The sequence below is a fragment of the Cryptomeria japonica genome, chromosome 8, assembly GCF_030272615.1.
Source record: "Cryptomeria japonica chromosome 8, Sugi_1.0, whole genome shotgun sequence".
Lineage (NCBI taxonomy): Eukaryota > Viridiplantae > Streptophyta > Pinopsida > Cupressales > Cupressaceae > Cryptomeria > Cryptomeria japonica.
This window is the reverse complement of record NC_081412.1, coordinates 586,300,159-586,372,247: the sequence shown is the minus strand read 5'-3', so window position 1 is coordinate 586,372,247 and position 72,089 is coordinate 586,300,159.

Sequence of the window (72,089 nt, the reverse complement as noted above, 5' to 3'; positions counted from 1 at the left end):
CTCTCTAAATGTGTCGTACATACTATTTTTTGTATTGTTTTGAGTCTTTAAAAATATAAATTCCCAAATTAGGATTATGAATGTCATTGGCTACCCATGACAGATGACTGATGGAATTTCCAAAGCTGTGTTTTGGTTGGGTTTGATTAAGTCCAATAATCGAGTCTTTCACCTTATATACATTAGTCCATTCCCACCTGCAACGTTTGGATGCATAACTTTTTTTTTGGATTGGTTCCAGTGAATATTAATAGTTTGATCCAGCACACCAATGTTTCATTAAAAGAAGACTGCACTATAAACGGAGAAAAGATTGTCTGCCAGAAAAAGAGACTTTTCAAGGAGAGTACATTGAATAAATTGGTATGATGGATGACGTAGGAAATAAGTATATTAGTATGCATGCGTTTATTCTGGTTTTAAAAAGACAGTATGAATTGATCGTGTGTTTTACACTATCGATTTTGCAGTTAACGGTTGTGATTGACTAACCTGTCACTAACACACTGTACGACAGATCTATTATAGAGCTAGAATAGCTGAGACCCACTAACATAAAGAACCTGTTTGCACTAACTTTCAATTTAAATTCATTCCTACTGCCAGTAAGTGCACATGGCATTGATTATTTTACAGCGTGGATAAACTTAGTGGATTCCCCTGTGGAGTGCCAAAAGCTAGGGTAGAATTATTTCTTATTACTCAAACAATCATCCAGGTTTGAAATGACATGGCAATGTTAGCCATAATGCTGAAAACTTTAATTTAGGCATTGCTGGTAGCCAAGTTCACATTGATTGGGTTCACCATCAGAGGGTGATTAAACATACACATAACATTCAGTCTTCGATGAAGTTAATGCTTCTACCTAAGTGCAGGACAAATTCATACACCAACACATTAAGAGACTACGAATCGTATAATGCCATTCATACCCCATCTTCCGACTTCGATGGATAGTCACGCTAAACCTACTCTCTTTTGAGATTTTATGTTAATGTTGGATTGGATATAGGTCCCTTAATGTGTTGATTCTCATCAAGAGGACAACGATTAACGTGAGGTCAAAATTGCAAGGGAATTAAATTTGGTGTCAAGGCGCAACTTTTGTCGTCTGCGTACCAATCTTACTATAGTCAATTCCCTCAATCACGTCGCCTTGATTAGATGCCAGTAACGTCTATCCTAGGGCTCCCATTCTGATTTAATTGATTGCACCATGCTTTGGATAAAGAGGTACACACGGTGTAGAGCTGAGGCAGATATGAATAGTTTCTCATAATTCTCTGGTCGATGATTACAATTTTTGGCTGTATATTCATCATTATATACCTATATGTTTAGTTTTTTGAGTGGCTATGTTTATTCCACTTCAGAATGACTTAGTCTTATCGTGGGGAAGACAAAGATAGGTACTGCCGATCTTAATGATCAAATCAAGCCAGCCAACCATTGCTTCACTGCTGCACATTTTTGACTTATTAAAATTAAGGAAGCTAAAGAGAAGTGCATGTCAGTTTTCTAGAACTCTCCCAGAAGACTAAGCGTAAATAAGGGAGCATAGTTATACACAATAATTTTTTTTTTAGCCGAGCTTTCCTGGGGTGACTGGCACGAGCTGCCTGTACTACCTCCTGTCGGCTATCTCTTTGAAAAATGGCCACCAATTTGAGCTACTTTATGATGCGTGAATTATCTCTACAGAGAGACCCATTTTGTCCAATTTAATCTCGTTGGATGGGTCTCATTTAATAATTCTACCTACATCTCTATTTGTAGAGAAAAGAGGACAGTAGTGTTGGGTAAGGTAATTGCTGCGGAATAAGATGATGTCCTCAATTGGAGTTTGAAGGTCCATGAAATAAGCTCGAGTCAATGATGTGTTAACCTTTATCTTCTTTGAAATAGTTTTCATCTTTTTAATTATTATTATTATCTTCTTTTTTTTTAACCCATATTGTCATCTCTTTCTCTTTTCTTCTTTTTATTCTATTTCAGGAGAGTGATTTAATAATCAAATCTGGATAGATAATATTAGGTATGTTCATTTAGGAACAGGCTAAATCGAGGTATAAATAATTTTATTTTTTTTCTATATTACGCAAATCTACATATTTGCTTTGCATCCCTTAAGAATATTTGTGAAGACTACCATTCTTGATAACACACAGAGACATCTGTTTGTCGATTGCTTCATTATAATATGGATCTATTTTAGTGAGTGCAGGCATAGGGCTGCACTGAGATAGCATTTTATTTGAAACTATGAAGGTGAAGCAACTAAATAAGGCACATAAAATGTTTTGTATAAGCCTTCATAATTAAGTTGTAGATAATCTTATAGTTGCACTCCCAACAATACCATTACAACTTCGCAAAAATAAGGAATCATATGTTCTGTTACACTCTTTCCAACTACTTCACAGATTTCAATTTATTGCGCTCAAATATAAACCCTGTCCAGAGATATTCACTAACTACCATGTGTCAGTATGATACAAGAACAATACTTACATTTCATATAATACAAAATTTGCTCTGTTCAACTGATCACAAGAGAGATTGCAATCATGCTTCATTTTCGATTTCTATTAAGAGTGATTAGCAGAATCTATTACCGGTACAACGTACCATCTCAAAATATTATTCATTCTTTATTTATGTCATCCAGAAGTAAAAGAAATTCAACAACTACGTATTGTCCTATTTTATTTTCACAATAATATCTCAAACAAATAAGCTCAAAGATTCCAAGCATATATCTCTCATAGATCCAAAAGGAAACATAGTTGCAAACTCTCTCCAGGTATAAGAGTGTGGCATAGCATGAGTATTACATCTGGCTATTCAAATACACAATGAGACTCTTTAATCAAATTTACTGAAATATATATATCTTAAACTTCCATCTCAAAACAATTGTGCAAGATGATGGGAAAACACAAAAACAAGGCTTTCTCTCCTTCAACCATAATGGCATCATGGAGCCTCATAATCTCTAGTCATACCCCCGAGCAAGAAGATTGATTTAGATCCAAGATAGTGGGGTCTCACACACTCCACAAATTTACTCTGATCAACTAAAACCCTTACATAACTCTAATAAATTTCTTCACATAAACACTACATAAAAGGCTTTGCAACTACATCTCAAACTTGTGACAATAACAAAATGGATTAGAGGAGTTGGGGAACTTACCTCTCTAAACCTATTCATTTTGTCCTCCATCTCTCCAAGGATGGAATCCTTCCTACCCTCCAATATATCTTCTTTCTCAAATTCCTACAAGAGTTCTCCAAAATGGAGAAATGGGTAACAACCCATTCTCCCTTCACAAACTCAATATAAGAGGGACTAACTGGAAGACTTGGATGGGAAGGTCACACATGTCACATCCCCATCCTCTCCTCCATGAGGTCTTTTCTTCATTTAAGAGGGGACAAATATTTGGACACCCCATTTCCCCAAGTCTTCCCTCATAAATGAGGTATGGGGGGTGGGATTGGTACCCTCAACTCATCTATCCTTCAAATTCGTCACTCATCTTAATGAGGACTTTTGAAGAGTAAAATAAAGTCATAGGGCCTTTATTGGATGACTAATAGGCCCCCACCTCAAAGGTGTAGACCCTAGGGATCTATTTTTATAATTTAAACATGGAAATTGACTCAAAAACTCACATGAATGACCCACAATGACAAACCTCACATGCACACCCATATAGAAAAAAAAATACCATTTTCTTCTAAGTTTAAAAATGGCTAAACTTAGAATTCTTATAAATGAAATATATTTGCAATAAGTGTTACTCTCTTCTCCCATACTCCTCATTGCCTTCCTGCACATAACTAACATATTCATAAGCATTGTTAGACCACAATAATAGGTAATATTATTTTTAATATTAATTTTCTATCATTTTTCATCAAGTTTACTTGGTAATACCAAACATATTTTCATAAAATCATCTCATTTACAATCACCCTATCTATCTAACCATGTGTTAAAGAAAATCATGTAACATTAAGTTTTTCCATTCTTCAGTGAAAAGGAGGAGCACAACTTGTTGGATTTCTCAAATAAAAAATGGTCATGAGATAATCTTATATATAATGAGGATATAAGTCTTGAAGTTATAAATTTTTTCTCCCCATTCTTTTCGAGTTTGAGTGATTTGGATTTGGATTTAGATTTCAAAAATAAAGATTTGTTGGATAATATCCCTTCTTTGGTTACTAATTGAGACAATCTAGAATTGATGAATCCTTTTTTTTCTAGAAGAAATTAGATTAGTAGTTTTCTCCATGCATCCTATTAAGTCTCTGGGTCCAGATAGGTTCACAGCTATTTTTTTTCAAAAATATTTGGAGTTTATAGGTACATACATTTGGAATGTTGTTGAGGAGTCTAGGAAAAATGGGAATATGCTGAAATAGTTTAATACTACCCTCATTGCATTAATACCAAAGATGGAAAACCCATCCACATTTGCATATTTTAGGCTAATATCTCTATGTAATACCATATACAAGATTGTAATAAAGTTGTATCAATGAGATTTGCTAGGATTATTCCCAAAATTGTATCTTAGCAATAAGGTGGTTTTGTGCCGAGGAAACATTGAAAGAAGCCTTAGTTGTACATGAAGTTATTCATTCTGTCCTCTTTCATAAAGTGGAATCAATGATTATTAAATTATATATGATGAAAGAGTATGATAGATTTAAGTGGTCGTTTCTCCATCAAGTCCTTGTCATGTTTGGCTTTTCAACAATTTGGTGCAAATGGATTATTTCATGGGTATGAGGGGCAAAGTTTTTTGTTATTGTGAATGCAAGACAAACTAGTTTATTCTCTTCTTCACAAGAAGTTCATCAAGAGGATCCTCTTTCTCTATTACTATTTATAATTTTGACAAAGGCATTGATTAGTAAAATTAAGGTAATGCATAGTGTAGATATCTAGAAGGGGATTTTGCTTCCTCAAACTCAAATCTCAATGACCCACTTATTGTTTGCTGATGACGCAATGTTGATTGGGGATGCTTCCACCAGGGAAGATAAGACAATTAAGAAAACCTTAGATTTGTATTGTGCAATATCAAGACATAAAGTAAATGAATTTGAGTCAAAAGTTTTAATCTTAAATTATTCCATTATAACCTTGGAAAAAAGGTTAATTGATATTCTAGGTTTCAAACAAGGAAATTTTCATTGTAAATATCTTGACATTCCTTTATTCTCAGGAGCTAACAAAGGATGCCTCTAGTCTTCCATTTTAGTTTCAATTAAGAGCAAAATTGCATCTTGGAAGAATACTTTGCTTTCATTAGTAGGTAGAATTTTGATGATCCAAATAGTGTTGGCTACTATTCCAAATTATATCATGTTTGTTCTTGCTATGCTAAAGAAGATTAAGTCATAAATAGAAACATTATTGAAAAAAATTCTTTGGAATGGAACAAAGAAACCAAAAATAAAATTCATTTACTAGCATGGGATAATGTCTGTATATCAAAAGCTTTTGGGGGTGTGGTTATTCACAAATTTGATGAGAGAAACTTAACTTTGGGTGGTAAGCTTGTTTGGAAATTGTATAAAGATGTTAATTTTATTTGGGCATCAATTATTAGAGCCAATTATTTAGATTCTAAGGATTTAGGAAGAATTTTCACCATGTTAAAGCCCCCTTCTACATCTCAAATGTGGATTGTTTTGGTGAAATGTAGAATGATTGTTTTACTGAATCTAACATGGCTAATTTTTGATGGTAAATCAACTAGATTCTGGGAGAATTCTTGGAATGGTCTTCCCCCTTTGGAACAACTACATAGTATTAATGCACTAAAAGTTCATTTGAAATATTCACGAGGCTACTTGGTTAAGGATTATTTTCAAAACTCTTGGTTGGATGGGTATTGGTCAGTAAAATGGAAAGATTTGTCGTATGTTATTGTTCCTAGTATTCAAAAGTAATATTTATTTCAAGAACTCAAAAAGAGAGTGATTCACTTTAATAATTCAAAGGATGAACTTGTTTAGTTACCATCCACCACTGGGTCATATTCAATCAAGCAGGGTTATAAGGTTCTAACAAGTTTAGTCCATGAAGTCAAATCTAGGGGTTTTTACTTTTGTTGGTCAGGGGTAGGACTTGTAAAAGTGGGTGCTTTTTCTCAATTAGTCTGAAAGGGCAGAATTTTAACCAATGATAGAATTTCTTCACTCGGTATATCACAACCCTTTTATTATTTTTTATGTGAAGAAAATGTTGACACAATGGACCATCTTCTTCTTAATTATATCTTTGCTTAGGAATTTTAGGAATGGGCTTTGAGAAAGCTTCATTGGGAGTCCCCTTTGCAATTGAAATTGAATGATTTATTTGAGTTTTGGTCGTGGTTGTTTGGAGATTCTTATTTCTCAATAATTTTTGAAGTTACTAATGCACTTATCATTTGGAACATCTAGTGGGAGAGAAATAGACACATTTTTAGGAAGGAGAAAACTATTTTTGAGGAGGTAACTTTCAGAATTGAGAGTAACATCTCAAAGGTTGTAAATGTTCATAAAATAAAGAATAAGAAATTTGATTCATAGTTCACTTCTTGGGATAATGATATCCTCAGGGGATGTCCCCAAACAAAGTTCTATAAGATGAATTTTGATGATGCTTCTAAGGGTAATCTAAGAGTTTCAGACATAGGGTGTATTATTAGAGATTACAAGGGTAGTGTCACTGCAACACGAAAAACAAGAATACAAGATAGCTCCAATAATATAGTAGAAGCTAATGCACTTTTGTTTAGTGTCAAAATTGCTTTGGGAGAACAAATTCAAAATCTAATGATTGAGGGGGACTCCATGAATTTTATTTTGGATCTTAAAGGATTTGAAGCTGCAAGTTGGAAGATGAACTACATCATTGAAGAAGCCATCTCAATTATGCATTGTTATATAGAGAGGCCAATTGACTAGTAGATTATTTAGCTAATTAAGGATGTATTTTGCAAGAAGGTGAAAATTTTATCTCTTCTATTGACGTGTTACAAAATGTAGATCTCAAGAAATTAGTGGAATAGGAATTGGAAAAATGCAACACTTGGTCTCCTAATTGGATGTGGAATTTTGTAGAGTTCCTAATGTTTGACAATCATTTGTAGTGTATTTTTTTTCATTTCATTTGGTTGAGTTTGAAATATTTTATTGCAAAGTACATGAGGTCTTTTTACAATTATTGTTTGATGGAATTAATATTAGTTGCAAGAATTAATTTCTAAGTATACTTATCCATGTGAACATGTCATTGATGCCTTTATAAAGGATAACTCTATCTTTTTTTCTGTCTTGTCTATTACAAAAATGGATGTGTCCCTTCCAATGTATGAAATTAGTGTAATGGCTCATGTGGGCATCTTGGGAATTTTTGGATAAAAGACATATTGGCTTGTGCGGTAATAGTGGTTCAAAACCACTTGTACTTTTCATGGACACTTGTTATTCATCGTGTAAGGGACATTAAAAAGGTTATTCAGTATCACACGTAGTTTCCTTAATTTAATTTATTTTCTCAATATTTCAAATATGGAGTTGAAATTTTATCTTAGAGAGGTAGATTGCATTAGAAGTATGCTTCAATTTATTTTTCATATTCTTTGGCTCTTCCATGACAAACAAGGTGTTTTTATAAGGTAGATTTATAGTGTTTTGACCTTAGGGAAATATTGTGCAATTTCAACTACATTCGGCTTTTTCCATTCCTTGTTTCAAAGTTGAAAGGGCCCAATTTGATCACTCATTGGGAAAGATTTGTTATAAGAAAAATTGTTCGCTCATCCTCCTCTGCTGGTATCTCAATTTGCAACTATGGTAATGGATTTATCCTGGTCTATGGGTGAACTCACAAAGCTGGTTCCCACTTTCACCAACGAAGGAATTTGTTGAAAGTGGGGAGTTTATTTTTTGAGGGGTTCGAGTGAAATAGGCCTATTCAATCGAACTACCCCTCCGAGTTTGAGCAAACCAGCTTGTAGTCGTGGGTTCACTTGAACCACAGGTGGATTTTTTGGTTCTAGCGAACCCACCAAAATACTCGTACGGGCCAAAATTAAGCCCATGGGTTTGAGTGAATGGGGGTTCGCTCGAACAATTTATGGTTCAAATGAACCCAATTCAATCGAAGCAGTGTTCATTCTAACCTGCTGTTAGAGGTTTCTCCCAAAAATTTTCAGAGTTCTAAAGAATTTATGACTTTGGAGCTCTGGTTCAAAGCAAAAATTAAAATAACCTTGATAACCCAAAAATATTAGATGGTAGTACTCGAAGCAAGCTTTCCAATGAGTATAATTTTGTTATATTTTGAATTTATTATGTTCTTATTTTTCTAATTTAATGGAAAATTAGTTTTTCGCCAAACATGAACTTCTTTGTTCAATGCATTAGGAAAAATAAGAAACTAATTCAAAAAAATTCTGAAAAATATCTAAGCCCTAGGTATTGATGTCTTCTTTCTAAGAAATTTTTTTATTTTGAATTTCGATATATATAGAACAACTTATGTGTTCAAACTTAAACCTATGTCTGAATTATGACTGGTTGAACTTCAAAACTTTATAAATTGAAAAATATTTAACATATCACTATCAAACCAAAAGAAAGCCCTGGTATTGATGTTACAAACTAAAATTCGAAAGAATTGAGTTTTTATCATTTATAGAAAAAAAGTTATGTGTTTTGGGAGGCATGCCACTCTTAAAAAATGTAGTTTGTTGTAAAAAACTAGTTTTCGAGGAAGATGGAAATTTAAAAAAAAAATCCTTCAAAAAAATTTGAAAAAAATGTATATAGAATCTATGAACAAAATGCTACAAATCACTAATTTACATCATCTTCAAATTTTTTATAATTTAAAAGTTATAGTTCTCAGAAGTTGAAGATTATTTTAAAAATGTTCATCTCAGTGTCAAAAGTGGCAAAAAAGTGGGAACCATTATTGTGAGTTCACCCCTATTGAATTTACAAAGTTCATTATGGGGTCTTTTGTTTATACTGGTCTATTCACATGGGAGGAATTGAACTGGCAATTGGATAAATATAATGTATTCATGGGGGACCCATGGATTGGGGTTTTTATGGATAAGTTTCAAATTATTGAAGATTCTTTGTCGAGACCAATTGTAATTACTTTCATTAATGGACTAAGGTATGATTCTCCAACTCCATTTTACTCTTGGTTATATAGTTATGCTTCTATCATGGGAGAACAAATGTTTTTAATAGCAAGGATAAAATTTGAAGCTCTTTGGGAACTTTTCTCACATGTTGATATTGACCCTCATAGATATGCTTCCTCGTTTCCACTCCCATTGGATATTGCTTCTTCTAAATAATCTACCAGTGAAGGTTAGAGATCAAGGATTTTTTTTTAGATTTTGACTGGTTATGATGGTATTGACTTCTTATAAATTTTGATCAACTTTGTTGATGCATCCTATTTTTGTAATTTGAACTTTCTTTTGATACTTCTAATGCATAGAAGGTGTATGGATTAGTAGTTGGGCCATACATATTTGGTTTAGGTATATCTCTACCTTGGTAGGTTGTATATTATAGTTTTGGCAGATCAATCTCAGGGCAGTCCTTGAATTAGTACCAGTATCATATTGTCATTCTCTAGTAGGTAGTTTAACTCTATAATTCTCTTGGAGGCTGTTCCTTCCCCTCAGTTGGCTTGTTGTAATTATCTATATCTTATTTTTATCAATATATTATAGGCTTAGACCGTTTGCTCCAATATACATACAAATATAGATAGATATATATATGTGTGTGTGTGTGCAAGTAGGTAGATATGTGTGTGTGCGTGTGTGTGTGTGTATACATACATACACATATACATACATATACATATACATATCCATATACATACATATATATACATATGTATATATTTACATATATATACATATAGATGTACATATATATACATATATATACATATAGATATACATATATATATGTATATATATACATACACACACACACATATATACATACATACATACATACATACATACATACATATATACATATATACATATATACATATACATATATATATACATACATATTTATATATTTATATATATACATATTTATATATATATACATATCTATATATATACATATTTATATATATACATACATATTTATTTATATACATATATATACATACATATTTATATATATACATATATATACATACATATATATATATATATATATATATATATATATATATATATATATATATATATATATATATATACATACATACATATATATATATATATATATATATATATATATATATATATATATATATATATATATATATAGACATATGTATGTATATATATATATATATAGACATATGTATGTATATATATATAGACATATGTATGTATATATATATAGACATATGTATGTATGTATATACATACATACATGTATGTATGTATATATACATATATATTGTGTGAATGTGTATATATATGTGTGTGTGTATGTATATGTATATGTATATGTGCACACACACACATACATGCACTTACACAAAGGATGTATAGATTGACATGACCTCACTCTTTTACTCTAACCAAATGAAATATTCAATGATATCACATAGATTATACATTTTAAGAATATTTATAATTGGTGATTAGCTGCCACATGATCAACATTACTTTTAAAATCTATCTAGGATAAAAATAATCAAAAGAGTATTGTCGGAAACTACAATTGCAACAAAAATCAATTCATTGGAGAATAAAAAATGTAGAAAATGAAAAATATATGATGTCTAATTTTAATGCTGCAACATAATATTCAATTTATCTAGCTAAAGACCATAGACTAACAAAGCCCTAACAAGGTAATGTGTACTAACATTAATTAGAAGTTGTTAGAAATATAACGACAACTACTACATTAATTACTTTAATTGAACTTGTGAATGATGAAAATGTGGATATAAATAAGATATAAGCAATACAATATAGGATCCAAAATCCACATTCGCACTCACTCAATAAAGCCTAATATTTATTCGTAAATCAAATGATGAATAATAGTACTATATCAAATACCTTAGTTTCCTCCATTGTTACTTGATATTTGTTTGATTGCTTGATGTAAATTTTCTCTCAAATTTTGTAGCTTAATATTGATGTTAACTTGATAACTTATGAAGGCTTGATGATTGATTGATCCATGCTTGATAATAAATTGTATACGATACTTGATTATAGGAGTACTAGCAAGGGAAAATGAATAAGTGAAAGCTATATTTATATGTGTTAGTTAATATTTGATCAGTGGTAGAGATTAATTAGAAATATCAATAAATGAAAAAATTGATAGAGGGTGTAATTGCATAGAGAAAATAAATAAATATTTATTTTCTTTATCTGTGGTGGAAAAATTAAATAAATTGTTTGAATTTACTTAATTTTTCAAAGGAAGTGTTATCTAGTTAAATAATTTTAAACAATTATTTAATTATAATGAACGAAAATATAAATTAATTTTGATAAGAAAACTATATTTTGCGCTAAAATATGAAAAAGAGATATGATGTGTGCGCAAGAAATGTGTGAATGCAACTAGAGGCAATTATATGCAAGTTATCCCATCCATCAAATGTATGGAGAAGCATATAAATGTGTTATGGAATGAAAAGGCATAAGTTTAAGATGGATAAGATATGCTAGAATAATAAAAATGAACGGATGTGATAGAATATGTAAAAGTGAATGAATACTTTTTTATTTGTAGTTAGATTTTATATCACCATCAAATGTCTTATGATCTTAAAGTAATAATTGAAAATAATGATCCAAATCAAAGGTAAATGATCAAGATTAAAATATGATAATGTAATTGTGATGCCCAATTTCTCACTCTCCACCATTAAATCAAGTTCTATCTTTCCACAAGTTTCTTTGTAATAAGTGAAATAAAAATATCAATCAAATACATTGATCAAAAGGAAAGATAAAATATTAAAATAATACATGTAGTAGATCAAAGGACAAAAGACCAAAGATCAATATTATGAAAATATGATAAATGCAACAAAGATAAAGATAAAATTATAAATATAAATAGATTCAAAAGATAAATAAATAAGAAAAAAGACTGAATGACAAAGAAGTCAACAACCATCATATCTCTTGCTAGGAAGATAAACTCAATGTAGATAGATGGTGCTTTTATATAACAAAGATACATTTTTCATTTTGTATATAAATAGATAAAGCGTTATAGAAAAGGGATGCATTCATTAAGGATAGGTGGATGACCTTTTCTTGAGAGTTTTATAAAAAAAATATATTTTTGCTCAAAATCTCAAAAATAAATGTGTCGTGTGTGCAAGAAATATGTGAATACATCTAGAAGAAATCATGTGTAACTTATCCCATTGATTAAATGTAAGGTGAAGCATATAAGTGGATAATGGAGTGGAAAGAAAAAAACTATAATATGTATAAGATATGATAGAATATTAAAAAAATGTATTAGATTGTTGGTTGGATAACAAAGAGGTTAGAAAAGGACATGATTATTGTTTAATGTTTGGACTATTTAGGCTTTAGGTTTGATTCCGTTAAGGTAAAATGTTTGAATTTCATTTAAGACAATTCTGAGGATCTCGCAATTTTATTATGGATTGAATGGAAATTTTTTGGTGTGGGATGATTATGCATTTAATTATTATGGAACAATGTGAAAGGATGGTAGAAAGTGTAAGAGACTTACTTAGAGGTTTAATACCAATTCATTTAAGACTAATAAATGGCAAGGTATTGTCCATGAACACAACTTAGATGTAACTTCTACATATAACACAAAGTGGGAAAGAGTGAAACATGGATAATGGAAATAGAATGATATGATAGGTGGAGAAAGAAATATAATAGATATCCATGGTGACATTGATTAATGATTAAAATAAATTGTATAGAATATTTATTATGGATAGATGGAGAAAATGATAAAACTTTTATTATGGATGGGTGAATGGAAGGATGGATGAGAGGAAACAATATCATAATGGATGGTGGAAGAAATACAACTACATATGCTGCCTAATATTATAGAGACCTCCATATTATCAAAATATTTAATTGCATAATTACAACAATTTTTACACAAGATTTCACATAATTAAGAAAAACACATTATTGAATAATCTATTATTCTCAATATACCAAAAAATAATTACATAATGTTGCACCTCAACACAATTTTTGATTACATAAGCCGAGAGATTGGCTACACATAATAAAAATTACTTATCTTAGAAAAGACAATAAAGTCGAATACAATGAATTATATAAAACAAAGGTAATTATTATAATGTGAGGAACTCCTAGCATCTATCTCCCATGCTTACATAATATGCGAGAATATTGCTGAAGCACTTTATTGCCCAACATCAAAACATTTATGCTTCCTCAGAGTTCTTCCTAATATGAAGAACTGCCAACCCTACACGAGAAAGTCTAGTGACTCGAAACTCACAGGGGATGGAATCTGGTGCAACTTAGTTTATCTACAATCTATGATGCTATTGTATTGACACTAAGATATGAAAGAGAGTGATAATGAAATGATTATCTTAGCAAGTATATATTAAGAGATCAGTAAAACTTTGGCCAAAGATCTTTTAGGGCTGACTACCGGCAGATGAGTTAAAGCTTAGACTTAAACCTCTCTGGAAACTCACCCTTCTCTTTTTGATGCATATTTGGCACCCATCCAATACACACATAATACATATTAAAGACACCCAATGAATATAAAATCTCGCAATATATACATGAGCATATCAAGGAATACAAGAGCACCTTTGTACATAACAATGTATCGATCTTTGGAAACTATGAAATTCTACTTAACAAGGTAATATGTCATCTCATATCTCTTGATAAACAAATACAATATTGTAATTATTTTAGATGCAGTTCACAAAGACCATTACTCACCTATGTTGATCAAACATGCCTATAAGCTTATTAAGAAATAAATCAATTACATGTATAGCTGGTTGATAATCCTCTCCTATTCCAACACATTCTAAATCTTGTACTAAGATGATTATCAAATTTATGTTAATGCCCATAGATATTGAGATATTTCAAATCACATTTAATAAATTTGTATAAATAACATGTATCCCAATGATGCTACATACATACACGGGATTAGGTAAGTAGACAAAAGATTACAAAAGGATACAAGGGCATTAACTAAACAAGTTCTTAATAGCATCTAGATGACCATTACTTAAAAAGATGAACTAATCATTAAATCACACTACTAAAATGTATTGTATTAAAGCATATCTTTGGTTAGATTATTAAAAAATGATTCATTAATGGCCTCCACACTTTCCGAAAAAGTATTCTCCTTTTGATCTTACAATAAACTCTACTAGCATTAGCAATTAGCGTAAACATAATCCCCTCTATTTCAACATGACATCTGAACATTTGGTTATAAATATCATACTTGTGTTTAGGACTCCATAATAAAAAGTAATAGAAAGCTAACTTTCATAAGCAATGTTCAAAACTACTCTATTGATAGTAGATACCTTAAACTCTTGGTTCTTCAAGGTATAATAATGATGATAATCTTTCATATGATAACTATAAATTTATGATGGGTCTTAATATCTTTACTCCATCACTTCCATTTGAGATTCTAAAACTTTTGTATTCAACTAATTCTATATTGTTGATGGTGCATAGATTAATGTAAAAATCAACCTAAATTCTAGACTATGCTCCAATCTTTGCTACTGCTTTTTCAATTCTAAGTCATTTTTACAATGAATGACATTCAAAAATTTCTAAAAGTGTGACACATATTAGCTTGAGGTCTATTGGAGAAATAATGTTCACAAGTTATCTATGGGATAAACATACAATCATATTATACTAGAAGACATAATCCCAATTTGATATTTTCCGTACTCAATTGTTTATTTGGTTTAATTCTAACATGATAGTATTTTCTCCGCTATATATTTATTACATCCCTTTTAAATAACTATGTGATTTTAAAAGAAACCTCATTAACTAAATTTGATCTTCTTCCATCAAAATACACTTAAAATAAAAACAATCGATAAAATCTAAAATTCCTTTTACAATTCTCACTAAAATCACATTAAAAAAAACATTTTATTTTGATATAACTGTATTAATTAGTAAATTTCCTTAGCTTAACTTTTGTGAGAAGAGGGATAATTATTATCTAATGCTCATTTTAAAAAAACAACTTTTAATAAAGTCTCTCATTTTAGTTTTATGGAGATTTAAGTGGGCCCTCCTTAAATTCTTAAAGTAAACTAGTTTATTTCCCTATGTTTAATTTTCTTTCTAACTTTCTTATACATGGAAACTACGGTACACTTATATTTATTTAGCTTTTTACTTTTAAGCAAGCATATTGTAAGCTCCTTAATTATCTCTAAGGAAGAGCGCATTCATAAAAATATATATTTTTATTTCCTGTGAAGACAAGAATGTAATCCGCCGACTTTTAAGTGAACGTTCTCTTACAAAAACCTTCAGGTGGAGAGTGGATAAAATGGAAAATGATATGAAAGAGGTTTTGAACATGTGAAATTTGAATTTCAACAACAGTTCTTCACCATTAAGACAACTCAAACTGTACTCAAACTTATGTTCTTCTTTCAACTAGATGCAGACAATATTATTCTTGTGAAGAATATTGGTGATGCTAATTTGAAACAATCTGAAAGCCATGGTATTGCGTTACAATAATGCACACAGACTCAGTTAACCAGAGGTAATAAAGGGACATCTCTCTTAGCCTAGAAGAAAGTAGATTTTTGTCAAATACTATCGCTGGATTTAGGTATGTAAGCTGAATGTGGAAGCACAGTCAAGGCACCTGAACTGTTTGACAATTGCGTTTATAATGTGACAGCCATCTTTAAACACAATAATTTTGGAATGCACAGAGAATGGATTTGTTAAAAGGGCTCTAGAAAATTTCAAGCAAATGCAAATCGGCAGGTGAAAAACTGAAATCCAAACCTTTCTTCCGTGCTGGAAGCCATGAAACAGGGTATGAGCAGCCATCAAAGTATAATGCAAGCAGATTATATGAACAAAACGCGTTTACCAACTGAAAGCAAAAGATGGAAGCACTAATAAGGCATGAGAACTGTTGATGGAGTGCCTTAAGAAGGACGGCAGCTCAAAGAATGCAAATTAATCACATTTTGGGCTCATTCAATAGGCTTAAGAAAAGAAATAGTAAATCTGAAATGGACACCTATATATATGTTTTTCAAGTTTTGAATATTTGCATTAACCACTTTCGACATAACATATCTAACAGTATCCAATATGGCTTAAATATAGACCAATCGTATCAGAGAGCCATATTAGATTTCAATCACTCATACCCAAGTGCTGCACATGTGCAGTTTGCAACGTACTAAGAAGGTTTTTTGAGCTCGTACGCTCTTCCATGTTCAAGTGTTGGAGTTTCAATTTTGTAGCTCATTTCAATATTGGTTGCGTTGCAAAAGTTTTTGAGCAGCTCTGCCTACTATAATTAAAGGTATATTAGAAACATAAAGAAAAATATTGACAGATTCTGAACATGGTTCTATATAATGGAACGTCACTTTATATCTTAACTGGGTGCTCAAATAAAAGCTTGGAGGTCTGATTTGTTTTGCAGAATCTCATTTTCCCCCCAAGACCCTACAGGCTGTTCCTGAATATAAGATACGCTCCCTTTTATCCGATTCAATATCCTAACAAAACGGGGAACTTAAAGTGTGAGCAAAAAGATGCTGGGCAATCCTCTCCGTATCTCCATGTTTTCCTCACTTTTCTCCCACATCAAATTCATGTGAGGTAAGCTTTCGGGAAAGTTCATGCTTCGTAAAAATGTAGAGGTACAGACTAGCCATAACAACTGCCATCATTGGAGGATGCACACTAAATTAATGATTGCAAATGTGAATTTTTGACTTCTATATTATATTTAATCAAAATATAATAATGTAAATTATTTGATATACCAATCTAAAAAAATATGTAATTGATATATATTAATTTGATAAAAATAAGAAGACAAATAAATATGGTTTGTAGATAATAATAAATTAATAAAGATATAACCAAGATAGTCTAAATAATTATAGATTGATAACCACAAAGCTGATAGGCAATGGTATCAAAATGATATCTAACTATATAACAATGAAGTTCTAATTTCAAAAGCAAATCTATGTCATACAAATAGATATCAAAATACTAATTGTTCCACTCTAATGAATATTAATTTTTTTAAACTATATAATTTAGCTGGATTTGGAAGGTATATAATGATAAACAATATAGCAATTCGATGTCATATTTAGAAGAATATTTTAATTCAAAATAAATAAATAAAAATGTCTAATAGAGAGTATATTTTTGGCTGTGACAAATATCAAGTTTTCACCATAGTACCTATCCAAGGTGCCACTAAAGTGGTTTTCAACATAGGATGGATTTTTTATCCTTACTATTTTTACATTTTTTAGTTTTTTCTATTTTTTGTATTTTGAATGATTTTATATTTTATTGTTCTTCAACAAGTGGGATACTCGTGGAATATTGTTGAGATCAAAGCTGCATGTGGTGAATGATATTTTATGGAATGATGTGAAGAATCATTTGTTGTCTCACCTAATGAGGGAACTAAGGTAGAATTACTAATGTGTGAACTACAGAAACCCATATGTGTGTCATTGAATGATGTTTGAAAAAATTTGGGGTAAAAACTCAAGGTAGTTACAATAAAGGTCCATCGATGTGGCATATCACTTAGAGAAATGACTGTATGAAATGAATGGATGTTAGATGATGTGACATATCACTTAGGGAAATGACTGTATGAAATGAATGGATGTTAGATGGAGATTTATGAGTATGGAAAGAAATGAAAGTGGGATGATGTGATGAAGAATTATGATAAACAAGTATGCAATTTTTTTTATGGCCTTTGGAATTTATGCTCTCAATTATTTGAGTGTGAAGGAAGATCAACTTTTGTAATTTTTTCTTTATTGGATTTGAATTTTTTATTTATCTTTTTGAATGGTCTAAATATCTTTTGGTTTTGATTTGGAATAGAGAACCTTTCTTTTATTTTTAGTTTTATTTTTTTCTTTTCAAAAAATGGTTTTTGATCTAAATTGTACAAGGGATTTTCAATTTCTTGTTGATCCAAGTCTAGGAAATGAGTGAAAATAAGAGTGCATAAGATGTTAAATATTCGAGTCGTAAAAAAGATTAGTGATATAATGGATGGATTCTTTGTTGGAACCACCCTCAATACTAGTAATATTAAGAATTTCTTTCACAAATATAACATATTTATATAGAGAGTTAGTAGACATAACATAGGTGTTTCATATCCAAGTACTTGACATTCTAGATCATTTATGGGTTGTAAGGGGTCTACCATTCCTTATTCATGTACACGAACAAATTTCCTTTAATAGCCATATGTTTACATATTTTATTAGCCAAGTTAGGATAAAATTTATTTTGTAACTTTGGCTTATTCTAATCATCTTAATCTCAACAAATCCATTATATTATATCCTCTTCTATAAATTCTTTATCCATAGTTCCCTAATGCTAGAAGGGGGAGGTGCACTTGTTGTTGTAGCTATAGATTTTGAAACCAAAGGTTTAGATTAACCAAATGTATTAGGGGATAGTGGTAATTGACCAAAATGGAAGACATACTTAACACATCATATACTCTTAAGCTTGATCTCAGGAAATTTATGGTAGGTGGATGAATTAGATGAAGGTTTTAGTGTGGTAGAATAATTATTTTCAGAAGAAGATGTTTCATGATTGGAAGTACATAGATGTGAAGAATTTCTTTCAAATAGCTTACAATATTTGAATGGTTGTTGATGAACAAGTATAATGAATTCAACACCATTATTTTTGAAATCTATGTAAAGATGATGAGTGGATGAAACAACTTTCATATTATGGTTCCATGGATGGCAAGAAGATGTTATATGGTAGATGAAGGTTTAAAATTGGACATGTAGTTTCCATGACAAGGGCTCTAACCTGAATGGGTAAATTAATGGTACTATTAGAATCACATTCTACTTTATCATAATCTTTAATAGTTATGTTCTTCATAGGATCTATAGTATCATCAAAGCATCCCAATTATTTTATAATATTTAAGCTAAAAAAATTATGTCCAACTCCACCATCTATGAGGACAATTTAACCATGGCTTTATGAAGGAACACTTCAATAGGAAGAGGTAAGTTATGAGAAAGATAATATGATCTTGTATGGTTAATATTAGAGCATGTCAAGATGAAGATAGTTTCCCTACCATAACTTAAAATTTATCAATGTTAATGCTTGTACAAACATGGAATTATTGTAATTCTTTTTATAATATGTTCTTATGCATGAATGAGGTAGAAAGTAGCTCCAAAATGGATATGCATACTAGGGTTTCCCCTAGGTAGTCAATGAGATCAAACTTATTAGTAATTTGAAATGTTGATGGGGATCCTTGGATAGTAACATGATCACTATGAGCAGTGAAAACACATGTAGATGATTTAATGGTAACAATAGCTATTTGAATAATACATTCTTCCATGTGACCTATAATGATCAATGGATTGGGAATTATTATTGTTGCAGTTATATGAGACCCTATAATAGGATACTAAAAATTCACCCTTGTTATATTTAGGTAAAGGGTTCTTGTACATAGCCAAGTCATTGTTAGGAAAGTTATGATCTTCAACAAAAAAAATTCCTTGATTAATAAGGTCCTGGATCAAATTTTTAAGTCTCATACGAGAAGATGTCTTATGTCCCTTGGTTCAATGTGTAGCGTCCTAAATTTTACTCAGCTACAATTTTTTCCTCACTTGGATCTCACTTTGGTGCTTCGACTTTCAAGGCCTAACTGAAGTACTGAGTCTAATCATATCACCTATGCAACATGTTTTTTCACCTTCTTCACAATATCCCCCAAAACTGAAGCCCTAATTTTTAGGACCATCGCACCCAACGCCATGGTCCTCTCATAAATGGCCCAATTTGGGGCCGCAAAATGGTCACATAATTTTAGTAGGGACCTAGGTCCTATGTCAACATGTATCTAAAATTAAAAAATAAATCGACAAGCAAGTATAAAAGAAGGTCTAACCCTCTCATTTTGTGTTGGGATAAGACACTACCAGTGAACATTGGTGATGTCTGGTGCATGATATTTCTTAAGAGTTGTCATTGATGGCAACTTGGCCTATAAATTTTATTTGGTATGGAGTTTTGGTTATTCAGATGTCCTGAGGATGTTTTGAGTATGTTTTGGTGCAAGTTTGTCGGTGATACTTTGTGTACAACTTTGGTGAATAGTTCTGATTTTCGGTGATGTGTTTTTAGTTTCAGTGATTTGAGTTAAGTTGATTAAGAGAAGATGATTATCATGCAATACTATCCTTTGGTATTGATTCTTAAGCATGTTAGAAGGTTCGATATCCAATAGAGCAGTAAAATAGGGTTATCTCCATTATTGAAGGTGTATAGTTTGGACCGAATTGTTTGAGGTGATTCTGGTGGCTATTGGTAAGTTAGAGGTAATTTTACCAACTTATGGGAAGCGTGTGACTATATGTTCTGGATCCAGAATATTATTTTGATAAGATTTGAGCTGACTTGAAGTTACACGTCTCCTATTTTGATCTCTTAAGAAGCCAACATGTGAGAGATCATTTTTGTTAGTGATGGTATATAAGATCAACTTGGTTAATGCATTTGTGTGTGGTTATGGTGTGTGAAATTATTTTGGGAGTGAATGAGCACAGTTTCACTTGCACACCTTGAGTTTAGTTGATCTGGTAATCAGTAGTAGGGAAGAACAGAGTAGTTTATCGAAACAACAATTGTAGATCACTTTGTGCCTAACCAAAAACTATTATTTGGCATACTTAGATGCTTTTATTCAGTTCATTACTCATTTTAATCATTTTCTATTATCCTGCAAAGCAATGAGCCTTCCTTTGGGTTGTAGTCCTTTTGTAATTCAACAGTGAGCTCTAGGCATTGTGCCCGAATGCATGTGCATTTCAACTCATGTAATATTGTTTTACTAATGGACATAATGTAATAATATTGTGGGTTTAAATCCCACCATGATTTCTCCCTTTCTGGGTTTCCAAATAAAAATATTGGTGTTATGGTTATATGCATATTTTCTTTGCGTTTCAGCATTTTTGTTTCTTACTAATGGATCTGGTGGTTAAATAATTAGATTAACAAATTTGTAAATACCAGAACACTAATGCGCCCCCCCTCTCAGTGTTCATTGATTCCAACAATTGGTATCAGAGCTTAGTTCCTCCAAGGAATCCTGACATCTTGAGGAAGATCAAGAAGATTGAATCAATGGACTCTGGTTTGCAGAGATAACTTAGTGTGGCACTTGAAGATCTTGATGCAACAATGAAGGAAAAGAGTGGTCTGAAAAGAAATTTGAATGCAGCTGAAGATTTCATTTACATCCTAAAAGATCAATTGAACACTTCTTGGGAAAATAGAAAGGATCTAATTGAAAAGATGAAGGAGATACAAGAGAAAAGCATTGAAAATCAAGATAAGACTAATGAATGTGACAAGCTGGCCAAAGAGAATGCAGTTTTGAAGAATGAGATGCAATCTATTGTGATGAAGCTAACTAAGGTGATTGAAGATTGAAAGAAGAAAGAAGGAATCTTGACTCGATCCTTGAAGGAAAGATCAGATGAATGTAGCAGACTAACCTAAGAGAATGGCCAGTTGAAGCTTCAGTTGATGCAAACAAAGAATGATGGGAAAGAACTTGAAAGAAAAATCATAATTTTGAGAGATGAGCTAACTACTGCTAATGAGTACAAAGAGAAGTTAAAAGCTAGTTCAACCCGATTGGATGAGATGTTGGATAGTTAGAGAAATGGGAAAGACACAAGAGGACTTGGATATGAGAAAGGATAATCCTCTGATTTTGGACAGAGCAATGCAAAATCAAATCATCAGCAGAGCAAGAAACCTCTAGTAAGACAACCTAATGCCTATAAATTCAATCGAGTAGATCTTTTACTTGTAATAAATTTGGTCATATGGTCGCTAATGCAAAAGTATGATAAATAATGGGATGATGAATAATGTGATGAATAATGGTCCTACCTTTATCAGTCAATGTTTCAAATGAAACAATTTTGGTCATAAGTCAAATATGTGCACAATGTTGATCAATTTTCAGATCAAAAGATGTTTTGCATGTGGGATGTTTGGACATATATCTAACCAACGCAGGATGAGACCAAATCAAATGAAGTCCAAGTCTATGCAAAGGAATATTGTTTGTCATGCATGTAAAAATGTAAGTCAAATCGCAAGACATTGCATAAGCAAGAATGCACCAGTAAACAAGAACAAATCCGATGAGAAAGGAAAAATGAAGGCAGATGAAATAAGAGATCAACCTAAGAAGATATGGGTAAAGAAAGAAGTTCAGAATGTGTAGAATGGATCCACACCTAAATCCAGTAATGGAACCTCATCCGGTAACGAGGGATTTTTGGCCTTAGGGGGTGTTTTTCGTGCAGATCCTTAAAATTCCCCCTTTTAGAGATTTGTAACTAGTTTTGGAAGGTTGCAGAAGATTTAGATCAATCATATAGGTGATATCCAAAAGATTTCATGCAAATTTGAGATTCCAGTATGCGATTTCATGAAAAGTAAGGTAACCAGAAGCTTTAAGGTTGAGCATTTATTACATCTAGAAACTAGGTTAAAAAGGCATTCCATAATATTAGTCCTCATAATGCGATCAAGAGAAAAGAGTAGAGATTCGGTGTAAAAGAGAGTCTACAACATATATTGAGCTTGAAGTGATCATTTAGCGATTTCCTACGCTTGGTTGAGAATCAATAGGTATTTATTGATTCACGAGCTATCTTTGAAACCCTAAATTTTCAATGGCATCTACATTCAGTATTTCTACTCCTCTGGTAGTCAATATTTTTGAGAGGGCAAGGCCCATTTTTAAAAGATATAAGGGAAAGTACCGTACGACATTCTTCACAATGAATATATAAGGGCATACATTCATTGTGACATTGAATAAATTTGAAATGAAGACATGCTTACACTGTACAACAAACATATGGTAGACAATCTTGCAAATCTGTAGCCAGAATACAAGATTCTTCTCGACAATATTTTTGCACAGTTCATTCATTTTCTGGTATTTGATGAAGTGGAATGGGTTTGGTACATCCTCAATAAGGTTCATAATGAGTTTATCTAGCTAGACAAACCACATAAGATTACAAAGAATGCCATTCATGTCATCACATGGTTGAGTGCAACTAGTGAGATTCCTAGTCTAAGAAAAGTATAGAATACCATTGTGGTAGCTATTACCAATTCCTAATATGACAACTGGTCAATGAAAATTAGTGATATAATTGAGCATGATGTGAGATTAACCTCAATGGTGCTGGGCTAAAAATTATATTAATCTAGCACATGAAACTCAGAATGTGGTACTACAATATTCACTACATATCAGATGCTTTAGGAGAATAAAAGGTGTGATCTTTGTTTTGTACTTCTGAGTGAATTATTGAGAAACTTGAAGAAAATTAAACAAGAGAAGAAACATACCTTCAAGTTTGGATCTTTAATTGTGTACTTAGCTCTATATTTCTTGAATGAGATCCTCGGTATTCGTAAAGTCAAGTGGGCTTATGACAAACTAGTGGCGATACAAATTAAGGAAGGGTTGTTGGGTATAGGTGATAGTACAATGAGAATATCTACCTTATGAGGCTATTTCAAGAACTTCCAATCCTATATGAAAACTCATAAAAGAATCCCCAAAGAGATAGTAGAGCAGTATGAGAAGACAATTTATTTTATGGTTGATAAAGATCAATGCTATATGGAGGCAGTAGACCTAAGGATATCTTAGATCATGCCCATGGTGTATGAGGTTGATGCGATCACACTTGAGGTATATACATAACACTTATTGAGTCAACTAGTAGATAAAAAGGAGAAAAGATTTAGAACTTTTGAGGAAAAGGACCTAAGCCTGCATAAGAAGTTCATTGAGTCCAAAAGGAAGAGCAAAGTGAGAAAGGATGAAGAGAAACTGGTTGAACAGATGGGAATTACCCAGGAAGTAGTGTAGTGTTGGTATTGTGTTGTCATTTATGTCAACTGGTATAGCATGTTACCGGTACAACAGGACATTCGGTATGGGAAAAATAGTTGATATGTTGTTAGTGTGATGTCATCTAGAAGGACTCCCACTAGATGAAAATAAGGTTGAAAAAAAGTTTGTTGCTTCAATGAGAAAAAAATGACTTATGAAAAAGGTATTGGGACATATGTCAATTTGGTTATGTATCCTCATTTCTAACAGGTGACAAATATCCTCCTCCACTCGTGTTTAGTAGTTGAATTGCAGTTGTCTATTCCTCCCACCAGTAAGTGGTAATACCTTTCTTATCTCACATCATACATGGAATACATCATGACCCTCTAGGATATGATATTTAGGATAAGAAAAGGCAGGTGATTGGATTCTTAGTCCAGATGACCAAAGTGGATGATGAGGAAGCCTCCAGAGGTCGAGATCTAATATGAACACTGGATCAACCTATGAAAATATGATGTGCTACTGGGACTGAGAAGGAAGATTTAAGATGACAAGTTTACAACCTTGGCAAATCGATTTAGAGGAGAACACGTCAAATGAAGAAAAGGCTTTGTCGTTGCACACTTGGAGTTCCTAGGATGCAAATGGAAAGTGGTGTTGCCACAGATGAATAGCAATTGGAGATTGATGGCATGAAGATGTCGTGCACATTACTGGTATGAAGGCATAAATAGGTTGACCAGTAGACAAGGTGGTTACTAGTATGCAGAAAATAGTCAAGAGGCAAAGTGGAGTGCTCATAATTAGGTGGTAAGGTACATGATGACTCACCATGGATATCTATTTCTGGTCAGCAAGGTGATGACTAGTAAATGTGATGCATCAGTTGTGTAGGAAACTATATGGCAAGATGGTTAAGCTATAAGGTGAGGCATACGGGTAGGGTTAGATGACTGGTAGGTGTGCACTTGTTAAGTGTTTGGTCGGTGATCCTATCTTGACCGACACAAAGTTATAAGTTGACAAATACCAACAGAGATTCCATGTGGAGTTGAAGCAGAAAGCATGTAGAGGTTGGTGAAGTGTTGTGTCAGTGAGGTTGTTTACGTTGGTTGACATTAAATGTCATCTGTATAAATCACGGGTTGATAAAAATGGTTTGCAGCTTGAAGCGGAATGAGAGATTGGGATCAAGATTGGTGATGCAAGGATCAATGAAGGATGCCTTATTGTAGATCGGATTTGGTGGAGAAACTAGAGATATCATTTATGGTTAGTTTACCAAAATGTTAGGATGACAGATAGGTAGTAGCTTGCTAAGATTAGTAAACATGCATTGGAAGGCAGGATAATGGTGGTGATATGTAGACTGTCATCTATGAGACAAGATCTAAGTTGAATTGATACACCTCGAAGGTGGTGGAATAAAACCTATCATGCAAATGTTTGAGCTCAATTTTTGATAAGGAAAGTTGGCTATATATGTGTGTGTAAGGAAAAAAGTGAGACTAAGTATAGAAACCCTAGTCCCAGTCTCATACACACTCATGGTATATGAAAGAGCCTAGGTGGGTAACACACATTAGCTAATTCTTATGAGAAAGAGAGAGACATGGATTACCTCTTAGGTTTTCTATTCCTTTGGTGTAAATGAGAGAGAGGAATGATGCAAAATGCAATCTAACCTAGTAAGCAAGTAAGCAAGCAAATCCCAATCTGAGAATATAGATCAAAGAAAAACTGATACACTGCAGAAAAGTAAAGATCAGAAGGAAAAATTAGAGGTGCACTTGTTTCTGAAATCTGAGCAGAAATGTTTCAGACCAGGGTGCCATGCCACTATCCTCATTTTGAAATTTTGGATATGCAACTGATAGGAGAGAATCTGGAGCCTACAAAGTGTTGTTCTGCCAAGTCCCACTGACAGAGGGCAAGACCATGGCGCCACGCCACTATGCTGGGAAGGACCAAGGTGTCACACTCGTGTCCTTGGGGTTCCTACCATGATCTACAAACCAAAACTATCCCCGTGTGCTCTTCCGGTCCCAAAACTTCCAGCGATGCTCGGATCCGAACCTATACCTAAAGTTGAAAAAGAGGATTTGGGGTGGCAATATAGGGTTTTGACTTAGTCAAAGCCCCATGTTGGTTGTTTCTACCTACATGAATAGACGATAATGTACTAAAAATCTGTGTGCAACAACCTTGTGTGTGCGCAAGATCCTAAGAATGAAAGTAAACAACTTAGAGCAACCCTAAAGAGTAAACCCTATTTGTTTATAATTGACAAAGTAAATGCTCTAAATGAAAAATGCAAAGTGATCTAAAGCATGAATATGAATCAAAATGAATCTTATGCAAAGACATGAAAACAATATGAAACCATACCCAACCGCAAGGGACGGGTACAAGCCAATCTACTCTTTCACTACAAAGAAGGCTCTAATGCTCCAAAAACTTGTTCTTAGATTCTTAGAAGAAGACCCCTTCAAACGAAGAAACAGATCTTTTAAGTATGAAACCCTAGATCTTGATTTCATGTTAAGGCCGACCTAGGATTTGAATTTTGAACTAATATTTTTGGAGTTAAGAATTACTATATCATAGGATTGTGCTCTCAAAATTTAAGGCAAAAAGCCGTAGACTACGTGCATTCCTACCACGGTCCGACCAACTTTTCACCAAATTTTTGGGGTCGTTAGATATGATGATATTAGAATGCATCCTAAAGTTACTGCTTATTTTGAGATGTTTTTGTTGGTATTCTGGTATGGTTTTGTCATTGATGTCAACACCTACTAAACACTTATCAACTCTGGCACTTTGGAGAATCAGCAACATTCATTGGCAAGTAAGTGACTCATGCACAGTCACTAGTATCTGGTACACCAGCACTTGGAATGATATGGAAAATACTTGGTTATGTCGAAGACATCGTGTGGACACTTTGTCTTCAAGTTTTATTTATTGGTACATTAGCATTTGCATATTTGTTGTTACTGACAAATAGGTCCAGGTTACACTGACAGGTTTATCTTTTCCAGATCAGCATGGCATGCTATGGAGATGACTTATTATTGTTGTAAATGCATTAAGCCGACATATTGAATTGGTTATTGCATCGGGTATTAATTGATATGTAAATTAATTTTATTGTAATATCTTGTAGAGCCGACCTACTAAAATTGGTCTTAGGTTGCGGTATAAATGTAAGATCTCATTTGTAAGAACAAATGTGAAATGTGAAAAAGGATTGTGTGAAGGTATATGCGAGAATAAGTAGAGCTATACATGTAGACATCATTTGAAGATTGAAGGAGGGTTTTTGAGAAGACAATCAGAACTACACCGATACTGAATCTAGCATATGAAGATGCTATTTTGAGTAGTACATTCTTATTGGATTTAACCATCCAACTGTAGTCAGTGTGACTCCTATTTTGTGATTGAGCAGTGAGCTCTAAGCACTTGGCCTTTCTGCATGTGCAGACCCCATTTGTATACACTTACTATCTATAGTAGTATCATCTGATTGTGGGTAAGGTTTCCCATCATGGTTTTTCCCCCTACAAGGTTTCCACGTACAAATATTGGTGTTATGTGTTATGGATGACTTTGTCTTTACGTTTCATGAATTAATCCTTACCGGTATTGCAATTAACTATTAAAACTACCTATCGGCATATTGGACTAGTTTACCAGTATTAAGCATTAAGTTGGTTAAGTTGTTTTTGGTTTGAATTTATTTGACAACTGATTCACCCCCCCTCTCAGTTGTCTTCGGAACCTAACAATTGGTATCAGAGCCTAGTCCTCTTTTGTAGAAGTTTAATAGCTTGAGGAGATCCAATGTCTACTAACTATTTCAAGAAGGACAGTCCTAAACTTGATGGAACCAATTGTGGCATATGAAAGATCAGAATGGAGACACATATAAATTGCATTGGAAATCACATCTAGGATGTTACAAAGAATGGTTATACTTCTCCTACTCAAAGTCAGCCCAATCCACCTAGGCTAACTAAAAATGAAGAAAATGATTGCAAAGAAAGAGAAGCACTTTTGAGCGCATTATTTGATCAACAAATCATGGGACTATCAGATAAGTCTACTGCTAAAGCTATTTGGGATCATTTGGAAACACTGAATGAAGGAGATTCCATAGTCAAAATTGCAAAACTTGAAAGCTTCCAGGTCAGGTATGAACATCTGAAAATGGAAGAAGATGAAAGTATTTTTACCTTTATGGAAAGAGTAAATGAGATTGTTTTGGGTATTAAATGTTGTGGAGGAACCTTAAGTGAGGATGCAATTGTTTCAAAAGTTTTAAGAGGATTTCCACCGGCATATAAAATGAAAGTCACTGCTATAAATGAGTTAAGAATAATGCCTAATGCATTAGTAACTAGGGATACACTGATTAGAAAACTTTCAACTTTTGAAATTGAAGAATTTGGTCTTGTTGCTACTATAAAGATAGATTTAGCCTTTAAAGCATCAACATTATCTGCTCCATCATTTGACAAATCTAATTGGAAAGCCTTTTATGCAAGAGAACTTGAAGAGAGAAGGAAAGAAAATGAAGAACTTGAAGAACTTGAAGCACTATTTGCAAGGAAAATACTTAAAGGTCCAGTTGGAAGTAAGTATGAAGGTAAAGCACCCTTTAAATGTTTTAACTGCAATAAGATTGGTCGTATGTCTTCAAGATGCCCTGATAGACATGCTAGACTAATAGAAGAAGCTAAAAGAGCATACAAGCCTAACCCTGAATATCAGAGATACAAATTTAAGAAGAATAAAGATAAATCTTTTTGCATTGTTGATGAAGGAGTGACTGATGATTCTGATGAGGATCCTGTAGACAATGGATGGGTTTTTGTTGCTATAATAGAAGATCAACTGGCACCTACTGCTCAACCAGTAGAATAGGCCTTGGGAACTAAAGTTGAAGTAAAGGATGAGTGGATCATTGATTCAGGATGCTCACATCATATGATAGGAGACAAAGGCAAATTCTTGAACTTTCAAGAATAGAATGGAGGCTTAGTGAGATTTAGAGATGACAAAGCTTGTTTGATAAAAGGTAAGGGTACAATATCTCTTGATGGTAAGCATAATACTGACAATGTTTACTATGTTGAAGGATTAAAGTATAATCTTTTGAGTGTTGGTCAATTAGTTGAGAAAGGATTTCAATTACAATTCAAAAATGGAAAATGTAAAATCATGAATAGAACTAGTTTGGAAATTGTAACTGGTAATCAGACTAGAGGTAATATCTTTCATTTGAATAACAGTGAAAAGACATGGTTAATTGCACATATTGAGGAAATTTGGCTATGGCATAAGAGACTCTGTCATGTAAACTTTGATTGCATGGTGAAAATCAGTACTATTAAGGCAGTTAGAGATTTACCTAAAATTGTCAAACCTCACAATATAGTATGTAAGGAATTTCAATTTGGAAAACAAGTTAGAGCTAGTTTCAAAAGTATTCCACAGAAATCCAATAATTCTCTTGATTTAATTCATACCGATTTATGTGGTCCAACTAGAACTAAAAGCTTACAAGGTGATAGATATTTCATTCTAATAATTGATGACTATTCTAGAATGTGTTGGGTTACTTTTCTCAGAGAAAAATCAGAAGCACTTGGAAAGTTCAAACTATTCAAAGCAATGGCAGAAAATGAAACCGGTAAGAAAATCAAATGTCTAAGATCAGATCAAGGAAGAGAATTTACATCTAAGGAATTTAATACATTCTATGAAGTAAATGGAATCAGAAGACAGCTATTAGCACCTCAGACACCACATCAGAATGGAGTTGTTGAAAGGAAAAATAGAACTATCTTGGATGCAGCAAGAAGTATGTTATCAGAAGCAAACCTACCATATATATATTTGAGAGAGGCATTTAGTACAACTGTCTATATATTCAACAAAGTACACATCAAAGGTGAAACTGGTAAGACCCCTCATGAACTATGGTTTGGTATTACTCCTACTCTTAAATATTTCAGAATTTTTGGAAGTAAATGTTATATCAGAAGAGATGAGTATATTGGCACATTTGATCCTAGAAGTGATGAAGGAATATTTCTTGGTTATTCATCTAAAAGCGAGACATATAGATGTTTTAACAAAAGATTGCAGAAAATTGTTGAAAGTACAAATGTAAAAATTGATGAACAATTGAGAGGAACTTCAAGGTATATAGACTTTGAACCGGCAACAAAAATATTGACAAATGGACCTACTCTAAATCCAGCGGTACAAAATGAAGATCCAGTTACCCTGGTATCATCTAAAAATTCCATAGTAACTGAGGAACAACAACAAAGAAAGACACCCCAGTATCATCTGAAAATTCCATAGTAACTGAGGAACAACAACAAACAAAGAAACCCCAATATGTAAGACTGAATCACTCTGAAGATTAGATAACTGGAAACAAGTTTAAAGGAGTTATAACAAGAGGAAGATTGGAAAATGAAGAGGTATGTCTTATTTCTCAAATTGAACCATCATCAGTTAATGAAGCATGTGAAGGTAAATTTTGGATTAAAGGTATGGAAGAAGAATTAGAACAAATTGAGAAGAATAACACTTGGACATTAGTTCCCCGACCTACAGATACAAATGTAATTGGAACCAAATGGGTATTCACAAACAAACTTAATGAAGATGGTAAGGTTAGTAGAAATAAAGAAAGACTAGTGTGTAAGGGATATTCTCAGAAAGAAGGAATTGATTACAATGAAACCTTTGCACTAGTAACTAGAATTAAGGCAGTTAGATAATTTTTGGCTTTTGTAGCACATAAGAACTACAAAGTATATCAAATGGATATTAAATGTGCATTTTTGAATGGAGATCTTGAAGAAGAAGTTTACATTGAACAACCTGATGGATTTTCTTTGACAGATAACAAAGATATGGTTTGCAGGTTAATAAAAGCTTTGTATGGATTGAAGCAAGCTCCAAGAGCTTGGTATGCAAGATTGGATAAGTATCTTTTGAAGATTGGTTTTTCTAAAGGTAATGCAGACAACAATTTATACTATAAAGTGACTAATAATGAAATCTTGGTTATAGAAGTATTTGTTGATGATATAATCTTTGGAGGAGAAGATGGATTATGTAAAGAATTTTCTATTAAAATGTAGCAAGAATTTGAAATGTCTATGATTGGTGAAATAAAATTCTTTTTAGGATTGCAGATTTCATAGATTGATAAAGGTATATTCTTGGGTCAATCCAAGTACTTACAAGAGTTACTAAAGAAATTTGGGATGGAGAACACTAAACCGACAAGCACACCTATGACTACAAATGACAAACTATCACTAAGGAATGAATCTACACCTATTAATCCAACTAGATACAAATCTATGATAGGAGGTTTACTGTATTTGACACAAACTAGACTTGATATTATGAATGCAGTATGTAATTTTTCAAGATTTTAGAGTAATCCTAGAGAAAATTATGAATCGACAGTAAAAGGGATTTTTCGATACTTACAAGGCACTATAAATCTTGGATTATGGTATCCTAGAGATGAAAACTTTGAATCACGTGCATACACAGATGCAAATTGGGCAAGAGATATGAATGATAGAAAAAGCACCACCGGTGGAGCATTCTTTCTTGGAAACAGACTAATTTCTTGGTTGAGTAAGAAACAAAGTTGTACATCTTTATCAACGTTAGAATCAGAATATGTTTTAGTAGTAACTAACTGTATATAGGTACTATGGCTTAAGCAAATGCTGGAAGACATAAAGGTAAAATGTAAGGAACCTATTACTATCTATTGTGATAACACTACAACAATTGATATATCTAAGACTCTGGTATTACATTCTAAAACCAAACATGTTTCTGTCAAGCTAAATTTTCTAAAGGAAAATGTTGAAGCAAAGGAAATAAAATTGGTTTATGCGAATACAAAAGAGCAGATAGCAAATATCTGTACTAAACCTCTTCCTAAGGAAACTTTTGAATATCTTAGAAATCAGCTTGGGGTTAGACCCCCACTGGTAGAGACTTAGGAAGTTGATGATAGTCATCAACTGGCAGAATTAACAAAGAAATCTTTTATTCTGACTTTGATGGGAAGCTACTTCTTAGGGGGAGTAGTTGGTGTACTAAATTGATTGGTATTTTGTATATGAACTTGGCTTGGAAATAACTTCAGCATTTGATGTCAAAGGGGGAGAGATTGGTATGGAAAAACACAAGGAAAACACATGTTGCTCCTAGGGGGAGAGATTGTTGTTTGGGAGAGATTATTACTCTCTGTATCTGTATTTTGATTTCTGGTTATGATCTTTTTTGGTATTTGGCATTTCTGTTTTGGCACTTGGATGGTTATTCCATCTTGCATTGCCATCAATGCCAAAGGGGGAGATTGTTGGTATTTTGGTATGGTTTTGTCATTGATGTCAACACCTACTAAACACTTATCAACTCTGGCACTTTGGAGAATCAACAACATTCACCGGCAAGCAAGTGACTCATGCACATTCACCGATATCTAGTACACCGGCACTTGGAATGATATGGAAAACAATTGGTAATGTCAAAGACATCATGTGGACACTTTGTCTTGGAGTTTTGTTTATTGGTACATTAGCATTTGCATATTTGTTGTTACCGAAAAATAGGTCCAGGTTACACCGGCAGATTTATCATTCCCGGATTAGCATGGCAAGCTATGGAGATGACTTATTATTGTTGTAAATACATTAAGCTGACATATTGAATCGGTTATTGCATCGGGTATTAATTGATATGTAAATTAATTTTATTGTAATATCTTGTAGAGCTGACCTACTAAAATTGGTCTTAGATTATGGTATAAATATAAGATCTTATTTGTAAGATCAAATGTGGAATGTGAGAAAGGATTGTGTGAAGGTATATGTGAGAATAAGCAGAGCTATACATGCAGACATCATTTGAAGATTGAAGGAGGATTTTTAAGAAGACAATCAGAACTACACCGGTACTGAATCCAACATATGAAGATGCTATTTTGAGCAGTACATTCTTATTGGATTTAACCATCCAACTATAGTCAGTGTGACTCCTATTTTGTGATTGAGCAGTGAGCTCTAAGCGCTTGGCCTTTCTACATGTGCAGACCCCATTTGTATACACTTACTATCTACAGTAGTATCATCTAATTATGGGTAAGGTTCCCCACTATGGTTTTTCCCCTTACAGGGTTTCCATGTACAAATATTAGTGTTATGTGCTATGGATGACTTTGTCTTTATGTTTCATGGATTAATCCTTACCAGTATTGCAATTAATTGTTAAAACTATCTATCGGCATATTGGATTGGTTTACCAGTATTAAGAATTAAGCTGGTTAAGTTATTTTTGGTTTAAATTTATTTGACAACTGATTCACCCCCCCTCTCAGTTGTCTCCGAGACCTAACAGTTTTGATATATGAAATTGGCCCTGAATGGTTGAAATAAGACATAATTAGGGTTTATGATTAAATGATTCATTGGAGGAATAAAATGAAAAGGGACACACTTAGGGTAAAGGGCCCAACTTTATAATATGTAAAGTGATGAAACATGACCTTAGATTAAATTAAATTAATTAATTGAATGCTTAAAGGGGAATTAGAAATTCAAGATGCAGGACACACTAAGGCGGGTGCTAACCTAAGTGTGAAATTGTACCACCATAGCAAGGGTGTACAGTTTATGACACTAAATTTAGCCCCCACTATAGCGATCATATGCAAGCTAAAATATAGAAAAGTAAACATCATTTGAAAAAGGATATATCCATAAATTGTTAGACAAAGGCCTGATGGTATCTATAGTACATAGTTAGGAACCACACCCTTAAAAACCACATGTTAGATCACAAAATAACCTAGTTATCACTAAGGGAGGTGATGAAATTCGCAGGTAGCTATATGCCCCCTGTTTTGACTTGCTTATTAGTGAGGTTAAGCAGGGTATCATGTATTCCATAATGAATTGTGATAAAGATTTTGATGAAGCAAGTTTGGAATAAGGTTTGATGACTCATCCAAGCATGTTATGGAACTAATGCAGAGTGAGAGGGTACACTCATGATTCCAACACCACCGATGGTGTGAGAATCAGAGCTTCCTAGCTCAAGATATGATAGAATGAACAAAAAGTGTAGAAATTAGGATTTTAACTTAAAAACATAAAGTCAAGAAGTGCATAACACATAAATGTAACTGTGACACCTTCATTTGTCACTTTCTAACTTTTTAGCACTATTCACTATAGAGGAGCCCACATACAAGCCATCATGTCTAGACACTGACCTGAGCGACCTACGAGGATGGAGATCCTGTGCCAGTCTGTGCTTGATGAGGTGAGTTGACCTTCCATTGACTACATTTGACTTTTCATGCTTTCATAGTTTTTTAGGAATGATGATGTCATCACCAAGTATGGCCCCCCTGTTCAGTCACCTAGGGGGCCAAGGGCGCCCTAGTCCTCCGAGGGTGCCCTGGTCCTTCTAGGATGCCCTGGTCCCACCCAGGTGCCATGGTCCCAATAGGTTAGGGTGTCCTAGTCCACTTAGGGTTCCGTGGTCCCTATTCGAGGTGACCTACGATGACACAGGATCAGGTGATGAATGTTAGAATTGATAGAATGATTGCATTGGTTAGATGATAATGATGATGACTGATTACTAATGTAGATTGCTTTGTGTTTTGCATACACTACCATACATCCGTGTGCATACCATCGATCTCACCTTTCAGAGCCTTTGGGAGCAGATCCCAAGGATGAGATTGGGAGAGGGGTTTTCTACTTGTAGTGGGCTTCTGGGATGTGCTGACCATGCTGACCATTTGATTCCATTCTATGATGGTGATGGAACTGATGGAGAGGTGGGATGTAGATACCTCTATGTCCTCATTACCTGTGGGGAAGATGACGGTCACCCTTGAGGATGTATACCATATTATGCACCTTCCCATTAGAGGAGAGGCCATGAGATATCAATCTGATCGAGCATAGGAGGATTAGAGGAGAGAGCAAGTATATGTTGTGGGGAGAGTTATCCGTAGCAAGATGAGGGGTCGCATCATGGGCAGTTGGCTCCTACACCATACTAGCGAGGTTCCATTAGTGAGGCGACTCATGATTGTGACCCTCATACTAGTCATGTGCCCTAATCGACATGACACACATATGCATGGAGGACTCATCTATGCTATCCGAGTGATGGAGAGACATAGGAGGGTATACTCTTGGGGTTAGAGCTTGCTTGCACATCTCTACCATGACCTTGGGGAGTATGTGTTCGGATAAGGATGCAACCAGATGACATGCACACTACTACAGGTGTGGATGTTTGAGCATATTACCTACACTAGGGTTGTTGGAGCCCCCATAGAGCTAGTCCTAGAGTAGCCTAGGGTATTTTCTTATCCTCTTACCCATGAGTGGCGATTCAGAGATCTCCTGTATTGGAGGTTGAGCTTTGATAGATTGACAGTGGGTGGAGTCATATGGAGACGCTACCTTAGGATGTACATGTAGGCAGGGATACACAAGAAGATGTTTAGCATACAAAGGAACTGTCTACTAGAGGGGTGGTACAACCACATAGTCATTTCCTTCTACTTCGACCGAGTTTGGAACCAGTTTGGGTTTGGGCAGTGTGTTCCTACTAATGTACTTGTGTACATTTGATACTCATACATGATGCTAAGGATAGGAGCCATTCCTAGGCCTACCAGTGATGAGATTGACATCACAGATTCAGATGGGTCAGATTAGGACATAGTGACAGGCTATAGAGATGATTCAGGTGCACACCAGCGGTATATCACATGGTGGGGAAGGACATACCCTGGAGCCATTTTCCCAGTAGACTTCCCTGGATGGAACCCTAGACAATGGAGACAGTCAGGTGATGGAGAGGGATCTGATACATTCGAGGAGGGCTCAAATGATCAGGTTGACAACACAGGATATCAAGAGGCAAGAAAAGACAAAGACGATCCTGACAAAAAAGAGGGAGATTTGGATGGAGATGATGAGGAGGATGAAGAGGAGGACAAGGATGAGGATGAAGATGAGGATGGGGATGAGGAGGAGGAGGAGGAGGAGGAGGATGAGGATGAGTTAGATGCAATTCCTCATCACTCTGGGGAAGATACCATAGCTCTGGGTCCACCGAGTCTCCCACTACAGGTGTTGAAGGACCCTATAAGAGATCCTGATCCTAGTCCCCATTGGCCCATACCTACTGTACAGAGAAAGTATGAGTGTGGAGAGCCTAGCAGGTCCCAGTCTCAGGCGGTCGCTTTCCATGATCCCTTCTAGTGAGAGGGAGATCTAGGTAAGGTGTGTTGTTATTGATTAACTTATGTATCTTACTTTGTTTAGATTTAATGATATATAATGTTACTGATAAAAAAAGTTTCTCTCTTCCTTGCAGCTACCGTCTAGGAGTGGTATTCTCTCATTCAAAATGCAATGGAAAACCTCATTGTGACTATGTACTTTCTTACTTCTTTATAGATATTGTACAGATTCTAGAGGAGTACAGGATGACATGAGGACCTTTCCTCCCCCATTTGGATAGAGATGGAGGTCCTACAAGAGAGTTTATGATAGACGCAGGGTGACCTGGCAGCATCACAGACAAAGGCAACCACATACCATGGGATTAATATGGAGAGGGATCATAGGAGCTTCTCATGGAGTCACTCGTGGTCCATATCATGATACACCCCCAAGGGGCCATGCCCACGACAAAATCAGGAGGGGACATCTAGCTTCTATCCTTCAGCTATTAGTCCTAGGGATAGGAGTTGATCTTGATGTATTGATGTATATATGATGATACTTATTGATATGTTATTTTAATGTTGAAACAATATATGCATTGCCTAAATTAGAAGTAACATATTGAGTGATGAACATGTATGTCTAATTTTAATTTCCATGTGATTGATTTCTCAATGCTTCATGATTAAATTGATACATGTGTGATTTAATTAAATAACTAAGTATTTAATCAAAAGCTACTTGATGATGTAAAAGAAGAATGTATTAAGTGTGAGAACTATATAACTAATGTGATTTAATTAATTCTAATTAAACACAATATGATATAATTATACTTAACACATAAGAAATTGTATAATATGAAAGCATATATGAAATTTAACTATTCAATTTACACAAAAGAATCCAAGACAAACAATAAAGTAATGAAACATACTTTTCAAGAATGAAGTAACGTAGACCAAGCAATATAATATCATTTAATATTACATACTTTAATGAAGACATGCTAATATATTACCCTATTTTGAAGAAAGAAAAGATATAGAAAGAGAACATAAAGCATACTAGAAAGAGAGAGAGAGAGAGAGAAATAGAACTAGGCATAATATCTACGAAGGTGCATAGCATTTATGGGTTCTTTGAGAGACATACCTTCCATATATGCTATCCTGTAAGCGCCTGATCCATTGACCTCGACAACAATGTATGGTCCAAGCCATTTAGGACTGAATTTTCCTTTCTCCTCAGTTGAGGCATTCACATTGTGCCGATTCTCGTAAAGGACTAAATCCCCTACTGAGAAGAAACATTGAATAACCTTATCATTGTAGCTTCGTTGCAAAGTTTTATGATATTATTGAATATGCTCAAGGGCATTTATACACCGCTCATATAGAATCTCAAGTTGTTGAAGTATTTTCTCTCTATAGGAATCATCATCCACTATACCCATAAGAGAGACTCTCAAAGAAGGAATCTCTAACTCCAAAGGCATAATGGCATCAACACCATAAAAAAGATTATAAGGATTACAACTCGTATCAACACGTACCCTTATGCAATAAGCCCATAGAGCATAGGTTAATTGAGTATGCCAATCCTTACCATGCTTGTTTACAATCTTTCAAAGAATTTATTCAATTATCCTATTAGAAGACTCAGCGTCACCATTTGATTGAGGATAATAAGGTGTAGAAAATCTATGTTGAATATGGTATTTAGCGAGAAACTTCTTCACATCCTTATTTTTGAGTGACGTTCCATTATCTAAACCTAAGGCGAGAGGTATCCCAAATCAATAAATAATGTTTTCCAAAATGAATTGACAAAATTAATTCAGCGGTAGTGGATCAAAGAGGAATGGATTCCACCCACTTCGTAAAGTAATTAGTGGCAATTATGATGAAAGTATGTCCTTGAGATGAAGGAGGAGATATTTTACCAACAAGATCCAAACCCCATGTAGAAAAGAGCCAAGATAATACCTCAGATCGAAGCTCTTGGATAGGGGCATGGATCAAATTGCTATGTTTCTTACACTGATGACAAAGGAATCCTTCTCCATGGTTTGCTAATAATATCCCATTCAGAGCAATCTCTGAACTAAGGATCTAACCCCAACATGCCCCCACAAGAACCTGAATGTTCTTCCTCAAAAGCAATAAGGATTTCAGCCTTGTTTAAGAATCGAAGGAGAAGACTATTATAACCCCTCCTATAAAGAACATTATAAAGGATAAAGTATCTAGCAACCAATTTGTGAATCCTAGCCCTAGTATTCTTATTTGCAAAGTCAAGAAAGGTACCATCACTCAAATATCTCACGAAATGCAAGTACCATTCATCAAAATCTATAATGGAATAATATGCCACATCACTAGGATTATCAGCAACAACCAAGGTAGGGAGGTTATGAATAGTGAATTTAAGATCTACCAAGGGGTCTTCTAGAGACACAAGTGAAACAACACATTCCATCGCATAAGCATGTTGATTATCTTTTCGAGGAACGGGCTCTATGGTATAAGCATTGAATTTTTGCAATAGGAATAGAGATAGATCTCTATATTGTGATAATTTGTCTTTCTTAGCTTGATAAAATCCTATCTCTTATCTCATGATTAGTTGGGAATCTCCATAAATATGTAGATGTTTCACATTCAACGTCAAGGTTTCTTTAATTCCAACTATAAGAGCTTCATATTTAGGAATATTGTTGTTACATAAAAAATTAAGACAATATGACAAAGGAATAGGATTATTTTTAGGAGAGATTAAAACCACCCCTATCCCCGATTATGTACGACACTTAGAGCCATAAAAGTATAGTTCCCAAGTCTCCTCAACCTCGATGGAAAAACTGTATTCATCAGGAAAAGACGTTGGATTAGGTAGGGAGAAGGGTGAAGGAGCATCAACTAAGTAGTCAATCAATGCTTGACCCTTTATTACCCTTTGTGAGACAAACTTAAGGTCAAACTCGGTCAACATGATAACCCACTTGGCTAAGCATCCAAAAAGGTCAATTTTGGAGAAAAGATGTTTAAGAGGATCAAATTTAATGATAACATGGATCTCAGCATTCAAGAGATAATGCCTCAACTTTTGGGTTGCAAATACTAAAGCAAAAAATTATCTTTCTATCATAGAATATCGGACTTCGTAATTGAGTAGAGTGTGTCTTATGTAATAAACCCGACATTCTCTACCATTCTTATCACATTGTGCCAATAAGGCTACAAGAGCTTGAGTGGAAGCATCGGTGTACATAAGAAAAGGCTTAGTAGGATCAGCAAGTTAAAGAATATGAGGATTGTCCAAATAGTTCTTAGGTTTTCAAATGCTTGATGAAAATCCTCATTCCATTGGAAAGTGATATTCTTTTTAAGAAATTGTGTGAAGGGAAAGGTACGATACGCAAGTTGAGAGATGAAATTATGAATATCTTGGATCTTTCCTTGCAAACTTTTTAGCTGGGAGACATTCTTAGCAGGTAGCATGTTAACAATAGCATCTATCTTCTTCGTATCTAGCTCAACGCCATGATGTGAAACTATGAATCCTAATAGTTTTCCACTATCCACACCAAAAACACATTTTTGGGGATTCAAAAGCATGTTATACTTACAAATTCTCTCAAAGATTTGATGAAGGATCTTAACATGCTCTGTACAAAGAATGTATTTGGCTAAGATGTCATCAATGTAATCCTCTAAGCGTTCATGCATATAGTCATAGAAGATGAGAGTCATAGCATGCTGATAGGTTGCGCCTGCATTTTTCAATCCAAAAGGCATCACAATCCAACAAAACATACCCGAAGGGGTGGAGAAAGAAGTTTTTAACTGATCTTAAGGATTAATGAAGACTTGATTATATCTTGAGAAACCATCCATAAAGGATAATAAATCATGACCTTCTACCAAATCCACTATCATATCGATATTCGGGAGAGGAAAGTCATGCTTTAAAGAGGCCTTGTTTAAATCATAAAAATCTGTACACATCCTAATGTTGTTTTCAGCTTTAGCCACAACCACAATGTTTGAAATTCATGGGGAATAATCGATAGGATGAATGAATCCAGCATCCAACAATTTTTTAATTTTATCTTTTACAAGTGATGCCACTTTAGGGTGAATCTTTTGTATTTTTTTCTTCATAGGTTTAGCATCAAGAATTAGGACAATGTTATGAGTGACAATCTTAGGATCTAAGCCATGCATGTCAGAATATATCCAAAGAAAGATCTTAGAGAATTCATGTAACAACTCGACATCCTATTTTTGTTGTTCTTCGTCAAGACATTTCCCTATCTTGATGATCTTAGCTTCAACACAAAGATCCATCTTGATATAAATGATGTCATTTATTAGGAGATTTCTTTGTTGAGGAGCATCTATTAATTGAGGAAATTATTTAACTATCTCATCGTTATTTCTTTATTTCCCAAAGTAAGCTTCTGCATTTAGAAAATAGGGAAAACCGTGGTTATGGTGATAATGAAGAAGGTTGTCATAAGCTCCCAAGAATCCAAATAAGGAATCTTCAGTAGAAAAAACATCTAAAGAAAAGACACACAAAGGGTCATAGTCAATATATTTTGGATATTTTAGTGAATGAGAAGCAAAAATGACATTAACACTAATAGATGGTCTCTTAGAGGATTTAGTATGCTTGAAAGGATCATAACCAAGCCCAAATGTCATATCACGAAATTTTTTTACCAAGGGAACCTTAATCCCTTATTCTCGAGCACCACATCCATTTCCATTATATCCACACCTAGCTAGTATGTGAAAACTAGGACCATAAAGGTTAGTCATTTCCGAAGAAGAAGGAGGATTTTCAAATGAATATGGAAACTAGCATTGTTGCACATGAATAGTAGTTAGAGATGGATGGAATGGAGATGTCATGCACATTACTGGTTTGAAGGCAAAAATAGGTTCATCGGTAAACAAGGTGGTTACCAATATGCATCAAAGAGTCAAGAGGAAAAGTGGAGTTCTCATAATCAAGTAGAAAGGTACATGATGACTCACCATGGATATCTAGTCTAGGTTAGAAAGGTGATGACCAATAAATGTGATGCACCAGTTGTGCAGGATACAATATGGAAAGATGGTTAACTGGTAAGGTGAGGTGTACTAGTAGGGTTAGATGATTGGTAGGTGTGCATTGGTTAAGTGTTTGGTTGGTGATCCTTCTTGGATCAACACAGAGGTCTAAACTGATGAATATCAAAAAATATGCCATGTGGAGTTGAAGCCACAAGCATGGAGAGGTCAGTGAAGTGTCGTGTCAGTGAGTTTGTTGGCATTGGTCGATATTAAATGTCGTCTATGTAAATCACGAGTTGATGACAATGGTTTGCGGCTCGAAGCAAAATGAGAGATTGAGATCAAGATTCTTGATGTAAGGATCAATGAAGGATGCTTTGCTATAGACCGGATTTGGTGGAGAAACCAGAGATATCATTTATGGTGAGTTGACCAAAATGTCAGGGTGAGACATCTAGTATCTTGCTAAGTTTAGTAAACATGCACTAGAAAGTGGGATAATGGCAGTGATGTGCAAACTATCATCTCTGAGACAAGATCAGAGTTGAATTGATATGATTAGAAGGTGGTGGAACAAATCATATCATGCAAATTTTTGAACTCAAGTTTTGGCGAGGAAACTTGGCAATATATGTGTGTGTAAGGAAAATAGTGAGACTAAGTATGGAAACCCTAATCCCACTCTCATACACACTCATGAAATACAAAAGAGCCTAGGGAGGTAACACACGTTAGCTACTTATTATGAGAAAGAGAGAACCATCGATTACTTCTTAGTTTTTCTATTCCTTTCCTATAAATGAGAGAGAGGAATGATGCAAAATGCAATCTAACCTAGAAAGCAAGAAAGCAAGCAAACCATAATCTGAGAAGGTAGATCAAAGAAAAAATGATACACTACTACAAATTACAGATCATAAGGAAAAATAAAAGGTGCACCTATGTCTGAAATCTGAGCAGAAACATCTCAGACCAGGGTGCCACGCCACTATCCTGATTCTACACTTCTAGAGCTGCAACTGATAGGAGGGATTCTGGAGCCTGCAAAGTGTTGTTCTACCAAGTTCTGCTGATAGAGGGTAGGACCAATGTGCCACACCACTCTCTTGGGTAGGACCAAGGTGCCATGCCCTTGTCCTTGGGTTTTTTGCCAAGATTTGCAACCCATAGCTGTCCCTACGTGCTCTTCTGGTCCTGAAACTTCTAGCAACGCTTGGACCCAAACTTGTACCTGAAGCTAAAAAAGAGGGTTTGGGGTGGCTATAAAGGGTTTTTCCTTATTCAAACCCCCATTTTGGTGCTTTCAACCTCCATGAGTAGCCAATAATGTGCATAAAATATGTGTGCAAGAACCTTGTGTGCATGCAAGATTCTAAGAATGAAACTAAACAACCTAGAGCAACCCTAAAGAGTAAACCCTAATTGCTTATAATTGACAAAGTAAATGCTCTAAATCCACAATGCAAATTGATCTAAAGTATGAATATGAATTAAAATAAAGCTTATGTAAAGACATGAAAACAACATGAAACCATACCCAACCCCAAGGGAGAGATACAAGCCAATCATCATTCAATGATCTCCTATTGTTCTTCTACATCTTCACAAGCCTCCGATTGATAAAATCATGCTTGATGAATGTTTGATGGATGAATGTTGAATTTTGTTGAAGACTTGAAAGATCTACTCTTTCACTGCATAGAAGGCTCTAATGCTCCAAATACATGTTTTTAGATTCTTAGAAGAAGACCCTTTCAAATGAAGAAAGAGAGATCTTAAGTATGACACCCTAGATCTTAATTTCATGTTTAGGTGGACCAAGGATTTGAATTTCCCACTGATATTTTGGGGTTAAGAATTATTATATCATAGGATTGTGCTCCCAAAATTTTGGGTGAAAATTAGCGAACCATTTGCATTCCCACCATGGTCTGACCAACTTTTCACCAAATTTTTGGGGCCATTAGATATGATGATATTTGAGCGCATCCCAAAGTTACAACTGATTTTGAGATGTTTTGATATGCGAAATCGGGCCTAAACTATCAAAATAAGACATAATTAGGGTTTATAATTAAAGGGGAATTGGAAATGCAAGATGTAGGACACACTAAGGCGAGTGCTAACCTAAGTGTAAAATTGTACTACCCTAGCAAAGGTGTACAATTTATGATACTACAATGTGTAGACTAAAGAATGAGAGATTTGATGATGCTAGAGATAGAGAAGGAGGACATGAGTGTGTGAGTAGACTGGTTAAGTGAAAATAGAAGAAGATCATAGTGATTGTGTGTAAGGAAGACACAACTAGCAAAAGGGTTTTGTTGAGGATTAACTAGTAAGGTCAAAAGCAACCAGCAAGCTACAAAAGAAGAAAAGTGTAGAAGTGAACTAGTGGTGTTCAATCCAGTAAGAGGATAGCATAGAGTGAAGGGATTGTGAGTGTGTTGCAAAGAAGATCTGACAAAAAAAGATAGAGAAAGCCTGAACCGGCAAGCTAAGTAACCGACAGTCAAGTGTAGAGTGTCAAATGAATAATCGGTGGAGACTGATTCAACAAGTGAGCAGATACTGGGGAGAAGTAGAAGAGATAGAGAGAATAGGGAAGCAATGACCAATTGCAAAGACAGTGTGTGAACCGACACAAAGGAGGCTGAGTAAAGACTGAAGATACTATAGGTAAAGTTGAGGAGAAGAGAAGCCAATAGAGAGATTATTCATGAGTGGTTACAAAACACATTTGTAACCAAGCTATTACTTTTGTATTTGATTATATTCATTGTATATCACTAGGTTCGTGCTCGGTGCAGGGGTTGTTGCCCATAAACTATTAGGGGTTGGTGCTCCTTTGGTTGGTCCCCTAAATTTTGTAATTGTTATTTTTACTATGAGGGTGGATTGGAGCAGTAGTCTCCAGCAGCTCTTCTCATCGTGTTTTTTCCCATCTTAGGTTTTCCTCATATATATCCACTAATACATTTGGGGTCAAATTGCAATGGAGGTTTCTGACGGACAAGGAGCATTGTGTGAAAATTTGATTTTTTTTAAAAAAATGCGCATGTTCGTCAGAATTCCGATGACCTCAGGCATTTTATTAAAAAAAAAAAACACAATGCATTTTCATTTTGAAAGCAAACCGATCGAAGCAAGCAGTGACCGTCTTGCCTCCCTGCCCCCCCCATCCCCATCAAAGCGATCTCTACACAAGCAAGGTAAGGTTTTTTTTGCAATCAAAGGAACTCTTTGTTTTTCAATGAAGGGAAACTAATTTTTTTTTGCAATCAAGGGCAACTGGTTTTATTTTGCGAATTAATCCATTTTGTGCTCTGTGATCTTAAAATTCCATGAAATGATATCTCTTTGAGGTATTCCGTCATATAGTTCACATGTCGTGTGTATGCTACCCCATTTTGTGAATTTTGTTATTGGAGCATTTGCAACTAATTTCGGACAAAAAACCCCCTTCAAATATGTTTTGATGGATGTCCATACCTTGTTCAAAAGCTCCTATTTTGGCACATGCAGGGAGGATGCTGGCAAACATTGCATTGAGATAAACATGACTGTATTTCATGAGGATTTGAACTCAATAATATGTTAGATTCTCCCAAGGATGGATGGACTATACACTTGAAATGTAGATGATTAAGGATGATGACAAGGTGAATTTTCCTTAGAATGATAGGGTTGATTTTCCTGAGAACAAGTAGATTCATGTAAACTAGAGGATACAAATTTGGACAAAATAATGGAAGGAGACTAAAACTAGATAGATTCACCTAAATGGGAGTGTAGTCATCTAAGGATAGGAAAAATTCACCATTTGCATAAGAAAGATGGATAAGATAAATGATTTATGTGAAATAGATTCACCTAAGAGAAAGTAGATTCACATAAGGATAGGTGGATTTTCCTAAAGATGAAGGGATAAGACTTAACAAAAAGAGAACTTAGGATGATGACAAGGAGGATTCAATATGGCATATTCAGCTAAGGGATAGTGTATTCTCCCAAGAATATGGAAAAATTATTGATTGGTGGAATGACATACTAGATCAAGGAATGATACAAGGGTAGATTCACCTAAATATAGGGTAAATTCAGCTAAAAGGGTACCCATGAGATTGTGATACTGAGTACCTATATATGGATGGTGTATTTGGATACAAGTATGATGAAACAAAGTCCAAATCTCTATTATAGGTCCAACATAATCTCTATTATTTGAGACACCATTTTATTAGCATATCCAATTAGGGTAATTTATGGGTTTAATTATGGATCATGTTGTCTATTTCCATGCACTATTGAACTTTTTTGGATGTATTGTGATTATTTTAATTTTGAAGTTATAAATAAATTATGTTTGTACCTTAGAAAGGGTAACTCCAATTGATGTTTGGGCAGTTTATTTGAAAACTTATGGTGATTATTGCCCTATGTTATGTAATGGAGTTATTTTTACACTAAGTAATTAACTAGAAAAATGAATTTGTATTGTTGTACAATTATGATGAAACCATGCTTGTGTGTTTACATGTTTGTGCATCCTATTGAGAACCAACCTCACTGTTGAGGAACTCAAGAAGCTATGATGACATATTGTGGCATTAGTAGGGATTATCTCTATTGACCACACCTTTCAAAGATAGTATCACCTAGTTCTCCTCATAGAATGGACCATTGGATGGCTCATAGTGGTATCCTATCCTACATTTATCTTGATGGCATTTCTGATAGTTGGTATGTGGTTCTTGGTATGGGTTTCCTCTTACCCTATTATCTTATTTATATCTTTGTTCAAACATGTGGAGATTGATTTTTGTCATGCTATGATGATTTTCATGTTTGCATGTGTTTTGACATTATGCAAGTAGATAAGACATCAGACCATACTTATGTTTTGATATAGTGTAGGTGATGGTTACATGTTGTTTATGGTAGCGATTTAGGTTCAAAGACACAATTCCACACACACACACACAAATATTTGAAGATGCATTTTATATTATTCCTTCTTAGTGGCAATTAGTGTTGGAAGATTTGCACACATGTAGAGAGGAACTCATGTTAGATACAATAGGTTGTGTTTGATAACATATGAATGTGCCTCATGATGTATACATATAGCTTTGGGGTGTGACATGCATGCACATTTTTCCATAAGACACATTGCTATGTGGCATCTGCCCTATGCATGTCTTCTTTGTGAGGCACGTTGCTATGTGCAATGTGGCCCTACGTGTGTCTTCTCTATGTGGTGTATTGCCATGATATGTTAGGATTTGTAGTGTGCAGGCCAAAAATGCATGCATGAGGGACTATTATTATAGTCATGTTTTTTGGGCATGTAGCCTAGGCATGTCCTCTCCATTAGGTACATGGCCATTCCATGTGGGAGTTTTTGTGTTCATGCCACAAATGCACACATGAGGGACTATTATTGGAGTCATGATGAATCTTCACTCTATTTAGCCATAATTTCTAGTCGTATAGTTATGTAATGTGCACTTTAAGGATTGTGAAGTTTCCTTCAATTATTGATGATCTCTCATCTTTGTTGCATGGGCCAACAATTTTATTTTATCTTGTTTGAATTAGTTTAATCACTATTGTGAGTTTTCTCTATTGTGTAGTTATTGTGGCTATGTTTGATTTTCTATTGGAATTGAACACATTTATTTGACTTATTATTGGTACTATTTTTTCTTTCTTTCAATATTTATGATCTTTGGTAGTTTAGTGAAACTCTTGCTATTTTTAAATGTTGCCTTCTTTGTTGTGATGTGATTCCTCACCAAGATTGACATAAATAACCTTGGATGAGTGTATATAAGGAATCAAACATTGGGAAAATTTGAGGATAGGGGTAAGTGTTTGTTGTATGGGTAGCTACGATCCACTTGTACATTCTTAGTGATTATTGATGGCTATGTCCTAGAGGCTAATCCCATTAAACAAACAGGGGGAAGTCATACATAATCATATGGATCCTCCCTAGTTGTGTGTGGATTCAAGACCATCATTTCATATGGTTCTTGGTTACTTTGTGAGACCATGGAATCCTCTTAGACCAATATGTGAGCCTTGTATTTTTATCCCTGCAATGTGGATGAATAAGTGTATGTTAAAATAAATGCTTTGCATGCCATATAGTTGCATATGAGTCATTCACATCATCAGATCATGATTTAGAATATGTGAATTCTTTTATCCATGTGAAGTCAAATGATTGATTATGAAAATGTGTTATACATTAAAGCATAATCTGTAAGATGTTCTCTTCAAGAAAAAATATTTATGCTTTCATAGTGAAATGTTGACGAAATGGGGTCCTAGTCTAGGAAAATAAACTACAAACTTATACATTCACTATTTCAAAACATTATATTGGGGAATGGTCAATTTGGTTCAATTTAATTCCTCTAGGAGAGACCAACAATATGATTAATTGTTCCATTTTGATGTGATTGGATATGATTAGATATAATTTCATTGAAGATGCAAGAACTAAGTAAAATTATGCAAAATTGACAAGATTAAGCATAAACATGCAAATAATAAAGCAAAAAGCTAACATATAGGTACATATTTGGAAATAAGACTCTAAAATGAACCTAATCAGTTACCTATAGGGAAAATGAGGTTAGAGATAATCTACCTATATGGAAAGTGGTTAAACTCTACCTCTAAGTGGCTCATCTTGAGCATTGTCGGTATATGGGCATTGATGGCATATTATATCTAGTTCTATCATTTTTGTGGGTGCAAAATTAACAAGGCAAAATAGTATTAGTGGGATCATGATCTCATCAAAATGGTTTTGGCTTTTCATTTATGATAGCACATTGATCACACCTTACAAAAGGTTCCAATCTCATACATAGCATCCCAAAGTAAGGTCAATAATGATGTAACTTAATGCTTAAACTAGAGTTTTGGGTAGTCATATACCGATCATTTCTAGGATTGATTCTTAAACTGGAGTTCTAGGTAGTCATATACCCATGGCATAGGGTAGGGGTGACCTGCAAACAATGCTAGTTCTAGATGCCTATTTGCTTGGTGTATAACTTGTCAAAATTAGATTGATTGGCTACAGGTTTGCCATAAAGTTTCCAACTTATCACCAGTGAAAATACAAGAACCAAGGCTTAGAATACTCAAAAATGTCTCTTAGAAAGTCTGCAATAGGCAAACTTTTAGTAAGAATTTGCAGACACAATGCTCAGAAATTCACACAATCAACTACATTAAATACGTTCTCTATTAAGTTCAATGTTTTAAGATGAAAAAGAAGAGTTAAATGGTTTTGGTTTGATTTGCAATTTTTGTGAAGCTTTTGCACTGAAGTTTCCATAGCTTGATTTTTTTGCCTGTGAAGAAAGACCATGTCAGATAATATCAGCGAAGAACAAAATAAGGAGACAATTGCTAGATTATGGTCTAACTTGAAAAGAAAAGGTGATAGGAAATGTTATTGTCCCTTCAAAATTTGTAAGGGCTTGAAGACTAGAAGACTTCTAATCAAAATAGCTAAGAAACATTGTAGGCAGCATGGTCACATTGAAGGGGGACATGATTATCATCCACTGGTAAGTTGTTCATTATATCATTTTAACAATTTATATACATAAGAAATCACTTGATCATGAGATCATGATCATGGTTTATTTATGTTGATCATTTTTATATAGGTCGAGCACCCTAGCGCACATGATATGGACCAACACAACCCAAAGAATATGGTTTTCAAAGTGGAGGAACATGGAGGTGTGAATATCGAAGCTAAAGATAATGATCCCATGGAAGATGACAATCATGCACCAGAAAACACAATTGAAGATGATGGTACAAATACATTGATCCATGAGACATTTAGTACTAGCACAGCTGATCATGATGATCAGGATGACCTTGATGTTCATGATTTACCTCTTCTTGAGAAGGCATATGAGCCCCTTTACAAAGGCTCCCAAAAAATTCTTCTCTCTATTGTATTGTTGTTGGTGAACTTGAAGGTTATGAATGGTTTATCCAACATAACAATCTCATGTATGTTAAGGTGTGTCATACATGTCATTATAGTTAATAAATGGTGAATCATGTACCATTAATATTCTTTATATTAACACCTCAAAAAAAATTTTTTGCTGTAGATTGATAGGTGAGTTTTTCTTACCACCATCAAATATTCTACCTTGCTCATACCGAGAATTATCTACCATTATGAAAGATATTGGAATGGAGTATCAAACAATAGATGCTTGTCCCAATGATCATATTATATATCATAAACAACATGAATTTGGAACAGAATGCCCTGAATGTCATATCAGTAGATATCGAACAGATCAAATAACAAAAAAGGTGCCTCGCAAGGTTCTTTGTTATATTCCCATTATTCCATGTATGCAACGATTATTCAGGTGCACTAGCTTGGAACAATCTATGGATTACCACGCAGGCAATAGAAGTCGAGATGACATTATTCAAATGCCTACGGATGGTTCAACATTTATGGACATAGAGGAAAAGTGGCCACACTTTAAAGAAGAACCTCATAATCTTAGGCTTTCATTGGCAGTAGACGGTGTCAATCCATTTGGAGAGTTGAGATCTATTTACTCTATGTGGCCTATTTTTGTTATCAATAATAATATTCCTCCATGGATGTCAATAAAGAGGGAGCACATAATGTTGGTCATTTAATAGTCATCTACATTTAATTATAAATATTGCAGTAGAATGGTCATAATAATTGTGTAATCTTTTTGTTCATTCCACTAGGCAAGTACCAAGTTAAAGATATGAATGTATATATTGAGCCTCTTATCGATGTGTTGCTCGAGTTATGGAATGGTGTGACCATGTATGACATCTCTCAACCAATAGGACAAAGACAATTTCAATTACATGCAATGCTTTTATGGACAATACATGATGCCCCAAGGTTAACACATTTTTGTGGTACGTTATAGTGTTTAAGTTGTGCATGATAATTATAATTATAAAAATTAACAAATTTAATAGAATTATACATTATCTTGTAGGTCTTCAAACAAAGGGAAAATTTGCATGTCCAGTTTGTGGTCCAAAGATGAAATCCCATCATTCAAAAAGTTTAGGAAAGCAGGTGTTTGATGAATATAGGCACTTCCTTCACAAAAATCATAAGTACCAGAATATTGAAAAACATCTTTTCTATGGGAAAGAAGAGACTACATCAAAGCCATGAAGAATGACTCCTCACTTATGGAAGTTGGAATATAATAGAATTAATCATCAAGGTAATGTCATTCCATCTAATGGTTTATGTTTGGAATTTGAATTTTTCTATCATGTTTTGTTTACTGATGATGTAATTGATGATATTGAAGGTCGTCAAGGCATGGATGACCACCTTCCAAAGGGACTAAAAATTTATACCAGACAATTCAGTAGGCTACCTTACTACGAGCAGCTACAAATTGTGCATTTGTTTGATACAATGCATATTGGAAAGAATATAACAGAGACATTATGGAAAATATTGGATGGAAGGCGTGACTAAGAAAAAATTGTCAAAATTTATAGTGACATTGTGGAATCCAATCATGCACTAAAAAATGTCATTCAATCAAATAGCAATGGAGATGAGATTAATATAAGTGCCCTTCCTTGGTTATTAATGGAGCAGCAAAGCAATTCTATAAAAAAAGTCACACGAAAAATTTGATTTCCCACAGGATTTGCTGCGAACATAAACAATCTCATATCAAAGAAGAGTGAATTTGGGCCAGGGATGAAAACGCATGATTGGCATACCTTCATTAAGGTAATTCGTGTTCTTGTGTATTTACTATATATTTGTATACTACGCATGTACTTTTCATTGTATTATGTTAGAAAACAATGAAAAGATCATTTTATAATTGCTACAGTACGTTCTACCTCTATCTCTCCTAGACCACTTCGACAATAATATCAAGCAAGTCATATATGATCTTGGAAAATACATGAGGTAAGTAGTGATGTTTGTTCAATTTGTTGTATAGATATTATATTTGCCATTTGTTTTACTTGTTATGCAATATATTGTATATTATTTTGTAAAGTCTTGTTTATATATTTTTGTGTCTTCAATCTCTTTTAGGTGGTTGTGAACTAAAGAAATCCACAAGGAAGATATAAAATATTGGAAGAGAAAAATCCCTCATCTAATGTGTGAAATGTAAAAGTGTCTACGTTCAACTTTTTTCAATGCACAAGAACACTACCTCATAGACTAAGTTGAGGAGATCGAATTGTGTGGACCTGTACACACTAGGTCAATGTGGATGGTTGAGAGGCACTTGAAATTTTTGAAGGCTTTGGTTCGACAAAGAGCACATCCTGAGGGTTCTATGGTGGAGGGATATATGGTATACCAAACTATAGTGTACATTACTAAATATCTTCCTAAGTTTGCAGCAAAAATCCACATAGATCGCATTTGGGATCCCAACCCCATTAATAAATTCGAAGGGGAGCACTTGATGGGGAAAGGTAGATTGAAGAAAGTGAGAGGTAATTATAAGATGTTATTGTAGTAAATTAATTCTTCATCTTCTAAATAAATCAGTTGTAAGGGGTCTATTAATTATTTGTATAGTTGGTCGGAAGTGAGATGCGCTACATTTGTATATTGCAAACAATCTTGATTGGATGACAGTGTTGATTGAATGATGTCAACATTCTAGTCACACATTAACATGGGATGTTGTCACTTCATTGGTTAAAGAAGCTCATCGTAATGGAGATTCCAATGTTACACAAAGGGAAATTGATTTAGCATATGGTTTAAGAGATCAACAGGTACGTATAATTTTATTAATCACCTGTATGTTTATCAACTCATGATGCATTAATTTTAATATGTTAGACATATTGCAGGTCAAACACTACAAGGCTATGTGTTGTAATGGTCATAAATTTTGCATCAAACAGTTGGATGATACGAAGAAAACTTGTGATTCTAGGATAACTATAGTCTTTGAGGTGACCAATATTTCATCTAGAAACGACATACATCCTCAAGAGTCTCAAAATTGATACTATGGCATTTTGGATGATATCTTGAATGTGACTTTAATTCCTTCAAATTAGTTTTGTTCATCGTCAAATGCTATAGGCTACGGCTGAATAAAAATGATCCTAATAGAACTGTTATCGAACATGATAATGGATTTACAATGGTTAATACAAGGTCATTTGAATGAGTTGGGGATGAGCCCTATGTTCTTCCAAGTCAATGTGAGCAGGTATTTTACTCAGAGGTTCCACATAAACTGGGTTGGTCATTTGTTGTTAGACATGATCCAAGAGGAAGGCTGATAATGTATAATGTGATGGAAGAAGAAGATACCGAAGAAGTAGAAGATGATATAGATGATGATCATGATCAACAGTTAGTCGATGATATTCCTGATGGAAATGTACATGAAGAAGAAGTTGATGATGATGATGATGCTGCTGCTGATGATGATGGTGATGGTGATGGTGATGGTGATGAAGATGACAATGACGAACACAATGACGACGATGATGACTATGACGATGATGACGATGACGATGATGATGACGATGACGACGATGATGACGATGATGATGACGACAACGACGATGAGGACGACGAGGACGACGATGACGATGATGATGATGATGATGATGATGATGATGATGATGATGATGATGATGATGATGATGATGATGATCATGATCATGATCATGATGGTCATGATGATGAGTTGGATGAAGAAGAAGATCAATGACATGAATGAAATGTATGAGATGCGATTATTATATTATCTATTTAATATTGATATCTTGATAGAAATTGATTTGAGTTATATGGTTACATAAATAATTCATATGTTTTGAATTCTAATGCCATTACTTAATTAATTCATGATGCACCTCTAGTTATGTGATAGATGGTGATTTAAAATACATATGTGATGGATTACATGCTTATGATACATGTGACATTTTTTGAACTTTATGTTTATTTATGGAATGTGGACTACTTATTAGCTATGTGATGGATGGTGATTTATGATATGTATGTGATGGATTACATGTTTATGATGATACATATGTGATTCTTATGATGCTCAATTACATATATGATTATACATATGTGATGCTTATGATGCTTATCATACTCTAGTATTTATTATTTATCAAATTACAAATGTAATGCTTATGATGTTCAATTGTTGGTGCAGGAACCTGAACCCCTTTGACGAGGATCCTACACAGTCTCATGGATCAACAGGTATAAGTCAATACACCTTATAGAAATAATATATTTTTTTAAAATTACAAGAAAAACAAACTTCCTCAGTTTTTCAAACCTCAACATTAGCAGCAAATCTAATACAGTTATCAACACTTGAGGCCCTAGTTGGACTTACTCAAATTTTAATCTCAACATCAACTTTATGGTTGACTTCTTCAACAATATTACCCTCATTTGGAAAGTATCTCTCTCATTACCAACTAAATCTCTCATTTGATGGTGCATAGGTATCACCAAATAGGTATTTGTTAGATGTGTCTTCCTAGAGTGAGGGAAATGCAGGAATAGAAGAGGAAAGTGAGACATGTAGTAGATCTCAAATGGGGAGATCAACTAGAGGTCAAAAGATTAGAAGAAAATTCAATAAACACATGGAATTTTTTCTTGCTCAAGGGGGGTCATGTTCTTATGATGATGAGACCAAAGGCGACATTGAGGTGCCATTGAGGTACAAACATCTACTGAAACAATGTGTACCCAAGGAACTTCCTCCAATAAACACTGATTTTTGTGTTAATGAGAGGATATATTGCATAGCACCTTCGTCATTACATGGTTTGGGCCTATTTTCCATGGACAACATAAAGGTATGTTACAACAAAGTTGCTGAATTGATGGAGTTGGTTGGACCTTGTTACAATTATAATGATTGGATGTTGATTGTTCGATATAAACAAAGTATGCATAGGTATGGACTGTCAGCCAATTATATACAACAAAAAGATAATGATCAAAGTAAATGAGTGGCTGTATACATTGATGGAAGGCCAAAAGCAATAGGGAATATTGCAAGTTTTATAAATAGTGCATGACCTGGGTCAACTAATAAGAAACCCAATTGCATATTTGAGGCACATGAGGGAAATTGTGTGTTTGTATGTGTGATAAAATCAATAAGTACAGGGGAAGAGATGCTAATCAATTACAATTTGAATCATATAGATACAAACAAAGTTACTATCATGGGGGTGGTACGTACTATATATATACCATTTAAGCCAACTTCCAATTAATGAATCCAATAAACAATTGTATTATTAAGTTTTTTTGCTAGGTCTATTGGTTTCATTTCACTAACGTTTTTATATTTTTTCTTTGTCACAGGGCCACATGGATCCACCACATAGCACAAATAGGGGTGTAGGTCCCGACACTTCTATGGAGCAGGTAAACCTCATTGTAATTGTACAAATTAGATAGAAGCAAACTGTTACATTATGATCTTTTCTTGAGTGTTTTGAAGTAATTTTGATAGTGTTAATTATATTCTTGTCACAGACAAATGGTCAGGATAAGGGAAAGGAACCTGTAGTACCTTAGCACCTCAATAGGGATGTGGGGCTCTCAATAGTGTTATGTGCTGATGACATCACACTTAGCACAAACCCTATACAATTGGTACAAACAAATATTAGAAAAATTAGCCAAGAGATTGTTGATTTGGCAACCATAAGCCCTCAGACTGATGAGATAACAGAGAGGGTGCAACTATTGTTGTGGATAGTGGAAAACTTGCAAGTAAGTAGTAATGAAAGGTTTAATCATAACAAAAGTTCAATAATGGTTTTTTTTTCTCTTTTATGTCATTAACTAAAATATGTATGTGTTGTTTTTACATAAATTTATAAGGGCTCATCATCCTAGTGGTGATGATCAGGGTATTGCGAGTAGTTCAGGTGATGACCATGTTCTATATATTAAAACCACTCCTTTGGACCTGTGAACTTGCTTTTTTAATGTTTTATACATTTAATGTATTACTCTTCAGGTGCTAACATGGGTCCGAGGTTGAACCCAACTGTATTTCTGACTGCAATGTTGGCAACACATAGCATGCAGACATTATCTGTTGCACCGGCTCATGTTGACCTGCCCACTGGTGGTAGATACCTCTTTTTCTCTCTCTTTCGTTATGAGTTTATTACCCTTGAAGTGTTCTTTCTTGGAGGAATTTCATAGTGGATTCATTTACTATGGCAGGAGATGCACATGAGGATGCGCCAGAGGTGACTACTGGTGATAACATACCATCATTTCCTGGATCTTCTCGTATTGCGAGTACGGGAACGTTGCAGGCCACATTGGTGGTGAGTGACGAAGAATTGATTCCCTTGAAGATATAGAAGGTTCCAGGTACTTTAAAATTATTATTATATATAGTCTAATTGTAATTTACTTACTGATCACTCATTTTGGACTAATGATCCCATGTTTTTTTGCACAAAATAATAATTTTTATAAAAATCTTAATGACATTACATTGCAGATATTTGGGCCCACCATACGTAAAAGGTGGAACATCATACATGAACTAACCCTTATCCACTATTTTGATTTCATATCATTGCTAGAATAGTTTTCCTTTTATCCATTTCTTGAACTATATCAAAGGTAGCTTCAGTTTCTTTCTAAATCTAACAGGTTTGTTTTTGCTTTAAAAGTGGAATGACCAAGAAAAAAAGTTAAAAGATGAACTCACAAACCATAAGGTAGGGTTGTTTAGAAATGACACATTCGACAAGACTAAGCTCTTGGAAAAAGTTGGCACATATCTAAAGTATGTGAGGGACCAATATAGGACACATTTAGAGAAGAACGTAAAGTATGAGCATCCCCCCATGATTCTAGAGAGGGAGTGGAAGGACCTGATTTTGGATGCAAAGGAGAGAATTGAAAGGAAAAAAGGAAATACACCACCAAATGCCAGAAGAAGGTATGTGATACTATTAAGAATGTGAATATGTACTAATTATTCATTATATTTATATAATCTAACATATTTCAAATTTTGCATAGATTGAGTGACATGTCAAAGGCAACCAAGGAAAGACAAGAAAAGCATGGGCAACACAAACTCGGCTTTGGTGGTTATATGAAATTTGTCGCAAGAATTGTAAGAATTAGTAAATTAAGTATCACATCAAAATATTTATAAATTGTAAACAATTTTTTTTTGATCAAACAATACAAGCAAAATTCACAATACTAAGCAAAAATGCAGGGCTCTGAATTCAATAGAGCACCTAGAGAAGATGACAAGAGAATTGGCTACCAGTAAGGCTATATAGCTGTGACTGAATAGCTATGAGAATTGAGTGGGCAAACATGAGATTCTGATGCATCTATCACAATGGTAAATAAGCTAAATGAAAATTATTTTAAATTGAATACTTAACCAATAATCTATTTGATGTTAAGTTTCAACATAAAGTGACTATATTTTTTTTAAATAAGAAAGCAATGATAATATTGTGCATGACATTGGAATGTAACATGATAATCATGGAACAGAACCTATACATGAAGGTCTAGATGTGCGTCCTAGTAGTGGAGGTATTCATTTGCTATTCAATTTTTTTTATGTAATTATTAATACAATTAAACATATTAAATTGAAAATTAGTGTAGTAATTAATGTAACCTTTATTGTTAATATTTTAGAGCATGTAGTCGGTGGTGACCAAGTGGAGCATGATCCGGGTAGACAACATCAGGAATGTGATGTTTCCCAATCAGGTAAAGAGGACCACTGTTATTCCTTTAAACAAATTTAATTGCAATTGGTTTATTGATTAATGTAACGTTTCGTATTTCAACTCCAGAGGATCTAGAGGATGTTTAGCATGTCGAGGTTGAGGCTAGACAAAATGATGTGGAAGATGATGTGGCCCATCAGGTAAAGAGTGTAATGGTTGTGTTCTTTAAATTAATGAAATACTTGTAACAATAATAAAAAAATGTTTTGAATTTAACCCAATTCTTTGTTATTGGAGAGGACCCCCCTTTGGTTAAGCATCCTCGTCCTTTGTATAGGACTAGACATACATCAAGAGCATGAGAAGAGGGCAGAACATCCGAAGATGGGGGAAATGATGAAGAAGACGATGCTTCACTTAGACTTTACATAGCTTCAAAGAAAAAACAAAGAAAGAAATGATTGTAATCTACCTTATTTGATAATGACTGATTTTTATGTGTTAATGAATGTAATTATGTGCTAATGAATGTTCATGAATGATATGTGTTGATAATTATTGATGAATGTTGCATGTTAATGAAAGTTAATGAATTTTATGTGTTAATGAACGTTATGTGATAATGAATGAATGTTATATTTTAATAATGGATGAAAGAATGAATGAATGTTAGATGTTAACGGGGAATTTAGAGTTATGTTAGGGGGGGGGGAGGGGCCAAATGAGATTCCACCTTCACGTGGTTGGCCCTATTAAGTAGAGAATATTAAACTATTCTTGAAACAAAGCGAAGCTCAATAAGATAACACACTTCTCAATATTTCATTATGTTGCACAGTTAATCTTATTGAATAATGTATGTATATTGAATCTTAATTGTAGGGTCCAACAGAGCCAACATGAACAACACCATGGTGTGACTACAAAAGTTTTTAATATGCCTCATCATAATAAAGTTGAATTAGTGCATTCTCTGTAAAATCTCAAATGCTCTATACTTTGGAAGTTTTGAAATTTTTATGATCATATTGGTCCCCTGCCTAAAAGTTTTTTTCCTTGATTTGTTTGTGATACACATTGAGAGATTTTTGTTTTCCTTTTATTTATGCATGTCTTAACCATTCTCCACATGCTTCCCATTATTATTTAGATTGTTGTATTTTTACATATGTTGGAATCTGTAGTTCCACGTACATGTTTTCTATGTTCTTTGTAACTATATGAAAAGGTGTAAAATGTGGGTATAGTCCAAAATCTTGATTACCAACAAGCTATTGTTGTTTAATAGTTCTAGTGTTTGTATTAATTGAAACAATTTAACCCTTTTAACATGTTTCATAGCAAACCTGCACTTTGTATGCAATCTTATTGTTACAGTTCAATTACTAAGGTGATGTGATTTTCAGAAGTATTCCGACGAAAATAAAATTGGTTTTCATTTATGTATTTTATTAAAATTTTAGAGTTTCCTCGTGAACATTTAAACTTAGAAGGATTTAAATATTCAATACAAGAGTACTGGACATATTTTATGGAGATAGAACTGAAACTCTCTCCCATGACTTCAGATTGTTTCCATGCTCTCTAGGCTAGTAGCTTTCAGACACAAAACATAGGTCTTCTAAATTCTGTCCCAACATTAATTAGTTCCTTTCTCTTCTTTTTCATCCTTTTGGAAAGAGAATTGGAAATTGTTAGGAACAAACATCTTCCTAGGTGATTTGTTAAAATACAATGGGGAACTCAATCAAATTTTAATTCACTTCGTTTTAAGTTATTCTCACAATTCATTGAATTATACTTACAAAAGGCTTATATTTCCAAGGTAGAATATCAGTATCTTTCTTGGGTGATATTAGATAGCAGGGTCTCTTGGCTTAGACAAAATCACCCTCTCATCATATTCAAAGTAGATGCATAGCAAAGCTAGATGCATCAATCGTTAAATCATAAACAAACACAAGCTCAAAATTTTTGTTACCAAGTACACTTGGAACCTAGCCTGTAACTAACTAGTTCATACTAGATATTGTTTGGGTATCGTATTCAATTCTATTAGAATCTACAAAATAAATATTAACCTAGAAATTAATGTAAGTGATAACATTTTTTAAATTGTTAAATATAAATGATAATAAAATCAAAATAGCATAACATAGTTGATTTCATAAGAGAGAAAATGAAAAATTTCACAATATCTTCACTCAATATCCAAGACTTTTAATCCATGAGGATGAAGATGAGGATGAGATTGAAAACCAAAAGATAAGGAATTGTTTATCCAAGTTTCCAAATTTTTGAGGATAAGGAAAAAAACATAATCCTATGAAAGAAGGATAATGTACAAGTCATTATCTCAAGTTAAAAGAAATTACTTAAGTAAACTAAACAAACAAATGCAATATCATACTTATGGATAAACATATCCACTTGGTGAATAAAATGGTACATTGGCACACCCCCTTAAGTGCAATTGAGGTAAGAAGAAATGGGTCACAAGGTTAGGTATCGATGTAAAATATGAAATAACCCCAAATTATAAAGAGAGTGTACCCTCTTGAAGTAGAGACTAGAAAATCCATAGGACAAAACTCCATCCCAAGTGACATATGTGAAGGATAATATAGACCCACCCCATCCCCTAAAGTTGGTGGCTCCACAAAGAAGAGAGAAAAGCAATGCAAAATGTTGAATGGTGAATATTGTAGTAGGTTCATTTGCAACAAATGATGCACCTTCCTTTCACAATATGGAAATCTTGAGTTGTCAAATTGTTGAATTCCCATTCAAGTGGAATGTAGAAAGGAATTCAGATGTATGGTTTTTGAAGAGACTCATGTGTCTTGATGTTGATGTTAAGTTGTGATTGTTCCATAGAAGATTCAGGGACTACAATAATTGAAGTGTGAGACCTTAATTAATGTGAAATAGAACGTGTCATGTTGCATGATATGGTGGGGATAAAACAAGTGTATTTACAATGGGAGACGATGTAAGTCGATGGGCATTGTCATCAATGAGAAGACAAATATTCTCAATTGTTTCATCAATATTTGAAAGGTGAGAGTCCACAAATAGATGTGAAATGTTTAAGTAGGCCTCCCAATGAAGTGGATCTCATAGACACGAAGAATCCTATATAGAGAATCATTGAGAGCCCTTGAAGAAGAAAATTTGAACTTCGATGAAGCAATACATGATGGAGGAATATCTTGCAAGAGGAAATCAAAGTCATTATGGTGTCATCTAGATCTGAAATGTGGTCTACTTTTCAAAAAAGTAAAGATGCTTGATAGGAATGTGTCCTAGTCACCGGGTGAATCTAGAAGACATATAATCCTAATGCAAAGAATCATGGAAAGTTCTAGAAGAAGCAACTTTTAATTCTGAAGTAGCAACATGTATAAGAGATGTTCTCATTTGTAGTTGGAGTATCAAGAGGAGGATCACTAGTCCATGGACCATGTTATTGTTGTTAAATACCTACGCTTTTGTTCATAGTCACTTGATGTAGGAATGAATTCAATGAGATAGGGTAGGAGATCCTACATAATGTAATTTTTCACTATCCCTTGTTTTGAGTACAAATGGTTCTCTTAATTTATCTTGACAATAGAATGTCGGAATTTAATACCATAATCCATGATGAAAACTGCCAAAAATAGAAATTTATCTTAGTTCGCAATTACAAAATGCTTTTGTATAGGCATCTGAAAGAGTAAGTACATCAAATTCATACTTTATAAATTGAGTGTATGTATTAGCAATCTCCCAAATTGTTCAATGGTCTGCAAACGTTGTCAATTTTTTTTTTTTATTTTAACTCAAATATGTATGGTATAGGAATATCATTGGTTGTGTGATTTTTTTTTCCTTAAATTCTTCTATGACCAAAAGAGACAAGTTTTAGATGAAAATGGGGTCTTATGGGCCTTTTTGACACAAAGGTAGGTTCTTTAGACCCGAAAATGCCCCAAAAACTAGTCGATTGCCTTAAGTTACAAACAAATCCTTGTTTGTGAGCATGCTTCTTGATCTCCAATTTTGGTGGAATGAAAGATAATATTGAATTTCTCAAGCCTTTTGGATGCTTTGAAACCACCAAAAAAAAGCTACTTTGATCATTGAAATGTTGTAGTGACTTGGATAAAAAAAGAAAACTAAGTCTAAACATTAGAAGTTAGTTTTTTCTTGTCAAATTGTTTTCAATTTTCAAATCATCCAAGGATGCAAGAGGAGTATATTTTGTTATGACAAGATAAAAAAACACTTAGAATCTTTTGAAACCATTGAAACATGGGGACCCCTTCCCCCCCTCCAAAATCCCTATTTTTTCAGGATGCAATACTTAGGGGAAACATCCACTTGCCGCACCACTTAGGGATGTCCTAGGGACTCCAAGGAGTCTCTTGACCATCTTGAGGATGCCTATGAGTCTCCCATGGCCTGCAATTAGAAACTCCAATTCTAAACAAAAATGGTGAAATTATTGTGAAAATGTCATCTGTATTAAAGGTTTGGTAATGCCCCCTAACCTTGATGGGGGCTCTACCCCAAACCCCCCACAAGGGGCACTACACATTGACCCCAATTTTTTTATGTTGACTAGTTTAAACACTTAGTATGCCAAAGTTTCATCTACAATTCTTATACTTATTCTTAGTTTGTTCCCAAAGTTCCAAAACTCTACCACCATTGTTAATATTCAAATTTCAATGCAATCATTGACATATTTTTAATGTTTATTGTAAAATTTACATAGTGTGGCAAAGTTTTATTTACAGTTGTTATACTTATTCTATACACATCCTTTTATAATTAATTTTTTAAGTTATATATATATTTGCATCCCACCCCACCCCCTTTTTCATCCCCCTGTCATCCCCAAACTTAAGTCCTTGGTATGTTAAGATATGAAAGCTCACAATAGTTTCATTTGATAGGTTAATTGAGGAAAAACCTACAATATATAGCTTCCAAGATTCCAAATCCATGAGGATCATGAAGAGATAGAAAACCAAAAAAAGAAATTGCTTATCCAAGTTTCCAAATTTGTGACAAGGAAAAAGTAGAATTTCAATCAAAGAAGGAGAATGTGCAACTCATTATCTTATTCTACCTAAGTAAAAATATTACCTAATTAAGCTTTTTCATAGTGGAATATCACACTTAGGATAAAACATATCCAAGGTAAATAAAATATTACATTGATAGGCTTTTTTGGTTGCTCTAAAGTGGTGCCTTATGAATTATGTTCTTGGATACTAAAGTTTCCAAATTCTAGGCACTCTTGATAGCTTCTCGTAGAGATTGTGATTCAAAGGCTTTAACCAAACCTTTCAATGGTTTTTGTTGATGTGTTTTTTATGCACTATGCAACACAAAATAAAATACTAAGTATTCTATCCTCTCTTGAACAAAATCCTCCCAAGTGCTAAACTACGTGATCAAATGGGATGACTCCAAGATTCCAATAGTCAGGTCTTGACTTTATATTGCAGATAGACTCAATGATTGTGATGTGATATCTGCTGGAATCACAAGGGGGACTTACGTTGCTTGGGTCAAGACCTATCCATTCTCATGTTTCATTATTGATTTACACTCCATGATTTAGGTCATCCTTGAGCAACATCTCGACTTAGCCAAATTTTGTTTTTTGTACCCTAATTCTTTAATTTTGACCCCTTACTAGCATTGCCTTAGGTTTTATTGGAATTCTTGCTTCTCTAGCATGGGCACATTTCTAGGGTTCATTCACACAAATTGCTCTTGATGAGCAAGCTAGTATCATGACCATGACTTAAACAAAATTTTAACTTAGTCAAATTATCTCCTCCAAACTTCTATGAGTTCATCGCCTTCATTCTTCATCATTTGGATGTCTTTTGTCATTGGAAGGTAATTCTTGACCACCATACCTCAATCTTGACCTATGCTACCCTAAAACCCTAGAACCTAGTCATGTTTACAATTGAGATCTTGGTGACTTGATCACTTAATACAGCTTAATCATGCAGGTCTCATCTAACTCTGACTCTAACACTTAAGCAAATCAACCCTAGCAACCAAGTACTTTGGGAAATATCTTGCAACTTGACAACATGGGTAATGATGGAGGAATGGAAGGTGAGACCTATAGAGGTGAGAGAGAGAGAGAGAGGGTGAGAGGAAGAGATAATGCCCTTAAGAGGGTAGAGAAAGAGAAGTAGAGAGGGAGAGAAGAAGAGAGGGATGGAGAAAGAGACCTAGAGAGGGGAGAGAGAAGAGAGATAGTAGAGAGGGATAGAGAAGAGAGATAGAAGAGAGATACCAAAGTCAATCTTTTTCTATAAAAAAAATTTTCTGAAAAATTGGCCTACCGTCGGAATTACGACTCCAAAAGGTAAAATTCTGACAGAGGAGTGTTGTCAGATGCATAGCATCCTCATCAAAACTCTCCTGGAGGTCGTCAAAATTTTGACTCCAAAGGGTAAAATTCCGACGAGGATGTTGTACATCCGATGACACTCCTCTATCAGAATTTTACCCTTTGGAGTTAGAATTCCGATGATAGGCTGAGATCACGATGGTATTCTTTTAGGGTATGAGCATCCATGGTAGTTGTCGAAAAGGTTGGAGGTAATGTCAGAATTGCGACGACCACAAGGATAGTCGAAACTTTTGACATAAAGTTTTCGATGAATTTTTTTGTCGGTAGTGTGATGAAATTGTGTTGGGATTTTGACGATTTGCTATCGACATTTTGACCTGAACGTACTAGTGATCGGTGTCATGTGATGTGCATTTGTGTATGCTTTCTTTGTGATATCTTTCCTTCTCTTACCGGTAGGCTAACTTGGCATTAGGATTGTTAACCGAAAATCCCTTTTAGCGTTAAGAGGTTTGGAATTGGAAACCACTGATTCACCCCTACCGCTCAAAGGCATATTGTGTTCAACAATTGGTATTAGAGCATAAGTTCCTGATTGATAAGCTTTCTCAAGCTTGGGTAGATTCTAGTATTTGAACACAATGGTTTGTTTAGCATTAATCCCTACTCCAATTTTTTATGGTTCAAACTTTTCTATTTGGAGTCATAGGATGGAAGTCTACCTATCCTCCCTTGGGTTTGATATATGGATGTCAGTAGTAAATGGCTGCACCAGTAAAGATAATCCTCCCATCAATTCAGATGTAGAAAGAAGATATGAGTGTAATGATATAGTAATGAAGGATATACTTTGTAGATACTCGAATGATATTTCTTCACAAGCTAATAGATGCAGATTAGAAAAAATCCTATGGGACAGATTGAAGAAACATTATGGCAATGAACCTTGCACTACAAAACTAGTTTGTGGAAACAAGATGAGAAATGTAACTCATGTGTCTACAGATGACGAAGGCATATCCGTTAGTAGTAGCAGCAATAATAAAGAGGGAAATAACCTCTTCATGGCTCAAGAGTTAGAGAATAAGAGGCCTACATCAGAGAGTAATCATGCAGATCATTCCTACCGGCAAGATGTGTTTGGTAGTGTTAATGAAGAGGAAGTCGAAGTTGACCTTGAATGTGAACTAGTAAGTGCACTAGAAGAGCAGAAAAATATTAGAAATGAATTTAAAAGGTACAAAGATTCAATTCATGAAGAATGCGGCTAGTTGAGAACATGCCTTGAAGAATCAAATAATAATATCTACATATTTCCATCTCAACTAGAAGAGGCAAAAGAAATAACTGGTGAATTGAAATCTGTCTTTGATGCTATGTAGAGAAAATGTGAGAAACTATAGCTAGAAGTGGAGACAAAGGACAAAGAATGTCAGGACCTAAAAGGTGAAATGGAGAACATCGAGAAAGACCTTGAGAAGTGTCCAGATGAGCTCAAGGTAAGGATCCAGTATGATGGTAGTATTAAGGCCTTGGAAAAAATGTTGAGTATACAAAAACACTCCAAAGATACCAGAGGATTAGGATATGTTGGCAATGAATGCTCCACAAGAATTGATGTCTCCCACAAGGACATTTAGTTTGTCTCCTCTAATGGAGATAACAAGGTTCAAACCTTCATAGTCTTAAGTGCACCAAGAAAGAAGGTTGACCTAACTACAACTGGTGAGGACATGAGGCTAAAAATGAAGACCAGTGCAACAACAAGAAATAATGTAGATCCTAAAGAAAAAAGAAAGCTGAGAAAAGATAGGTTCACCAGAAATAAGAAGACAAGAAGGCAGCCTAAAAGATCCCCCACCGATGGAAGACAAAGAGATGCTGCACCCCGGAGAAGTAGGGGTGAAGAAGCCAAACCAGTCAGATCACCTCATGTTTGGAAGAATGGATTTGTAACTAATAATTCTCCATTCTTCAATTACTATTTTTCTTGTAAAGGATATGGCCATAGGGTAGAGGAATGCAAAATGATGTCTAAGAATAGAAAAGGTGTTTTTCCTAGGAATAGAAATTCAGTTTGTAAAAGATGTAATGTATTTGGGCATAGAACATTAGAATGTAGAAACGTGCATAAGCTCACCCCCAGTTGTGCTAACCAAAGTCCATTTGATGCTTCAAGAAATATAAATTTTATATGTTATAACTACAATGGATCTGGCCATAGAAGTAATGAGTGCAGGAAGAAGATGATTCATGCACATGGCCACTGACATAACAGCTATGCCCAAAGGAGAACCACACCTGCAAAATCAAGAACTCAGTTGAAACCGGTAGTTGGAAAAAATGGCATAATCAGAAAAGGAAGAGGAAATCGATATGTCAGAAGGTCCCCCAATCATTTGATTGGCATGAATATTGTATGCTACTACAACAATGCTTCCGGTCATGCTGTAAAATTTGGTAAAGCAAGGTCCAATAAGAAGAAGGTCAACATCACTCCAAGGGTTGAAAATGAGGAAATGAAAGAGATTAATAACGTATGGAGGAAGAAGTAGGAAGTTAAGAGCATGAACAAACATTTTTCCTTCAATACACAAGTGATATCTCCTAAAGCTTAAAGGAGATGCATGACTAAGGGGGAGCTAAATATTGATCAGATCATTCACCCCCATGGTTGACGAGGACAAAGGAGAAGACAGGTTGCTTTCGGTAAGAAAGAAAAAGAGTGAGATAGGTCTATGTGTGGTTGCTGCCTTGACTAAACACTCATAATTGTGTCAATGTAATGTTCATATTATAATTGGGATAAGAAAAAAGTGACACAAGAAGATAGAGGCTAATGGATAAGGTGTTCAGGTGAAGATAGTGAATCGGTAGTGTAAATTGGTGTGTGAAGGGTGTTACCGGTATGGATATTAACCGGTATAGTAGAACATGAGTCAATGTGTCCTAGTTGTGTTGCAATGGCTCCAATGACCTGGATAGATGAACTTATGTCTCTAATGATATTAGAAGTAGTCCTAAATTGCAATGTGTTGGACCACTTGCCGACCCCATGTGTATGAGACATCATGATGTCAACCGGTGTGTGTGTTGACATGAAGTCAATGTGACTTGGCATTGTGGTCAGGTAAGATCATGTTACAAAGATGGGATGGATGTCATGGAAGTGAAAGACAATCAACATGTATAGATGCTCACTTCCACAAGTACAAGTGTAGTTTGGGGTACCGGTTTAGGACTTGACAGAAAAATCAAGATAAGAGAGATGTGATTCAGGGGGAGTTCATAGTCATATCTTATGATTGCTATTTGATATGCTTGACACAAGAGGAGATCAAGTGTCATTCTTCCTACACCATGGACTGTTATACAGGGAGATGTGAACAAAGATGTGAGTTACATGCACAGGGGGAGAATATGTCAACCAAATTGGTGTCGGAGAAACCCCAATAGAGGAAGAATATTTTATTGATATCAAATCGGTATCAATGGTCGGCTTCAATTGGTATCACTTATAGTACAATAATACTTGATTTTTAAGACCAATTGAGAAAATGGGAAAAATGCAGTTTCACTAGCAGGTGAGTCGTATTCATTGACATACTTTTAAATAATTGGTTGTTTCTGCCATCGATATTAGACTGTTATAAAAAATTGGTGTTATTTTTCTGATTCAAGTGTTGGTAGTTGAGAGGTTGCAAAGAAGTGGTAAAAAGGGAACAAGCAAGAAGTACAAAAGGGGGAGAGGGATCTTGTAGTATACCAGTTGTCAAGACCCTTTGCCATTATTATCAAAGGGGGAGAAAGATTTTGTAGTATAATGGATACTACATGTGTTGACATCAATGCTAAAGGGGGAAATTGTTTGAATTGTCTTGTCATTGATGTCAATCATTATACCATGTTACCAGTATAGCAGGACATCTGGTATGGGAAGAATAGTTGATATGTTGTTAGTATGATGCCATCTAGTAGGTGTCCCACCAAATGAAGAGAAGGTTGATAGAAAGTGTGCTACTTCATTGAGCAAAAAAGACATATGGAAAAAGGTACCAGGACATATGTCAAGTTGTAGATGTATCCTCATTATTGATAGGTCACATAGATCCTCCTCCACCAGTGTTTAGTAGTTGAAGTGCAGTTGTATATTCCAGCCACTAGTAAGTGGTGATACCTTGTTTATCTCATAGAATACATGGCATACATTATCACCCTCAGAGATATGATAGTCATGATAAGCGAAGGTAGGTAATTGGATGCTTACATTGAATCACTAAAGTGGAAGATGAGGAAGCCTCTAGAGGTCGAGATCTGATATGAACACAAGATCAACATGTAAAAAATGATGTGCTACTGAGACAGACAAAGAAGAGTTAAGATGATGAGTTTGCCACCTAGGCAAACTGGTTTACAGGAGAACAAGTGAAATGAAGATAAGGCTCTATCATTGCACGCATGGAGTTATTGGGATGTAGATGGAAAGTGGTGTTTCCATATATGCCTAGCAGTTGGAGATGGATGGCATGAAGATGTCATGCACATTACTGATATGAAGGCAAAAATAGGTTCACTGATAAAAAAGGTGGTTACTTGTATGCAACAAAGAGTGAAGATGCAAAGTGGAGTGCTCATAACAAGGTGGTAAGGTACATGATGACTCACCATGGATATCTATTATTGGTCAACAAAGTGATGACCAGTAAATGTGATGCACTAATTGTGCAGGAGACTGTATGAAAAGATGGTTAACCCAGAAAGGTGAGGTGTACTGGTTGGGTTAGATGACTAGTACGTGTGCACCTTTTTTAGTGTTTGGTCAGTGATCTCATCTGACCCAACATAGAGGTCTAAGATGAATAATACCAATAGAGATTCCACGTGGAGTTAAAGTGGCAAGCATGTAGAGGTCAGTGAAGTTTTGTGTCTGTGAGGTAGTTGGCGTTGGTCAACATTAAATGTTGACTACATAAATCACGGGTTGCTAACAGTGGATTTTGGCTCAAAGAAGAATAATAGATTGAGATCAAGATTGGTGATGCAAGGATCAATGAAGGATGCCTTGTTGCATATTGGATTTGGTGGAGAAAGAAGAGATATCATTTATGGTGACTTGACCAAAATGTCAGGTTGTTAGGAAGGTAGTAGCTAGCTAAGTTTAGTAAAAATTCACTAGAAGTCATGATAATGTCAATGATGTGTAGACTCTCATCTCTAAGACAAGATTTGAGCTGAATTGATACACCTCAAAGGTGGTGTAAGAAAACCTAGCACGAAAATATTTGAACTCAAGTTTTGGTGGGGAAACTTGGCTATATATGTGCAAACTGAAGAATGAGAGATTTGATAATTCCAGAGATTGAGAAGGAGGGAATGAGCATGTGAGTAGACTAGTCAAGTGAAAATAGCAGAAGATCATAGTGACTGTGTGTAAGGAAGACACAATCGGCAAAAGGGTTTAGTTGAGGCTTAACCGTTAAGGTCAAAAGCTACCGGCAAGGTGCAAAACAAAATAAGTGCAGAAGTGAGTTGGTAGTGTTCAAGCTAGCAAGAGGATAGCATGGAGTGAAGGGGTTGTGAGTGTGTTGCAGAGAAGATCCGAGAGGCAAAGGACAGAGAAAGGTTGAGCTAGCAAGCTAAGTAACTAGTAGTCAAGTACAAAGTCTATCAGATGAACAACAGGTAGAACCTAATTCAACAAGTGAGCAGATACTAGGGTGAAATAGAAGAGACAAAGACAACAGGGAACCAGTGACCAGTTGCAGAGACAGAACGAGGTAGTAGTGAATGAGACAAAGTGTGAACCAACAGAGAGGAGGTTGAGTAAAGACAAAAGATACTACCAGTAAAGCTAAGGAAAAGGGAAGTCGGTAGAGAGATTATTCATGAGTGGTTACAGAACACATTTGTAATATAGAAATTAATTTTGTACTTGAAGATATTCATTGTAGATCACAGGGTTGTTGCTCGATGCAGGGGTTATAGCTCCTTTGGGTTCTTGCCCATAAACTATTAGGGGTTGCTAATCCTTGGGTTGGTACCCTAAATCAGTAGGGGTTGGTTCTCATTAGGTGGGTACCCTAAATGTTGTAATTGTTGTTTTTATTGTGAGGCTAGATTGGAGTAGTAGTGTCTAGCAACTCTTCTCACTAAGGTTTTTCCCATCTTGGTTTTTCCTTGTATATATCAGTGTCATGTGATGAGCATTTGTGTATGCTTTCTTTGTGATATCTTTACTTCTCTTATTGGTAAGTTAACTTGGCATTAGGATTGCTAACTAGAAATCTTTTTTATAATTAAGAGGCTAGGAATTGGAAACAACTTATTCACCCCCCCTCCCCTCTCTCTCAGTGGCTTATTGTGTTCAACATGTAGAAGGAAAGGGAGAAAAATATTCTAAAGGAGGAATATGTCATGAATCCATAAGCTAAACCAGCTCCTCCCAAGCAGTCCAAGGCCAAGCCTAGCAAATTTTCACCTACCCCTAGTGTGTAGAAGCTAGTACCTCCTCCCCAACCTAAACCAGTAGTATCTATAGGTGGAGCTATGAAAAGGAGGAAGAAAAAGTCTACAAGAAAATATACTTCAACAGAAGAGGAAACAAATTTGGATGAAGAGGTGAGGCAAGTTAAGAAGACTGCCACCTATGCAAGGGTAGTCCAAAAGCCTACATCTGGTGATGCTCCTCCAACCAAGAAAGCTAAGTCTCAAGCACAACCATCTCGAAAGGCTACGACAAAAAACAAGAAGAAATTAGAGATAGAAGAATCTCTTAAATCTGGTAAGATAGAAGGTCCATGTGAAATTGTGCCCCCATTGACTTTACAATAGTTAATTGATGAGATTTGAAAGATGGAAATTTGAAAAATGTTTCTATATATTATGAGAATTTTGAGGATAAAGATCAACGAGCAATTGAAGAAGCAATTGTAGACTATATGGATAAATTTAGTTAGGTGTTGATAGAAATATCATCTATGATTCCCAAAAGCTTGTATGATATCTTGGACACCCAACGACACACAACCAGTATAGAAGATGAAAGGTTGAAAGAATTTACATCTATAAAGCTTTGTTCAAAATTAACTAGAGAAGAAATACATAAGATTTTAGGACTTGAAAAGGAAAATTTCTGAAGCAAGCATAGAGTGAATAAAATAATGATCGGAAGGGTAGATGAATTAGTGAAATATATTGAAGGTATTTTAAGGAAAATTTTGAAAGAAAATGGCTACCAAGTTATTTTGGAGAAGAATGATACCCAACCAAAAAGACATTCAAGAAAAGACACTTCTCCTTCGACAATTCATGTGTAGACAAAAGTTCCTCAGGATCAACCAACTATACAAATTCATCCGATTGAACAAGAAGCTATAGTTGATGCCTTTGATAATCAAGCTATGGATAACTCCAGTGATGCTAATCAGGATCCTCCCGAGAAAAAAATAATTGCAGAGATGATAGATGAGAAGCTGGGTGAAGCGGGAAAGACCAAAGATAATGGAAAAGAGGGTGAAATAGATAAAACTACAGAACCTATGAAGGAGAAGGGTGAAGTGAAATCAGATAAAGCTCCAAAAATCATAACCAAAGCAATTGTCCCTTATAAGGGAAAGCAAATTGCAATTGAAGATGATTTTTATCATGGTCCAGTAGATCTAAGAACCCTATCGCCTCTTCAAGTATTAAAGTTGGCCCCTCTTGTGCAGATTAAGGCCAGTGAGGACTTACTTAAGTCCACATCTAAAGAGAAAGAGGTATTATCTTTGGCCACTGCATTTTTGGAGAAATTTTTGTCTAACCTTAAGCACATTTCAAATGACTCACCATCCGATAAGCTTAACGATGTGTTAAATAAAGTAGAGTCTGATTTTGTATCATTGGAGAAAGCGACAGATATAAATGTTTTTATTAAATTCAATGAGATGAGGCTTCAAGCTTATTTGAAGGCAATTGAATTTGATAGAGGAGTTTTCAAGATTGCGGTGAAGAGTGTAGAGGATGCATTAGGTGAAGGTGGAAAAATATTTAAATCGTGTCTATTTTTACCCAATTTTACTTATGATATTGTTAAGCAAATATGAGATTTTAAAGGGAAGCTTGCAAGTATTGGTCATTCATTTGCCCCTCATTCAATTTTTTCAAGTTCCCTTGAAGCCGAAATAATGGATTTTATTGACAAAATAAAGGGCTTGAATAAAGAAAAAGAGAAAGTGTTGA